The sequence below is a fragment of the Castor canadensis genome, chromosome 11 (assembly GCF_047511655.1).
Source record: "Castor canadensis chromosome 11, mCasCan1.hap1v2, whole genome shotgun sequence".
Taxonomy (NCBI): domain Eukaryota; kingdom Metazoa; phylum Chordata; class Mammalia; order Rodentia; family Castoridae; genus Castor; species Castor canadensis.
The window spans coordinates 26373838-26443089 of record NC_133396.1 but is presented as its reverse complement, the minus strand read 5'-3'; the positions used below and the strand labels follow the sequence as shown (position 1 = coordinate 26443089).

General features: G+C 44.3%; 2 protein-coding genes across 6 annotated transcripts; both read left to right on the top strand.

The window, feature by feature from the left end:
- Positions 1-16342: 16342 nt before the first annotated feature.
- On the top strand, positions 16343-60254 carry Fam117a (family with sequence similarity 117 member A). 3 transcript variants are annotated; one of them, XM_020171368.2, is made up of 8 exons: positions 16343-16573; positions 41743-41912; positions 50749-50844; positions 52204-52314; positions 52926-53060; positions 54379-54580; positions 55808-55958; positions 58990-60253. In XM_020171368.2, exons 1-8 carry the CDS (start codon positions 16378-16380, stop codon positions 59288-59290), a joined length of 1362 nt encoding a protein of 453 aa, XP_020026957.2. In that variant the 5' UTR covers positions 16343-16377; the 3' UTR covers positions 59291-60253. The 3 variants fall into 3 exon arrangements, with proteins under 3 accessions (XP_020026957.2, XP_073902083.1, XP_073902082.1); XM_074045982.1 differs by having other exon boundaries at positions 16460-16573; positions 41718-41912; positions 58990-60254; XM_074045981.1 differs by lacking the exons at positions 16343-16573; positions 41743-41912 and adding an exon at positions 49544-49821 and having other exon boundaries at positions 58990-60254.
- A 2121-nt stretch (positions 60255-62375) lies between these two features.
- Slc35b1 (solute carrier family 35 member B1) lies at positions 62376-68856 on the top strand. 3 transcript variants are annotated; one of them, XM_020171370.2, is made up of 9 exons: positions 62376-62832; positions 63511-63614; positions 64193-64323; positions 64622-64652; positions 65217-65374; positions 66279-66405; positions 67182-67288; positions 67466-67619; positions 68540-68856. In XM_020171370.2, exons 1-9 carry the CDS (start codon positions 62621-62623, stop codon positions 68590-68592), a joined length of 1077 nt encoding a protein of 358 aa, XP_020026959.1. In that variant the 5' UTR covers positions 62376-62620; the 3' UTR covers positions 68593-68856. The 3 variants fall into 3 exon arrangements, with proteins under 3 accessions (XP_020026959.1, XP_020026960.1, XP_073902084.1); XM_020171371.2 differs by having other exon boundaries at positions 62811-62832; positions 64218-64323; XM_074045983.1 differs by lacking the exon at positions 62376-62832 and having other exon boundaries at positions 63517-63614; positions 64218-64323.
- Positions 68857-69252: the final 396 nt, after the last annotated feature.

Sequence of the window (69252 nt, the reverse complement as noted above, 5' to 3'; positions counted from 1 at the left end):
TGTGTAGCAGCAGCCTTGTGTCTGTGGGTGACTGACTTGGGATGGTGGAGTGAGTTATTGCCCAAAGAAGAAGCAGGAGTAGTGCTGAGAAGTAGTGTGTAGCCTTCAATGTCCTCCCAAGGAGATCGGACTGGAGATGGTGGGCAGTTTCTGAAGGACTTAAGCAGTGGAGTCCTTCAATTAGACTTGAATTTTAGAGCTCTCTTTCTGGCAGCAGTTAGGGGAATGATTGGAGTGTCCGTGAGACCCAAGCAGGAGATTGGTTAAAATGCTGCTGTAATAACCTTAGCCAGAGATGAGGGGGAACTGAACTGGGGTATTGATAGTGGGGGCAATCTTTTGTGTGTACCCTTGTATATTTTCTTACTTGTATCTGTGTCATGTCTCTTCAGTTACATTTGTAACTTCCCTAAAAAATCCCACAATTTCCTTTTAAAATGCTCCCTTGCTAGTAAAATGATACGTACTATATTTCAACTACAAGTGTACTTGTTCATTGCTTCCTTCAAAGGACAGGAAGCTCCTGGACCTTGGGAGCCTTGCCTGCTTGGCCGCATTTTCCCCAGCTTCTGCATCACTGCCTGGCAATACAGAACCCTAAAAGGGTTCAATAAATGGGGTGATACTTAATTGAATGCTTCTGACCCCACTGCCAGGTGTTGACTCAATGAGGAAAGATTTGCACAGAACCAGCCTTCCTCTGTCCTTTAAGTCTTTTCTTTTTTTGTGGTACTGTATTTGAACTCAGTTTTGTGCTTGCTAGGCACACTACCACTTGAGCCACCCCTCCAGTCCCTATGTCTTTCTCTTCCTTTGCTTCTCTCTTTCTTTCCTTTCCTCCCTCCGTTTCTCCCTTTTTCTTTCATATTGGGGATTGAACTCATACTCCAAGCCTTTCTGACCCATTATGTGCCCAGACATGGTTAAAGATAGATGTTTCCTCTGTGTACAGGTAAACTGTCTTGTAAAGCTTGGGAAACATGCCTGGATCTTTTCAAGAAAATGCTAGGGTAGCCAAGCCCATCTCAGAACTTCTGAATGAAAGTATTGGCCTAGTCTTTATCCTTTGGGAGAATCTCAGAGATTGCTGATTTTAGTAATATTAAATCATACTCCTATTACTATTAAATATTTTAATTCATGTTAAAATCTTTTCATTTACAGCTGCCTTAAACATAGAGTCAGCACAGTCCCTAATGGACCCTTCTTCCTTTCTCTTGCTGGAAATGGCCTGGAGCTCCTCTTACTTTCTGGCCACTGATTAATTTGGTTCTTGAGTCACCCTTAGCCTCCACTTCCAGCCCACCCTAGGGGAAGTTATTACACAGATCCCAGTAGACATAGGCAGAGTTCCCTGCCTCTGCAGATTGCGTTATAAATAACCACCAAAGCTAAACAGTCAACCACATTTTGAAAATTGCTTTAAAAAAATCATTATCCTTTTTCAACAGCAGTTCTTTTCCCAACCCTACCCTTCATCTCCCCTCTTCTTCTACTCGTCTACCTGTCTTTCCTTAATCTAAGCACTCTAGGGAAGTCAATCTGAACACAAAGCTATTTTATCATGAAGACATCTTTTCCATATTTGACAGGGCCAGAGCCCTTCAGGGCTGTAGTTATAGTTACATGATGTTGTTATGGCAGCAGAGGCCTCAGGGCAACATATGTTCTTCATTATAATTGGGTTTTCTCTAACAGACTGTCTCTCCCTGGGTTCCATGCCCAAATTCACTTACCAAGAAGACTAGGGAATTGCCATTATGGATGGGCCTTCATTTTTTTTATTTCCACAAAACCAGATTTCTCTTTACTTCCTAGGATGGAATGTACCCAGAAACCATGGGTAAGACTTCCAAAATGCAGGCATTTTTATTTATTCATTGACTAAATACATACTGAGCAGCTAATATGTGTTAGGCATTGAACTGGGAGCTGAGTGTATACTGTGAATAAGCCTACAAGCTCTTTCCCCATCAATTTAGGACAAGTGTGTGTAGGAGAACTTGGAGAAATTTGACTTTCACCTGTCCTCGACCCCGCCACCTCTTCAAAAATTATTAACTCCAGACTGGGCTGGAGTTCAAGTGGTATGGCGCCTAGCTGGGAAGCACAAGGTCCTAAGTTCAAACCCCAGTAACCACCAAAAAAAAAAAATTATTAACCCAGTATAATCACAATTAATTTTTAAGGAAAGTAAGGCATCCTTAATCTTACTGCTACCACAGAACTACTTTTCTTTTTAATGCAGCCTTCCAATTTTTCTCCACCTGAATGCATTTTGTTACATGTGTACATTGTCATATAGATGTATTCATTGCGTACATAGAATTTCATGCTTTTAGGTATCCTCAACTTTTTTGATTTTTCTCTATAGTCCTCATAATTTATCTTTTTTTCTGGAAGTACTGAGGTTTGAACTCAGGGTATTACGCTTCATAAGCAGGTGTTCTACCACTTCAGCCACTCCACTAGCACTTAGTCTTCATAATTGTAACTGTGATTGCTATATGGCATTGCACTATGGTACTGTTACATAATGTGTTCTCATCCCCTATTGGGGTCATTGAAAGTTTTTATGTCAGATAATACTGTAGCTAGTGTCTGCATGTATCTGTAGTTCTTGTTTTTATTTTTACCTCTTGTACATTGCATTATCTTTCTCCCAAAGCATTGTACATATTTACAATATCACCACTAGTGGGAGGGCACTAATTTAAGACATTTTCCTAGAACTAAGTGTCATCAATTTTTAAAATCTTGCAGTTTTAATAAAAATTAAAACTGCCTTTCAAATGAGTGTGGGGTTTTTTGTTGTTGTTTGCTTATTGGCAGTACTGGGGTTTGAACTCAGGGCCTTGTGCTTGCTAGGCAGGTGCTCTACCACTTGAGCCACTCCACTAGCCCTCAGATGTGCTTATGATTTTATTTCTAGTGAGGATATACTCCATCTTCTTGTGTTTTTTTTTTTCTGTGAAATACTATTCATTACTAATTTCTCCAATGGACTCTTGATTTTAAGTTTGAATGAGAGATGGAGCTGATGAAGAGGTTTGGGGATATAGCTTTATGGGAGATTGTTTGCCTATCATGCCTGGGTTGAATTCCTACCACAGGGGAAAAAAAGACTGTGTCTCAGCTACATTCAGTTACAGAGTCAGTACTATTATAAAGGCAGAATAAAACTGGGCAGAACAGAGCACACACCTGTAATCCTAGGTACTTGGGAGGCTGAGATTGGGAGGAATGCAGTTTGAGGCCAGTCCTGGTAAGTAGTTTGCTAGACTCCCTCTCCAAAATAACCAGAGCAAAATGGACTGGAGGTGTGGCTCAAGCAGTAGAGCATGCCTGCTTTGCCATCTGAAGACCTGAATTCAAACACCAGTCCCACAAAAAAAAAAAAAAGGTGTAACAGCTGGGTGCCTGGAATTTACACCTATAGTCCTAGCCACTTGGTGGGCTGAAATCAGGAGGATCATGGTTTGAAGCTAGCCTAGGCAATAGTCTGTCAGACCCCATTTCCAAAAATAACCAGAGTGAAATGGATTGGAGATGTGTCTGAAGTGTTAGATCATCTGCTTTGCAAGTGTGAAGCCCTGAGTTCAAATCCCACCCCCCAGAAAAAAAAATGCTGCTTCATAATTATTTCTCTGATATTTTCTGCTCTCTTCCTTTGGCCTCCTATTTACATGTACGGTGAACTTTGTCAGGTATATGTACTATTGAGAAAGAGTGAGCTTGAGAACAGAAAGTATAGTTGATGTGAATAAAAGCTGTAAAGCGGGTCATGTCTGGCCTCCCAAAAGTGTGAAGGGGCCACTATCACAACTATGAAGATGATTCTGAAGACACCATTTTCCTGGTAACCTAGAAGAAACTTAAAAAGTTTCCCAAACCAATTAACCAAAGGAGGATGAAAAATGATCTTGCATTGTAAAATAGGAGTCTTTTTATTTGTTGAAAGATACTTTCCCAGGAATGGGGACTAGGAATGGGCCACCCCTGAGTCATTTACATGTTTACCCAAACTCCCTTGTGACTAAGTGTACCCAAGTACGAATCAACTGGCCAACTTGAGAGATGCAAGCTCCAACAAAGAAAAAGCACTTTCTCTATTTAAGACAGCTATCCCATACATGGTCCAAACCCGCAGTCTTGGATATCTTAGTTTTGCTGTTTTTTGCTCAATAACCTCAATTGGTTACTGACCAAAATTTCAGGTGTTAAGGGTGATTTTTTTTTTTTTTTGCTAGTCTGAAAATTACATTAGGATGAGTGGGCATCTGGTCATTTTATTACCTGCTGAGCCTTGCCAGCAGGTGTCACTACACTAAAGCCACTTTCTCCAAAGATATGTCTTGGAGGAAAGAAAGGGTTTCGGAAAGGCTGAGTCCAGCCATTATGGCCTCTTTTCCCATGGTTTCCATTAGTACCTCTGGAAAATAACTCTAACAGAACTGGAACCTAAACTCACCAGGTCAAGACTCAAGGCTCTGGGCAGAGTCAGAGTTTTTTTTTTTTTTTTTTTTTTGCAGTACTGGGGTTTGAACTCGGGGCCTACACCTTGCGCCACTCCACCAACCCTTTTTTGTAATGGGTTTTCAAGATAGGGTCTTCCAAACTGTTTGCCTGGGCTGGCTTCTAACTGTGAGCCTCCTGATCTCTGCCTTCTGAGTAGCTAGGATTACAGGCTTGAGCCACCAGTGCCTGAATAGAGTCAGAGTTCATACCCAGAGACCTTTAGATTGGGTGGGGGAGCACAGCTGCTAGGGTTAAGGTAGGGCAAGGAGACCATTTAAATGTGGGAAGGTACGCATAATAGAGTTATCTAGGAACAAGGGCTATAGTCTTGGGGCTGTTCCAGACATCATTGTGGAGCTGATACCTCAGGCACAGCACTCCACCCACCCTCCACCCTGCCTCTCCTGTCCATACTGGTAGGGCTTTCCCTTGCTGGAGAGCTGTTGGCTGGGACTGATCTATCAGTTTTGGGGCCTCCTCGGTGCCAGCAAGCATAGCTCATCTTCGTAGGATACTGGGAAAGTTCTTAGCAGTTCAGACTGTCAAATCTATTCCTTGATGACAGTACTTTTCCCATTGTAATATGAGAAAAAGCCATTGTCAGCTTTTCCTTGAGGATTTTCATTCCATGTGCTGTCTACTGTGGGATATTGACTGAAGTCCTTGCGTCCTGCATGGTCAAGTCTTCTTAAAACACAACCCCTGCCTCATTCTGACCTTCCTGTAGTTCTTTATGGGCGCACTCATTCCTTCTATCTCAGGACCTTTGCATGTACTCTACTCTGCCTAGAATGTTCTTTCCCCATATTCTGCTTCACCTACTTCCACTAGTATTTCAGAACTCAATTCCAGTGTTACTTCTTTAGGAAACCCTTTGCTGAGCCTTTCAGACTAGATTAGGGTCCCCAGTTGTATATTCATAGTACCCTGTACTTTTCTTCAGAGCACACGTCTCTATTTGTAGTGATGTATTTATTTGTGTGGTGTTTTGATTATTTACCATCTGTTGCCCCCAACACACCCCAGACTCTGGTTCCATGAGAGCAGTGTCCATTCTACTTACTGTTGCATTCCTAGTGTATAGAAGAGTGCATGGCACTTGATAGGTATTCAGTAACTGGGTATATAAATAAATATAGTTTTATTTGTATAAATAAAGGAAGTTAGTTAACATAGTGTTACATACATTCGTACAATATTTGCATAAAAAACATAGTACCTAATTCTGGTTATTCTACCTGCTAAAGAAGACATATCAGAGTCCAGGGATGATAATCCAGATTGGTCAAAGTGGAGGTTATCATATGAAGTAAAGTTAAAAATACTGTGGAAAGATGGATACTGAGGTTATAATGCATGTGTGTGAAATAGAAAAGGGATAGATGCAGACTTGTTTGCCAAATCCCAAAGGTCATTGCTAAAAGAAATCTTTCAAAAATCAGACTGAAGACTTGCCAGAAAGACGACTATGTGTTGCTCATCTTCGTATCCTCCATATCTGGCATGATGCCTGGCACATCCTAGGGGCTCAAGAGCCATGTGTTGAAATATTTTGTTGTTGAAACCTAAGGGAGACAGACTTGGATATAGGGTTAAGGTACTATGCAGTTGTTCTCTTGGGAAACCCCAGAGGCAAAAGAAGAAAAGTATGAATAGGGTCAAGAAGAGTTCCTTTAAGTGTATAGACAATGACTACACAATGGACTGTTTCAGGGACATTAAGGCTATTCAAGGCCTATCCCTTGACCTTTTGAGATCATCCTTAGGAAAGGCAATTACTGTGCAGCTCTCACAAAACGCATCTTCTTTCCACCAGCAGGGACCAAATTCTAAACTGTATAAATCATGTACTGATCTCACTCTACCCGAGTGTCTCAGTGTGATGTCCTTTCCTGCCCTCCACACTGTTGGGTACAAGCCCTGATGGTCCCCTGGGCGTATTCTACTCTGTTTCCCACCACAGAAGGAAAAATCCTAGAAGGTGAAGTCCTTCAATCAGAAATAAAAATGGCTGCATCTCTCAGGGCAACCAGTGCCTGGGCCTGGTATTCCTGAGCCCACAGCAGGGAGGCCATTAGCCTCACTCCCAAGAATCCATGCAACCAGCATCCTTAGCATTTAGACTTCCATCCCTGGCACTTAACCTGCTGGCCCCATAATAAGGGATATTTTAAATAGTTTTTCTTGGAGCCATGGAGGGTTCAAAAGAATTCTTGCACATAAAAAAATAAATCCTCCAAACCCAGCAGCTATTGAACTGCTCACCACACTTATTTCTTCCCTCTCTCAGCGGTGTGGTGCTTAAAGAAAAAATTGAGGATTTGGACTGGTGTTCACAAGCCTTACCCTAGCCCCTTTCACTGGTCTTATGCAAGATAGTATCAAAATCTTGAGCCCTATGAAGGGTGAAGGCTGCATCTTGTCCCAAAGGTGGCCTGAGGGCACCAGCATCAAGAAAGTAGGTACTTTGACTCTTGTCAATGTGGTGCTGATGCTTCATGGAAACTAGTCTTGGGCCTTGCCCTTTTTGGCTTCCCATCCTGCCACTTCCAGAAGCCTATAAATCACTGATAATTAAATACTGTCTGGAGGATCCTACTCTCCCACCTCTACTCTGAGGATTCCTGCTAGTCAGAGACTGCAGAGAAAAGAGAATGGGCAGCAGATAGGGGTGCCTATCACTTAACAATGGCACAGTGGCCAGTCACTGCCCAGCAGCATTCTGGCAGACTGAGCAAGTTGTGCAGCTAGTGTTTTCTGGCACCAGAATGCACAATTTGGCAAGAGTTCCCCCTTATTTGGCTACCCCTACCCCAGAGGTGGGGAGACACTATGGAGTGAGTCTTCTTTCAATTTGTCATGGTTTCACAATTAAATTACACATTTCAGGTCCTGGATAGATTCTTACCTTCTCTCCCACACTTTTCCACCAAGTGTCTTCTGAGGTCTCCTCTAGTGGCCTCTCTTTTGACCCCTCAAAGAGCCTTCTCATTTGCCCTGGCACTCTACTAACATTTAAGAGTTTGGGCTCCCTCGCTCTGGCAGTCTTTCTTAAAGGGCAGCACCATCCTGCCACCTCCTTTGGTGTTTTTCTGGTTCCTCCTTAATGGGAGCATCTCACGCTTCCCTTATCCTCTCTTCCCCCAAGGAAGGAAGCTCAGAAAGGGGATGGATTCAGCCCTAGGCTAACCATGGGCCACAGAGACCCATGGTTAGTGGAGAGGTCCAACTTCCATGCCAGGGGCTAGATCCTATCAGACTCATCTCTATAATTTTTGAGCAGTATAAACAAAATCAGAATTCTAGAGAGTTGAGAATGGGTTATGGCATAACTGGTCTGGCCTGTATTCCTTCCTAACACTCTCACCGCTGGATCAGCAGTGCACTTCTACATCTAGGTCCCTCTGACCCAGTATACTGAGCCCCAGTAGTGATTATGCACAGACTTTGAAATCAAGTGCAGCTGTCACTTCTAACTTTATAACCTTCAACATGTTTCCTAACCTCACTGAGCCTCACGTTCTTTGCCTGTGAAATGGGAATAATTATGCCTAGCATAGCATGAAAATAGTAACTGAGATAGTTAACTGAGAATGTGTGCAAGTTCCTCAGCTGATAGCAAGCTCTCAAGAAGTGGAAGCTTCAGTGCTGTGTACTAAGGGCATATGCCTGTAGTAGCATGGTTACATTGCTTCCTTCCTGGAGCCCTGATGTTACTATCTCTACAGGTGAGGGGGCTTCTTGGGCTTTGTCTGGAATGCAGAGACAAGGCTGATGCAGGAATTTCAGGGCCTCTCATCTGTTTGGGAAGAATTCTGTTTTATTTAGTTTTGTTTTTGGTGGGACTAGGGTTTGAACTCAGGACATCATGCTGTGAACCAGGCACTCTACTGCTTGAGCCACACTTCCAGTCTGTTTTGCTCTGGTTATTTTGGAGATGCAGGCTTGCAAACTATTTGCCGAGGCTGGCCTCAAACTCCCAATCTCAGCCTTCCAAGTAGCTAAGATTACAGGCAAAAGCCATCAATGCACAGCTAAGAAGAACTCTGAATTGAGTGTTTGGGACCATGAAATTGACAGAGTTGATACCTACATTCTGACTCAGCATTCTGGGCTAGGACCAGAGAACTGGATGGAGCTTTTGGGTGGGACTTCCAGGAAAGATGCCAACTTGTGTGATATTATCAGAGTGGCAGGGAAGAGGCAAGGTCAAGTTGCTTCCTACCCCAGCAGAAACAGGCTACTTTGTAGACTACCAGGCTTTTGTCAAAGTAGAATGGAAGCAGAGGTCACAGAGGCCACTGGTGGAATGTACTGGAACATTCTAGGCCCTTCCAAGGTATAACACAACTCTGAGGCATTGAGCCTTCAGGGGCTTCCGGAATTGAGTATAAGTCCCTTAGCCTGTACCATGCACAGCAGGAGAAACCACCTGCTCTGAAAGAAACACTATTCTAAGTGGTACCAAGGTGATAAGTAGGAAGAGTATCAATCCAGCTCTTTGGACTCTTTTCATTAGACAGACAGATTTAGATGTCAAGGCCATTTTGTTGAGCCAGAGCCATCTTGTGGAATAGATGTGTTGGATACAGGAAATCCACAGGAAAAGCCTGGAATAGACACCTAATTCAGTCAGGGCTGAAGAGTTGGCCAAAATGTAAGTAGGCTTCATTCCTTCAGTCAGAAGCAAATTTATAGAGATGCTAATGAAACAAAGTCAGAGCCCATCACCTGCAGACTCCTTCCATGACCCTGTACCTAATTCTATGTTTATAGTTTCCTTCCTTCTTTAACTGAAAGAACTTCAAAATGATTCTTAAAAAAAAAAAAAAAAGAATGGCTGAGGGTATAGCTCAGTAGTAGAAAGCTTGCATAGCATGCACTAAAGAAAAAAAGTCAGGCTTTGGTGATTCACACCTTTAATCCTAGCTCCTTGGGAGGCTGAGATCAGGAGGATTGAGGTTCAAGGCCAGCCTGGGCAAATAATTCAAGTGACCCTATCTCCAAAATAACAGAGCAAAATGGACTGGTGGAGTGGCTCAAGTAGTAGAGCACCTGCTTTGCAAGTGCAAAACCCTGAGTTCAAACCCCAGTCCCACTCCTCTAGGCCCCCCCAAACTCCCCACCCCTGCTCATAAAAAAGAAGAAGAAACAAAACCCTGGAACCTTCCCCGCTTTTAGCCTGTGGAGCTTTTAGCCTTAAGTTTCAAGAATGATAGGAATTACTTGGAAGAACAAACACTTAACTGACATCAACTCAGCATTGCTAGATACAGTGGGTTGTACTAGTTGCTGACAGAGATGGCAGAGTTCATGGGTCCCTTTGCTTAGAGTTGGGGAGAAAGGACAAACATATAAAATGGCTCAGGAGAGATTATAAAGCTGCCTATAAATTTGTATGGAATAATGAGCTACAAACTAAACACCTAAATCCTGAGCAAATTATTAGTGTCTGGCAAGGTCTGTTAGGAACATTTGGAGGACACCAAATATAATTGGAAGTTGAAGCAAACAATAGTGAAGAAGATAGAGTTGTAGGATGGGGAGAAATTTCATTTACCAAGGCACAAAAAAATAAAATCAAAAAAGAATCCATAGTGGTACTTCGCAGTTATCTATTACACAAGCCTTTATAGACAATATTTTTGGCTTCAAAAATAAGCTTTGGAGACTATGTCCTGAGTCTAAAGGAAATCAGACTACAGATCAATTTTCAAATCACTCATGCCTTCTGTTATATGTATGTCTTTGAGTTAGATGTTGATTATGCTTGATTCCTGACTTGGTACATGTGGGAAGGGAAGGGAGAGGGATTAGATGTGAAATTGGATGGAAAATATCTAAAGTTTCAAAGCTTACTCGCCCCAAAGACAACTACATTTTTGAGGCAGACTTGAAGGAGGTAAGTGGGAACAGTAGAGAAGAAAGAACCGTAGAGGGGGAATGAAGCAAATAGGTCTTTTGGTTTATACATAGTCTACTGATAATGTACTGAGCCAACATCTCCTCTCCAAAGACTTTCATCTCTGGAGTAGGGGGTGCCTGGGAAAGTTGGGGGGTGCTGCAAACTATTTCTCCAGAAATCAACTGGCTCCCCAAGGTATAGAAATCATGTGGTACAGTGGATACATAATGTATTTTACTTCATTTTCCATTGAAGCACCACCTGCATGCTGGCCACTATGCCAGGTTATCCACTGATGACCAAGACACACTTGTTCTTCTTGGGAAACTGATCTATTTTTTAAAATGAGAAATGCCAGCCTAGGTAATCCATAGTCCAAAGAGCCACATCTTCCACTCTCACAGGACCTTTCAGTGATATCAAGGGGGCAGGTGTATTTGTTTCCTGAAACATTTCCCTAAAAAGATCATCATGAATCTCTCACCCATTAATTTATCTAAATCCTTCTTTTGTGAACTATTTTGATTGAAGTATAATTTGTATACCTTAAAATTCACTCATTATATATGTTTAATTTTGTGTTTTTGTTTTTTAGTAAATTTATATCATTGTACACCAATACTACATTCCAGTTTAGGATCCTTCCACCATTCCAGAAAGTTCTATTGGGTCTGTTTGCAGATAATCCCTGCTCCTACCCTCCAACCCTAACAGTTACTGATCTGCTTTCTGTGTCTATACATTTGCCTTTTCTGGACATTCTGTATACCCAGAATCATGCAATATGAGTCTTTTTGTGTCTAACTTGTTTCAGCATGTTTTTGAGTTCCATCCATGTTGTAGTATGTATCAGTTGTCTGTTCTCTTTTAATTGATAATATATTCAGTCTAAATTTTTTAGATTTTTTTTGTGTTTTGAGGCAACACTGAACAGAAAGCAGGAGGCCGGGTCCCTTGTGCTGCCTCTGTTTTGCTGAGGGGCATTTGGCAAGTCCTTCCCTTGCCTGGGCATCCATTTCTCCATTGTAACATGAGGGGGCTGAGTCATATACAGTATCTCCTGTCTCTTCCAATTATTTTCTTTAATAAATCTATATTGTATAGGCCCAGTATTCTAAATTTAATTAAAATTTTTTGTTTGTTTGTTTGAACACAGAGCCTTATACTTACTAGCAGGTGCTCTTACCGCTTGAGTCAGTCCACCAGCCCTTTTTTGTGATTTTTTTTTTTTGAGACTGGGTCTCAATAACTATTTGCCCAGGGCTGGCCTTGAACCACAGTCCTCCTTATCACTGCTTCCTAAGAAGCTAGGATTATATGCATAAGCCACCAGCACCTGGCTAAATTTAGATTTTTGATCCCACATTTACTCTTTGCCTGTTTGAAAATTTCCACCATATCCTTTATTATTTTTAAAAAGACTGAAGTTTAACAAGAAAATTAGATTCTCACTGAGGGCAAAAGGAGAGTTAAAGAGTGAATGTCATCTACTTCAAGTGGGGAGGAATAAGCAAGAGAACTAAAAGAAGTCAGAATGTAGTAAGCCATAGCAAGGGATGAAAAATGTCAGAGAAAGTATGGAAGGTCAAAATTCAGGTCAGCTAGTTACCCTGGGAGTAAGAGGAAAGGGGTACAGGGAGAGAGAGGGAGGCTATGAGAATGGGAAGAGGTGTTGAGGTATAGGACCCTCCCCCTCCCAACTCTGTTCCCATAACCTCATTCATTCCCTCAACCCACCTTCCCAATCCCTCTCAGGCTGCTCTGTTCCTTCAGCTCTGACCCCATTTCCTCAGGATTTTGTTCCCTGAGGAGCTGGGCCTGACATTTCAGACAGAGGCTGAGTAAAGGAGGTAGGTCAGAAAGAGACACTGTGTGTCTGCATCATCTTATATTCTGTTTTATTATTTTGGAATTAGAGGGCCAAATACATACGCATGAAGACATTTACCAGGAAGTTCAGAGATTGTCCCCCAGGAACCAAGGGATATCAAGACTTCTCTAGTTTCTGCTGAACAGTTTCTTCTGATTGTCATATTTTGGAGGGTAAAACATTGGAATTCTACTCTTGTGGGTTATTGTAGCATAAATTGATGCACAGGGAAGAGCTCAAGGTTCCTGATGTAGGACCAAAGAGCACCTTAGCTATGGCAACCCTGACCTCTCTCGATTCAATGGCCAGCAGAATGCTTCCCTGCTTACTGATCTGGCATAATTCCCCCTAAAGCCTTTTGACCTTGGTAGTGCCTTAAGGTCCTGCAGCTTTTAGGATCTGAAGGCTTATAGGAACTGCTTCAGGAATGGCTATACCTCTAACTCATACACACTGTAGGAAAAATGAGTTCACTTCTTTGAGTCTTCACTTATTTGTACAGCTATGAACATTTTAAGAGTAGTCTAGGATCATGGAACCCCATAAAACAATTTAGTGTTCTAGAGATGAAAAAACTATTGATATACTTGGTGAATATAAATCCTCCACTTTTGATGTTTTTGAAGTGCCTGCCTGCCTCTAACCCAAAGTCTCTGAAAGAAATCAGGTCATGTCTCTCAATCAGAATAGCAAAGTCCCACTAGTGCCACTTCTGCATACAACTTTCAAGGCCTGCTGGGCTGTAAACTTCAGGGTAGGGACCACATCTTAATCATTATTGCCATTGCCTAGCTCAGTGTCTGGCACATAGTGGTCATTTCAATAAATCTTTGATGAATGAATTAATTAGCTGTAATGATGTTGATAGGGGATGAGTGGGGACAGTAACAAAGATTTTTTTTGCAAGCAAGAAGATGCTCTGTACAGCAAGGCATCTCCCCTTAGCAGCACACAGCCTCCCCAAAGCCCTGACTGTGGATTCTTTCATTAGAGGAAGTTGACTGGAGCTGATCCTTCAAATGAGGTCCTTATCCTCTCATCATGCTCATGCCAGGAGAAGCTATTAGAGATAGAGAAGAGAACAAGAGACAGCTGGTTAAGCATGATACCTTGCAAGGAGAGGACAGGGTTCTATGTATGCCTGCCTTCTACTCCCTCAGCTGGAGTCAACTTCGGTGTCTTTTGCCAGCAATTTATCAGGAAAGACCATAACTTTCTGGACTCAGAAATTTAGCTGTGTCACCTTTTGTGACACATTCCTATTGTCCAGGTCCTCGATTCCTGGTACTTTGGCTTTGGAATAACCCATATTACTACTCTTTCCAAGATGAGAATGAGTCTGTACAATAATGTGTCCTTTTATCTTTTGAGTGAGTCTGTAAGGCTGATGGAACAGTCTCTGTGATTCTGGCACAGAACGAGGAAAACACTTGTCCAGAGTGTTTCAACATCCCCTCATACCAAGGCTTTCACCTCTAACACATTCTTAAGGCTCAACCAATTAAAAAAATCACACTCATCTCCTGTGACTGTTTAAGAATCTACATGTGAGGGGTGTGAGGGGTCGTAAGATGGCAAAAGTTGTCAGGCAAGACCAGCTTTCAAGAGATGAACTAGTCTATCCTTATGCCTTCAGGCAGCTTGAGTGGTCTGAGTGTTGGTTGGCAAACTTGAATCTGGAATCAAAAGACCTAGAATCTTGTGCAAGTCATTTAGCCTCTGTGACTCAACCTCTTGTAGAATGAAGACAATAATATTTGCGTTTTCTACCTTACATATCTACTATGAGAATTAAATGAGGCGATGTATGTGAAAGTTGTAAATGTTAACTTTAACATTTCAGCCACATTTACATCTTTGGCCATTCTTTATGTAACATAAATATGAATCCTGTGTTTATGAAAAAGTTTTACAAGCATAGAGATTAGGAGCTCAGCTTTGAAGTCAGGCTGCCTGTGTAACCTTGTACATGACACTACCCTCCTAAGCCTCAGTGAAGAGGCAGTGATCTCACAGTTGTAGTCATGAGCATTTAACGAAATAACGTATGCACGGTGTTTAACATGTACCTGGAATGGAGAAAGGAATTCAATTAATGTTAGTTGCTACCATTATTTATTTTATTAATGAAGATGTGAGGAGGTAGTGTAGCCCAATAAGATGTGATAGAGATCCAACCTAGAAATCAAAAGGGCTCATCTCTTTGGACCTCAGCTTCCCTATTTGTACCATGGTAGGAATTTATGGTCTTCCTTTTTTAGATAATTATGAGGATTTTTTAAAAGTATATGAAAAATTTGAGCTAGTTGAAATTAAAAAAAAAAAAGCAAGATTTTTTTTCAGTGTTGGGGATTAAATCCAGGGCCCTGCACATGCTAGGTAAGTGTTTACCATTGACTCACATACTAGCCCTAAGATATTTTTTAAACCCAGCTAAGTTGGTTTTTATCTTTCATCAGTTTTTATTTATTCCTGTCTGTCTTTGATGAGGTAAGGTTTTCCTCTTCATGAAAAAGGAGTACAGCACTTCTTCAGTCAATTAAGGAATTCATGTCAAATCTTGAAACAAATCTTTCAAGCCTGCAAAAGTACTGTCTTTAGAAAGAAAACCTTTCTACAGTGTTGGATTACCTCAATTTGTTCTGTGTATGTAGGCTGATTTTAATATTCAGCTAACCTCTTGAATTTCCACTTTAAGTATTATTTGCTTTCAATATTTAATCCCAGAATGACCTCTCCTTGCTTCACAGCATGCTTCCAGTTTACCTCTCTCTCTGATTAGTTAGTGTGGCTTCAGGGAATAACTACCTTTTAATATTAAACTGGGAAAAAACAGAAATAGAAAGATAAATCTGTAGCAAGATAAAAAATAGAATCCATAGCTAAATATAAATCTAGAGGGACTTATCCAATTACTTGAATGGTCCCTTATCGCTTACAATCCAGGGTTGATTGACTTTTGTTTTTTCTATATAGAGAATAAAATGGTTGACAAATACCAAGAGTAATATTTTTTGAAGAGTAATAATTTTTAGTAGTACCTTAAATGCTATTTTCTTGCCCAAATGCTTTCATATATTGTAGCATGTGATTTTCACAATTGCTTGCATCGTGTTTTGGAACCACCTAGTCTCATTTTGACTTGTAGGTCACAGAGCATTGAACTAGGAAAATCAGGAATTTCTAATGGAGTCACTATGCAAACTTGGGAAAGTTTTCCAGTCACTTTGTTCCTTCCACTCTGCTGAGGTAGACTCCCAAAGTACTACTCTGAAGGAAATTCTCAGCTCTCTTTCACAGTGCCAATCTAATTTACAGGCTTACAGTTTTTGTTTTGTTTTGTTTTTTAAGGGTGGACCAACTCCAAGGAGGGATTTGGAAACGTGGAGAAAGACAAATGTGGGTGTCATATGAAGCAAGTAGCCATAAATGCATGGATATAATGCAAATTGCATGCAAATAATACGCAAATTTTGCATTAATTTGCAGAATCTTAAGTTTGGAGTTTGCAGGCAACACTGAAATCCTATGAAGATTTAAACTAATGTTTTTAGGTTAAACGAAACGTAATGTTTTTAAGTTACCACATTCTCAGTGCTACTGACACTCAACTGCTTGAAGTTGACACTTCGCCCTCTATGAAGATTTCGGTATAATTTGATTCCAGTCTACATCCAACCACGCCCCCTGCAAAGTCTGACGTCACACGACATATTTGCATATTACCTGGGACTGGGTGTGACGCTCCCCCTTTCTGAGCTTTCTCATTGGTGGCGCTGGAGAACCAGCCCTCTTCAAGGTGGACCAATCAGCGGCTACTCGGACATAAAAAAGCAGGCGGGGGTTGGGATGCGTGGGTGGGATCTTGGTTCGGATAGCTAGGCTCACTGTCCAATCATCCTCGGGAAAGGAAGACCCCCGCGCGGTGGATTGGTTGAGAGGTGGAGTCTGGGACTCGATAAGCCAATAAGAGCTCTAGGCCTAGGGGGCCGGTCCCCGCCCTGTAGGGCAGATAAGCAGGAGTAGCGGGGGGCGGGGGTTGGGGGTTTGTGTGGGGCCGAAGCAGGCGGGTGGCTGGAGGGTGATGGCAGGGTCCGCAGCGGGCGGCAGAGGCGGAGGGGCCTGGGGGCCGGGACGCGGAGGGGCCGGGGGGCTTCGGCGGGGCTGCTCTCCACCAGTACCCGCCGGCTCCCCCCGAGCTGGGCTGCAGCCACTCAGGGCCACAGTCCCCTTCCAGCTGCAGCAGCCGCACCAGCGCCGGGACGGGGGTGGCCACGCAGGTGAGCCGGGCCTGGAGCGGGTGCTGGGGGGCGGTGAAGAAGACGCGGGACCGGGGGAGGGGTACAAGGAGAAGTATGAGAGGGAAGTAGATGGGGGCGAAGAAAAAGAAAGGTGTGTGGGGAGGTGGGGGCGAGCAAAGCCTCCGAGGGATCGCGAGCAAGAAGCTGTGAACGTGGGGTGCGACGCCGGGACTAGTATGCAGGTAGTCGGGGCCGGGAGGTGAGGGGAGGGACCTGGCAGATGGAGGCTGGCTTTGGGGGCGTAACCGAAAAGTGGCAGAAGTGTCTGTCCCGGTGTAGGGGGGAGTGATTCAGGCTGTGGGAGCGAGGTGTGAGGAGGAGTGGCGTGTGATGGGGGCGCCCTGTGTGGAGGGCTGTGCTGAGAGCGAGGAGCCGGTGGGCGCTGGACGCTGCACGGGGAGGGGGAGGGGCATGGAGGAGAGCCCGGTGAAGCCATGTGTTACTTTTCCAACTTGAGGTTGGCCCCAGCATCCCTTTCTACAGCTCTGGAGTTCCTTTCTCCACCACTTCACGTGTGCTTCCCTTTATGCCACCTCCTGGAGCTGATTTTATCACAGCATGTTGGAGTAGGTTAGTTTAACGGCTTTTATTGCACCGCTCCCGATTCCCCACATTCCTCTCGGCGTGGCCCAGAAGTCGTATGTTCCCAGATCGTTGATCTGCTTAATATGGCTGTCTCATTCCAGCCCTCCTGTCCGTGCTTGCGTGTGTAGAGGACTTGGGCAGCTTGCCCCTCGCTCGCCCTCCCCCCAGGTTGTATTGTCCTGAGCATTGCCAGCCAACGTGGCAGTGGGGTGAGAGCTGCAATCAAGTATGCTGTGGCAAATACCCCACTTTGAACAGCACCGAAACGGTTTCTTAATAGCAGCTTGATGTGATGGGTGTGGGGAAACTAGGGAGGAGCAAGCTTAACCTTGCTTTCACACTCAAAGCTGTGAGGGGACCCACAAATGCAGGCACTTAGGAACGGAAAAGGAACCTACTTGCATGGGGAGGCTGGCAATAAGTTGAAAGTGAGGCTTGCATTTGATTCACACCAGATGTGGAAAGATCACTGCACACTTCCAAAGCCTTAGTCTGTACCAAATGTACAAAAGTCATGGTCCCTGCCATCTTAACTGTTAATGACAGTCTCTTGAGCTTTTGGAGATTACTAAACTTAGTTGCTGCACATCCCCTTCTGGAAAGTATAGCTGTTCCAGTGCCTTGCTAGGTAGGAATGGAATTAGTCAGGTCTTTGAGATAGAAAGCCCCCAAGTCTATCTAAACCTCACATTATAGGTTAGTATGACATCTTGGAACCCAGAAATCTGGTAGGAAGATGGTGACCGAGTAATAAAAGTATGTGTATAATCTGGTGGTGTAGAAGAAGGCAATGCCCAGACAAACTCATGCCTATCATGAGCTGTAAAGCAAACCACAAGATTACAAACCTGTTGGTTTTGTTTGGGCTTCCTTGAAACCAAGAGAAGTTAGTAGAAAAACAAGCACCAGAACCTTGGAACTTTTAGTAGAAATCAACAAAAACCCTCCTGTGTAGTAATTAGAAATTGATTAGCAGTCTTTTTTTTTTTTTTTGGTGGCACTAGGACTTGAACTCAGGACCTCATGCTTGCCAGGCAGGTATTCTACCACCTAAGTCACTCCGCCAGCCCTCTTTTGTGTTGGTTATTGTTGAAATAGGGTCTAGTGAACTATTTGCCCTGGCTAGCTTTGAACTGGGATCCTCCTGATCTCTGCCTCCTTGAGTAGCTAGGATTACAGGTGTGAGCCAATGGCACCCAGCTAGCAATTATATTTTAAGAGCAGTTATTTTGTGATTTCTATAGTGCTAATATTGAAAGGACAAACACTGGTGAATGCTGTGCAAGGGGGAAGAATGTAGGTTTGGATGCTTATGTTTTTTATATGGCTTATTCCTTTTGTAGGGTCAGGGCCCTTAAGAAAGGCCCTAAACACAGGAAGCTAGAACTCTGCATAACTTGGCAGGTGACTTAGGGCAAATCAAATAGATTCCTTCTATTGAATAGGTATTGGGTTGATCTATTGTTTCTCCATTTAATATCCCAGAGGTATTAATAAGGCATTTGCCTATGGGTGGTGGGATTATCAACGTTCATGTGGGTTCAAGTTGTTTCTATCCCTTGGCCTCGGGAAGTGGCAGGAGTGGTTTCCTCTAGGCCAGTAGAGCATATGTGATAGAGGGAAACTCCTTGCTATCATAAACCCTTAAAAGAACTGGCATTAGTAGCCAAAATACCTAGGTTTTAAACCCATTTGCCATTTACTAGCTATGTGGCTTTGAGGAAGTTACTTCTATGCCTTACTTTCCTTATCTGTAGATAAAATCTACATCATAAAAATCAAATGAGTTAATAAAGTACTTAGTACAGTGCCTGGAACATAGAAGGTGCTGTAAAAAAGTGTTTGTTGCTGTTTATATTGTTATTTCCTCGGCTGAGCCAAGGTGAGAGCAGTTGGCGAGAGCCCATTTCCTTTCCAGGCTTCAAAGAGCAAACCCAGATTGGTCTGAAACCAGTACTGCAGGTTTCAGAATTTCAGGACCTCCTCTTGCATTTTTATTCCCTCATCTTTTAAAATGAGCTTTCTAAAAGGGCTCTGAAGCCCAACTGTTTAAAAAGGCATGTGAGCTGGGACTGGGTTTCAGGAACAATTAAGTGTCATCACTGTTTCTGTTTCTCATCCCCAAATGATGTAACACTCCACTCTGTAGTTATCTCGAACTGCATACCCTGCTGTGTGTTCTTGACAAGATAGATGAGGCCTTGTAAAAAAACAGTTATGGTATAAAGAGTAAAAAAGGGTTATGGTATAAAGAACAGATTTACCTCTGCGACCATTCATCCATAAGGGATGGTTTCATAAAGTAAGGAACAGTTTAATTTTTATGAGCTTGGGCTAGAAGTGAGGAAGACTGGGAGAGTAGAAAGAAAAACCAGGGTCAACTCTAAGAAAGCTAAGAGCCACTAGTGGGTAATAGAAACCCAGGATACATTTCTTACTGCACTTGCCCTTGAATTAAATTCTCTTTTGTGTCTTAGGTTAGTTAGGGGCTACTAACTTTTGTGGTTCTTCCAGGACCACTGATGATAGACAAAACAGAAGTAGGAGGTAAATTTTTCTGGGTTCCAGACTTACCTATCCTGTTTAGTGTCTCTGTCTCCATATCTCTAGAATGAAAATAATGGATTTTTGTTGTTGTTTATTTTGTGGTACTGAGATTTGAACCCAGGGCCGTGTGAATGTTAGGCAAGAACTCTACCTCTGAGCTATGTACCCCCCAACCCCGTGAAGATAATGTTTAATCAAGCTTTGCTAATTATTTCTCCAGTGGATTAGCCCTACTAAAGCTAGATGGCTGCCAGGGGAACCAAATGCTATGCCTTGGAAGTTCCATAACCCTCCAGAACCTTTATAAATTAGGGATTGATCATTACAACCTACAAACCATATCTTTGCCCCGTGCCTATTTTTTTAGATAAAGGTTTATTGGAACACAACCACACTCCTTTAGGCATTATCTTTAGCTGCTTTCATGCTATCAGTGGCAGAATTAAGTATTTGAGGTAGCCTAAAATATTAATTGTGTGGCTCTTTATAGAATAGTTTGCCTGACTGTTACTTCTATGTAAAGATCAGCTTTAAACCTATAATGTAATGTGCAATATATACCTCCTCAGAAAATCCTAAAAGGGTTAAAAAAACTAATAATCCTGTATCCCTACTCATATTTTAGGGGAAGGGGGGACCATCTGCTTCCAGTCAGCTCTGCTTCCAGTCAGCTCCAGTCTTTGTGGAAGATCAGCACGTGTGACTCCAGATTCCCCCCCACTTCCCCAGTTGTCAGGTGACATGTGTTCAGTAGACATAGCTAATTTGAATTTACATAAAAGCTTAACCGTTACGCAAATTTACTCCCCCTCCTCCATTACACCCCCTTCCCCTTAATCTAACAACTCAAACTGTAGTGAATGCATTTCAAAATCAAATGGAAATCACTTTAGGCATATCTCCTGTTTTGAATTTTTCTCATTACCTTTTTTAGTTTTCTGAACAGATCATTGAGAGCTGGCAGTAATCATGGCTGCCCTAAAATACTGGCTTCTCCAAAGGGGACATAGGAAGGGTAGTTTATATCAAATGTGGATTTAGATTCCCTGGATGGCTGTTATCATGACTTTACAGCAGCGTTGTTACTAGCAACGCTATTGGTAATTATTAAACTCCTTTCCTTGCAGTGCTTTGAAAACTTAGTCCTTGGGGGATGGGTGTGTATGTGGGTACGGAGCCATACCAAGAAGGTTGTGTATTAGAGATCCTGAGAGAAAGCCTTCCTCAGAAAATGTACTCCTTCTGGCCCCTGTTGCCAGAAACAGCCTGGAGATTAGAGTTGGGACTTTCTATGCCAAGGAGCCATCTTGCTATAGTGAGGCTTGGAGGTGCAGTTAAAATCCTTTAAGGGCTACAATTGTCCTTTTACAATCTGTGATTGAGGCAGCTTCTATTTGGGAAGCATTAAAACCCCAGGCTTTTCCTAGTCTAGCACTGCTAACTGCTGCTTGACACTTTAGCGGGTCTAGACACATGGTCAGCAAAACACACTGCTGACATTTCTGACTTAAATGTTATCAGTGATGACATCCTTGAAATTAGGGGCTTCCAATTTCCCGGATGTCACTATTGGTGACAGTTGCCTATCTTTATGCCTTTAGTACCCAAAGGAGAGTGGGTCCATGTGTTCTTCAGGGATTTTTTTTGGATAGGATAGGATTAGTATGGGAAGTTCTTCATTTATATAACATAGAGCTAAGAGATCTTAAAACCCTTTGAGGTTAGTAGAGGAGGGGTGAGAACATCAGTGGAGTATGATGGCAAGAGGACCTCATTTTCTCTGGTTACACATGTGGATGTCTAGGAAACATGAGGCAGGAGTACAAAACTTTCATAGTGATGGTACTAATCAGAGAGTATTGCCAGAGTGGTTGATGGTCTTTCATAGCCAAGAGAACACTGCCTGCATTCTCTGCTGAAGTCAGTGTATACTGAATGGCATGGTGGGCCACACTCTTACTTGACCTTAGTGAAACTGTTAGAAATAGAGCTTCTACCTCTAGGTTCTTACAAGTCTCACATAGAGCTTTTCTACCAAAGGATCAGACTCCACGGTGCAAAGTATTCTAGGAGCAAGTCTCAGAGTACTTACAGATACTGTCACATGCACAAAGTGCTGTTTGACACTAGCTCAAGTGCTCTAATTGGACTTACGTGGGCTTATTCTTATTCCACAGGCAGTGTGCAGCCTTTTTAAGCACTGGAAGGGGAAATCTGGGGTGTCTTTCTCAGTTCAGAGCGCAGGTGGGTGCCCACCAGCAAGTTAATTCAGTAAGAGTGGGTAGTCTCTTCATGGTTTACTAAATTCTTCCCTCATCCAAGATGGAAGATATTCTTCCCTGTCCTAGAAGAAGGAGCAGGGAAGGGTGAGTAGAAGCCAAGAAAGACTGAGTAGGAAATCTGGTCAGCTTTCCCCTCTGCCTGAGTTGTAGCCTCACAGAGGATTCCATTATTTGGTTTGCAGAGTATGAATTAACCAAACATTAGCCAAATCTCTTCACATGGTTTGATCCAAAACAAATCTTAATCTCAGAGAGGAAAGAGTCTGGGATGCTATTTGAAGTTCATAAATTATCTGTGCTCCAGTTCCTCCACAGCCTGTGGAGTTTGGGCCAAGGCTGTCGTCCCTGGGCACAGCTGTGTGGTGGGAGGCTCTGGCACAGCTGGCTGTGAACACACAGGCCTCCAGCTCATGGTGCCCACTGAATAGCCTGGCTTTCTGGCACTTTTGTTCCCCGCCCCCACCAGGGTCCCGACAAGCTGAATGTCTAGCATTGGAGTCACTTAAGTGTTTATCCTCTGGCCCAAATAAGGCTCAATTGACTTTACTGTGTGGGAGCACCACAGCCAATCAAGGCAGCTTTAATGAACTTAAAAGAATGCTATCAAAGTATTTCATAATAGGAAAACTTCAAGTCCAGCCCTGGGGGACCTGGAACTGAAGTCTAGACCTTGTGCAGATATTTACCCTGCCCTGTTCATACTGCCACACCAGTCTGTGGGTTTGGTCACAAGCAGACAGTTGACACTGGGGATGGATGGAGCTCCTTTGGCCTAGCCCTGCCTGCACATTCAGTAGTTTGTGCTTCCAGCTTTCTTACAGTGGGGGAGTAGGGGGGGGAGATGGGGACTGGAAGATTCTTTTTGAGGGATCTGATGCAGTTGACCTGTGATGAGAGTTGGAGACTTTTCTTAGAGGCTGACTGTGGCTTCTTAGGTGGTGGACAGTATTTGGCAGGGCACAGTTGTAAATTTGGAGTATCTCCTCCCTGACCTCCCTATCCTTTGAATGGCTGGCAGCTTCTCCAGAGGAGCTAGTCTAAATGAAGACCTGCAGAGAGTGTTGAGCTATTACCTCCTTTAGGGCCAAAAGGAAGAATTAGATACACAGCTTTAAAAGCAGATGCTGGCACATCTGAGAATGAATAAAATACAAATTGAAGCTGGATGATGCACAGAATGAAGAAATATTCAGTGTGTGGTGAAGTTAATTAAAGAACTACAGGGATGTTTTGAGTAGGGTTTTAAGGGAAAAATTGGAAATTTTAAAGTTAAGTTTCTACTGTGTTCTCTCCCTTCCCTTTTAAAAGTGACATTTTTGGAGCTGGGAATGTAACTGAGTGATAGAGCATGTACAAGGCCTTGGGATCAATCCCCAGCACCCCACCTCCAAAAAAGCGACATTGTAATCTTGTCTAGTCAGTTATGTTCCTTGATTTTCCAGCCCCTATAGTCCCTTTTGCCCATCCTAGAAATTGTGTGCCTGCCTTTTTAAGAGGTAGGCACCTCGTGTTTCAAGTTCAAGTGCAATGGAACTCACATTGCAGCTTGAACGGATTTGAGTGTTTTTGCAGAGGAAGGGCCAGGGCAGATGGGGAGTGTCATGCTCAATAAATACTTGCTGGATTGAGTTGCTGGAAAGGCGTGGGGTGGGGAGCGGGAGCCACACCTCCTTCAGGCTCATTTGTAATGGTCTTTCCTACTTCTTTTCCCCCTCTATAATACCTCTCTTCAGCTACTTGCGAGCAACCCCTTCCCTCCAAGCTTAGAGTTCTTCTTTTTTTTTTTTTTTCGATGGATGGATGCAGTTAATTCTCATTATTTCCCATGGTTATCTTCTGTAGATTCACCATGATACACGGATGACACGCACAGGAATTTCAGATGCTCAGGGTTCTTGAGCCTGCTCTGAGAATGAAAGCACAGATAGACTCTAACAGCAGAGGTCGGAAAGATTTTATTTATAGAGAATTTAGTTGGAGAAAAGAGAAGAGAAAGACTGCATATTGGAGAATGCAGGGGGACCCGGAAACCGGTGATCCCCGAGTTCTTTTTTTAAATCACTGGTCTCCTATTCATCCTGATCATTGGGCCTGAAGCCCAGCTGGTGGCAAAGACGTGTCATTTCCATGAATGTCATTGCTAGGCCTGTAGGCTCTCTTCCCAACGCACTTAAAGCCAGAGGGTGGTCTTGGGCAGTTACCAGATTGATCCATGGAAACAGTCAATGTGTAGGATTGTGTTATGATTTTGTTAAAAAGCCATGCTACCTGGCTTTAGGTTTAGAAGTGGATATGGGTGATGGGCCAAAGAGACTGCGAGAAGTACTGAATGCCCTTTCATTCCAATTAGATTGGTACCAGCTTCTTACTAGTGCTATATACCATATAGCAAGAAAAAAACAAGATAATAAAATCTGAAGTCAATGACTCTTTAGGCTAGGGAGCAGAATTACCTGCGGGCTCTAGGGTGGTCTTTGAAGTGTGGTCAGGCTGGAAGCCCTCTCTCCCATGCCAGGCACCATCCAGTGATACCAGGTGCTGCTGTTCTCCTTCCCCTCCCCCCCACCAAGTGGGAAGGAGATGCTCATTGTCATTCCCCAAATGCTGAACATTTACACTGTCATCCAGAGTTTGTGTTCCCTGCCCTGAGGTTTCCAACCATGGGGCTTAGTCAAAATGGCTTTATAAACTTGCCCAACTGTATATAACTTTGAGTAAAGTAAAGATGTGACTAGGATGATAGGAAGCTTCTTTTACCTCCTCCACGCTCCCTTCATTTTAAGAGTTTTCTGTGCTCGGTTCCTGTTTGATCGCCCACGCAGCTTTGAGAGAACCACTGCTGATAACACGTGTGTTCCCTGCCCCACAGCTGCAGGCTGGCAGAAACCTGCCCACCCAGCCCCCGTTAGGGGATTGTCTGTTTAATTGTGCCTATCAGATATGACATACAAGCTTGGGGTGGGGTGGGTGTGGATAGCATGTGGATGATAGAGGGGGATGCATCCAGAGGGCTTTTATAGTAAATATGGCATAGTATAGATTGAGAGAGGGGGGGAAAAAGGGGTTCCATGAGGAACATGTACATCTTAACCCTGAGAGCAGCATCTGGACACTTTCTCAGTGGAATTGTCATCCTGAGTAGTTCTGTGTTCACAGCAAAAATGAAACAGCACTACCATAGAAAGAACCTATGGATCCCAAAGCTGGAAGGCCCCAAAATTCACCTGTATTTTTCAGAGACCTTGAGACTAATAGATAGTTAAAGCTTTGACATTGTGTTTCCTTTGTTTAGTTCTGGGTATTAATAATCAGTACTCAAATGTTTCTGATTCATCCTCACAACTGCCCTGTAGGTGCAAATGATATTCTTTGTTTTTACAAATAGGGAAACTGAAGCCCAGAAAAGAAGTAACTGGCCCAGACCTCAAGACTGATAAAGCCTTTTTGCTTTATGAAACAAAGGGCTCTTCCATCATATATATATATGTATGGGGAGTCTGCTGTACATTTCATCCCAGGCTGGCTTCTGCGCTGCCTGTCTAGCACACTCCAGTCTTTGTTTCTCTTCCATCTGTAAACCTGTATCTCAGGAGCAAAGATTCATTTATTAAACTGTTAAGAGAGAATTAGAACCTGATTTGGTGGTACACACCTATGATCCCAGCACTTATGAGGCTTTTGCAGCCTAGCATGGCTGCATAGCAAGACCCTGTCGCAGACAGAAAGAGAGAATTGGAAAATGGACCACAAAGAAACCTGTCCCTTCAGCTCACCTAAGTGACCATGCACACTTACAGGCTTTCCACTGTGGTTTCCCTGTGAGGTATAGATAGGTGTAGATAATTGGAAGATAATGGCAACTACTTTACTAAATGTGTGCTATGGTAGTGTCTCTTTAGTGTTTCTAGCTAATTTGAGATATGCAATTTCCGTGTAGAATGAGTAGGTAACAGTTAGGAACAGGGGACAGATGGGATGTTTCTGCTTCTATGGCGTGGTAGTTTCTGAGGTCAGGGCTATGTCAGGGAGACACTAAGATGGAGCTTATAGTAGAGGGTGTATTTTTTATATGTAACTACGTGAAACCAAAGAAGCACCTGGGAAAAATGTAGGTGGGGCACTCCTGTGGTGCTGGTGGGGATAGGTACAAGTAGCATTGTGTCTTGATGACAACTTAACCCTCTATGCAGGGGAGCCTTTGGCCAGCCCCCCCACCCCCTTTCCAGGAGGAAAGAAGCCTGAGGCCTGAGCATGTCTCTCTCTCCTCCCTGTATGTTAACTGGGGTGAGGTCCTTATGATATATGATAGTGCCCAGTGAGGGGAACAGCAGAGATTTGAACTCTAGGAAAAAGCCCTGTGTAGAGACTTGTGTTTATGGCAACTCTTACCTCCAACCTAGGTTTTGTATTGGATTCTTTAATGTTCTAACACCCGTGTACTTATGTGGAGCCTATCTTTCCCAGTTACTTCCCAACCTCCTAAGGTAAAACCTCATTATAACAGCTATTATAAAAAACACTTCTGTATAATAAAGCTGTTTCCATGGTTCGTATAAATGCTTTGTTGTTGTTTTGTGTGTGTGGGGGGGGGGGTTGTTGTCTAAAGAAAAAAAGTAACCAACAATTTCATGTCATTTTTCTATATTTTTTCTGGTCTCTATCCATATAGTGATTCCCTTCTAAAGCAGACTTGAGCACTTGCTGTTTGCATTTTAGGCAGGGAAGGGAGCAGAGTCTGGGAACCATCACCAAGTAGTAAGGCCGCTTTTGTTTGCTTTCTCTTCATCTCCAACCTCCCACCCTCCCATAGTGCCCTGTCATTTTCACACAAAAATCCACAAAGGATAGGATGGGAGAGAGAGAGAGAGAATGTTGAATGTGAACATGTGCATGTCAGTGTGAATGTGTGTAGGAAAATGCATGTGAAAGAAAGCCACCAGTGAATCAAGTGGAGCAAATGTTAATAGGCAAATACAGGTAAAAATTGTATGGGTATTTACTGTTCTTATTCTTTATCTATAAATCTTAAAATTATTTCCATATAAAATGTTTAACCAATGAATATATGCTAGACGAATTTGAATACCAGTATTTCTTTAGAATGGAAGTTTTCTTCTACATCCTTATATCATCTCTTATTTTTCCCCATTTAACAGATGGAACATTGACATTTGTAGAAGTTACAGGACTCAGGAAGGCAGGATTTGGGTTGGGGTGGAAGCAGGGTTTGGTCTTAGGTATTGACTCTATCGTAGGCCACTTCTCGAGATTGCAGCTTGTCTTTACTTTTTGAGCTGGGCAGAGTTGGCATCAGATTCTGAGAGCTGACTGAGTGTCTATTACCCTGTGTGTGAGCACAGCCCCATCTGACATTGACCCAGCAGCCTAGTTGGCAGGGTTGCAGTGGTATACTGCCATACTGTGTGTGCTCAGGTACCTTGCAGGGAGAGCCGCCTCCTTATTTGAGGATTAAGAACTCACTATGCTCTTCACTCAGTGTCTTCATTTCTTAAAATACATGGAATTAGAAAGCTGTTCTGCACCAGAGCCGTGGAGTAATACTACGTGGCATTTATACAATAGAAGGCTGGGGCAGAGGGGAAAGCAAGTTTGGTTTAGAAAATGATGCCAGGTTGCTGGCGTGGGCTAGATAGCTTTCCTCTCCCCTGGGCCTTGGAAGAGTGAGTTTGTGAGGTTTAGTGCAGCAGATTATACCAAGTGGGTCAGGAGATACACAAAAGGATGGCTCCCTCTTAGTCATTCCAGTTACCCTTCCTTTAACTTTAGGTCCAAGGAGGACTGCATCTGAAAATCATTGCTAGGTAACAGGATATCAGACCCTGCCAGGTACTAGCCCTTTCCTTTCACACCAAACCACGTGGTAGGCATCTGTCTGTGCTCCTTGAAGGCACTGAATTATTCCTGTCATTTTTTCCCTTCTGGTATTTTCCCCCCAGCTGCCAGAGCTGGGGTGAGTGAGTCCTACTCTATTGCGCGCACACACACACACACACACACACACACACACACACACACACAAAATGGTTTTCTGAAAATTTTTAGTTATTTAGTGTGGTTCCTTTATTTAAAATGCCTACCTGTTGTTGCCCTAGCCTTGATTAACCTGGCTGTGGTTCAGTTGTCCTCAAAGGATTTTTTTTTTCATGCACACAGCCAGTTATATTAAATAGATCCTTGAGCATTCACTGTATTGTCACCCCAGCTTGTACACTCTGAATGTTTGTCCTTAGGCAATTACCAAATTATATATAGATTCTCCCCAGGATTCTCCAGTATCCTCTGTATACATTCTCTCCATATCCTCCACTAATCTGGTTTTGTCGTATTGCAAAGTGATGGGAGAGTGACAACCAGAATTGACAAGACAGAGATTGAGAGAATGCTGTCCCCAAATTCCTGGGGTGGGGGGGTTGTCTGAAGCTTTGATCCATGTGTTGGAGCTGTTGTGCAAGTGACAGTGCTGTCTGCTTGGAGACGATGGTGACAACTGAGCTTTTACCTTCCAGTTTGCAGAGGCTTGAATAGGACATATAGATAATTAACACTCCACACTGGTTCCCTGGATCAAATTGTCCTTTTGCTTTAGAAGGATAAGCCTTTTCTTTACTTCACTTATAAAAGAAGGTGACATTACTCAGAAGCAGCTCCTGATTTTGGACCAGATTCAAAGCCCATTGCATATGGGGGAAGATAGTGTCATTTACTTTCCAGTGATGTGTGTTGCCATGCTCTCCTCTGCCTCTGGAATCACATGTAGAGACGTGACAGCAGAGCAGCCTTCTGTTAGGTGGCCATTGGTGGCCTGAGGGACATCTGTTGAGGATAGGAAAAATCTTTCCAATGTGATACTTTCGAGACACTTTCTGGAAGGACCGTGTAATCTTGTTTTTCAGACTAGTTTACCCTGGTGGCACACATAACCTTTGTGCCACCTGGCAAGTCCAGGGGTTCAGAGCAGGGGCTGCTTTAGAATGTCGCCCAGCACACTTTGGAGTTTTTCTGCAGCTTGGATACAGCATGGGAATTTGCCACTGATTTGAGCTCAGTTCCAGAAGGTCAGGGCCCCAAGAGAGAATTGCTGCATAGGATGTTGTGGTCTCTTAGGTGTCTTCCCTTTGAAGTTGGGGACAAGGAGTAGAGCTTGAGTTAGATGATCACAGAAGGCATTCTGCAAGTGGGACCTGAAAATTCATCCAGGTTTCCAAGGATGTGAGGGTTGAGGAGAGTAACCCTAGTAGCATCTTAGGTCCCAAAGGTTCCTGGCAGGCACTGAGGAACCTAACTGAGCCGTTGGTCCTTCTAAGAGCCCCTCCCCACAGTCCAGAGTAGAATGAATCAGGGTTAAGAGCAGAGGATCCTGACAGTCCAAGCTAGTGAGGTGTAGCAAGTGAGCAAACCTGCCTGCCCTCTGAGATCTGCTGGGTGGTAGGTACTCCAGCTTGCCCAGCCACATGACCAGGCCTTCTACTTGTGGCTAGCCACAGGTAAATTGAACACCATTTATATTCTTTTGCTTGGGGGAGGAGGTGGGAGAGATCAGGGAACCTACAACACAGCTGCCTAAGCAGCATAGGTAAGGCAAGACTCCCTTTGACTTTGTGTCTTTTTTCTTTTCTCCGTAACTTACCTTGCCCCAGATAATAGCATGGGTTCTGAGATTTCAATTTGGCTGTGTTGGTCAATAGCCATCTTTTATTCACCCTTTAATAGTTAGGAATACTAGAACTAGAGGAGGCTCAGGCTCATCTGGTACAACTTCCTGCCTTCAGTGGGTGAATAGAGAGACAACTAGGATATGTAATTGTCTCTTCTGGTGCTGTTCAGGGGCAGATTCTGCAATCTCCCTCAGTCAGTTCTGATGAACAAGTTCTTCCTTTTGTCTACCTAGACTCTCCTATTCTAGCTGTTTTCGTTTTTGTACCCACCCAGAATACTCTTCTGATAATTGTAATGAATTTTACTTTCCTCCTGGGATCTAGCCACTGTCCTTCTAAGCCATTTTTACCCACCTCCTTGGGATCTCACACAATCACTGGTTTCCTTTTGAAGAGCAACAAGGACAAATGGATGCTCAGGGGTCACTTGACTAGGTGTATCTGAAGTTATATCTAACTTGATCCATATTTCTGAACCCATAGCAACTCCTGATTCTGCACATAGTCTTGGTCTTGTTCCTGGGCATGACACAACACTCCTTAATTTAGTTTAACATCTTTCTTCACTTAGGACCTCTTCTACCTTGCTTTGACTTACTTACCATCTTGGGAGTTCTCATTCTTTGCTTCAGATTAAGTCTCACTCATGGTTTTATTTCTTCTTTCCTTTAATTAGAAGTCCAGAGCAGTAACTCAATTGAAGTTGGCTGCAACCTGCTAAGGTTGAAATGCTAATGGGTTCAGAGCTTGCTGCAGAGTGATTTGAATTTCTGCCTTCTCAAATTAATCAGGTGTTTTTTCTTTTCCTCACAACTTTATTTTGGAAAAAATTTCAAGCCTACTCAAAAGTTGTGAGCACTATGCACACCCATTTATCCTTCATCTAGACTCACTGGTAACTTTTTGCTGCAATTGTCTGTCTTCTGTCCTGTGCTTGTATGTGAGTGTCTAGACATACCCACATATGTGCATCCACCACTCTTGGGTGAACTATTTGAAAGTAAGTTGCAAATACCATGACATTTCACCTATAACTTTAATGGCATCTCCTGAGAATAAGGATAATCTTCTACATAATCATAATATTATCATGCCTAAGGAAATTAACTTTGACTGCATATATCATCAAATACCCAGTGTCCTCATGTTTTCCTTTTGGTGGCTTGCTTTGAGATCCAGGACCTAGTCAAGAATCTGATTTGGCGGGAGGAGTGGGGAAGTGGTTCAAACAATGTATACATATGTAAGTAAATGTAAAACAATAAAATAAAAGGAGAAAAAAAACTGACTTGGGTCAGTCATATGGCTCATGTCTGTAATCCTAGCTATTTGGGAGGCTCAGGTTAGGAGGATCGCAATTTGAGGCCCAACCCAGGCAAGTAGTTCTAAAGATTCCATCTCCAAAATAACCAAGCAAAATGGGCTGGAGGTGTGGCTCAAGTGGTAGAACGCCTGCTTTCCAGGTGTGAAGCCCTGAATTCAAACCCCCAGTCCCACAGGGGGGAAAAAAAACTGATTAGGTTATGTCTAAGTCTCTCAATCTAAAACTATTCCCTATCCCCACCCCATTTCTTCTTTTTTCTTTTTTTTTGGTCAGTAGTGGGGTTTGAACTTAGGGCCTCACACTGCTAGGCAGGTGCTCTACCACTTAAGCATACCACCAGCCCTGGCTGGTTTTGTTCTGTGTTATGACATTTTGAGAAGTAATCCTCTAACTCTTCCCTACTCTGGATTTTTTTTTTTTTTTTTTTGCCTGTTTCCTCATGGTGGTATTTAACTTATTCCTCTATCCTGTTTCCTCTGGGACCTGATTGGATTCAGGTTAAACATTCCTGACAACATTTCGTGGGTAAACTTGCATGCTTCATAATAAATACTTTAGAAGAGACATAGTGCCAGAATGTCTATAATTAATCACGCTAAGCGTTCTTTTTTGAGGGCTGCCAGGAATTGAACCCCAAGCCTCACATAGAGCTTGCGTTCTGCCGTCAAGCTACACCCCAGCCTCGTCATGCTAAGTTTGATCACATGAAGTGGTGACCACCACCATATTTTCCACTGTTAAAGTACATTTTCTCCTAATAAGTAACTTATGCGGAGGGGATACTTTTCTGTTCCCTATAGCCTTCAGTCCAGTGGTTTTGCATTTATTGATTCTTTATGTTTTGTTTTGTTTTGTTTTAGGCAGGGTCTTGCTAAATAGCCCAGACTGGCCTTGAACTTTTGATCCTTCTGCCTCAGTCTCCTGAGTGCTGGGATAACAGGCATTTGCCACCAAGCCAGTTGGCATTTGTTGACTCTTCCTGATTCAGATATTACTTTGGGAGTTGCATAAAGACAGTTCTGAATTAACACTAATGGACATGAATGTTGACAGACCAATTCAACTGAGGAATAACAAAAAATTTTCTTCTGACTTTTGAAATCATTGAGGGGAAGGAAACAAAATGAGGCCACCAAATTCTGTCAATATTTATAGGTATTTTGTGTGACTCGGGATGAAATTAAATTGAGTATTATTTGCTTAAACAAATATTGCTGTTTGGTACTTTGCTTGAAGTCAGGGAGAAGGCAGGCTACATAGAGCCAAAATTAAGTCATCATTTGTTCACAAAGCTGAAATTATTTTGATTACTTGAAAATTAACTGTAATCTTACTTTTCTTCCTTCTTCACTGGGAAAGGGATCTATCACTCTTGAATTGTCCTCTTCCTCCCTTAACCAACCCAGCATGCCAGTGTTTCTGAAACCCAGGTATGATCTTCCTGGTTCCTAGCAAGGTAAGGGAATAGAACCTTCTAGTCTTTGGAGTAGTTCCTAAACTAGGGCCAGAGACCATGAAACTGACTGACTGAAGTTGCAAGTATGAGAAATGTACTTTGAAAAGTCTTCTGTTTGGGAAATAAAGGGCCTCACTTTGTTCTTTAATTTTGCAGAAATCCATTGACCTTTATATAAGGGATGTCACCCCCCGCCATTCATAACATAAGAGAATTCATGAGAATGTGTGGGGTGCACATATTCAGAACAGAAATCAGAATACAGTTTCACAGTCATTCTCTTGCAAGATGGATGAACCTCCCTAATCTCTGGTTCTTCCTTCACCTCACTTATCTTAAAAGACAGCTTACAGGCTGACTGGGTGTCATAATTTTTTTTTTTTTTGATAGAAATCAAATTGCTGAGAAGTGAAGGGATAAAGGGTGTCTGCCTGTCCTTTGAGTTTATAGGACACCCAGAAATCCATCAGTCCCTAGTAACCATGGGGTTATTTACGGGGAGGGGGCTACTTGCTATGAATGCTATTCTTGCAAAGGCCCAGTAGGTCCTAAAGGAAAGCATTCTTCAATCAGTAACTGCTGATGTTTTGTCTTGAGAATGTTGAACTTCTCTTCAGAGAATTCAGATAAAAGGTGAAAAAGTTCACACCACTTCCTTCTAACTGCAGTTTCTTAAGAATTTAACAAATCTCAGAGGGACTCTAGTCTTCTTTTGATGCACACGCATGTACACTTTGGGCTTACCCTTTGCCTCCTGGATGATACAAAGAGTTAGCATATTCCATATTTTTTCCCACAGTGACATCTCCAGAAGGGTTTCTCTTGGCCTGTCTCTCCACCTGCCTCCAGATGTGGTGTGCATCTTGAGAAGTCAGACTGCAGCTAGAAATGCTTTAATTGGCTCCTACTTGAGCTGTACACTTAATTGTGTGTATGTGTGTGTGTGTGTGTGTGTGTGTGTGTGTGTTGGTGGTAGTGGTGGTACTAGAGTTTGAACTCAGGACTTTGCACTTGCTAGGCAAGACTCTACCTTTTTAGCCAGGCCTCCAGCCCTGAGCTGAATACTTAAATATGGAGTTGTGATTGAGTGAGTTGAGGGTCTGACTGAGAAGTTCTTTTTTTTTTTTTTTTTTTTTTTTGCAGTACCGAATCAGGCTCTACACCTTGAGTCACTCCACCAGCCCTTTTTTGTTTTTTGTTTTTTTTTTCTGAAATAGGGTCTCGCGAACTATTTGCCCAGGCTGGCTAGGAACAGCAATCCTCCTGATCTGCCTCCTCAGTAGCTAGGATTACAGATATGAGCCACCAGCGCCCGGCTGAGAAGTTCTTTTTGTGTACACAAATATCATTGCTTTCTTTTTGGGTAATAAGACTTCTTATTAGGGGGAACATAATGTTACTATGTTTTCTCCCTTTTTTTTGAGTCCAGTTTTTTGTTTCTTCTCCCTGTTGAGGTTGAAGTTAGCTATGACTTGGTACTCAGAGAGGTATTCAGGGCTGGGGATAGAGTTCAGAGATAGAGCGCTTGCCTAGTTTGCGCAAGGCCCTGGGCTTGATTCTCTAGAACTAAGGGGAGGGGGAATAACAACAACAACAACAAAACATTCAAAGCTCCAGATGTAATTTTCCCAGCTGGAATGAATGGGATATTCATGGGCTTTCCATGAAGAGCTTTTAACCCTTGTGTAGTCATACTGGGAATTTCAGTTTCACCACAACTTCCTTCCAAAACACACCTGTCCCTGAGTTAAGCAGTCAAGTGGCCCTGGGTTACAGGGAGCTCAGGAGAGTGTCTGCATTGTTTAATCCCAGCACACGTCCTGAAATAGAAAAATAATCCCTGTGAGGCTGCTCAAAGGAACTTCCCCTGCTTACTGAAAATCTGTTCTTGGGGAAGTGTTTAAAAATTCTAAATCCCTGATTAACAATTCTCTCCAACTAAAGTGCTACATCTCAGGAAACAGAACAGGGCAGGACCTGCTCTTTCAATGTCTAGCCATATTGTCCTGGCCCTACCTGCTTCTCTTCCCTAAGTGAAGATCATTGACCCCCCCACAAAAAACCTTGGAAAAGGAAAAAGTATGTATAGTATGACCTCATTTTATTAAAAATGTTTATGCATACATATGCGCACAAAGATCGGAGGGATGCGGCACTATGTACGCCCTGTTTCTATCTTTTAGTTTTTGCTCACCTGCATTTTCTTATTTCCTGTCACATATGTGTAGCTTCTGTTGTATTAAATGTTATTTTCTTTTTAAGAGGGGAGGTGAGAAGACTAGTGATAATAATATTTCAAAACCTGACAACATGAGAAAATGACTCATAACTTGTTTGTTGAACCAGCTAGTTGTTGACTTTTTGCCATGTGTAAAATCTCATTATTGTCTCTCTCTTCCTTTTGTAGTCTTTCTTGGCTATTTTGGGATGACTAGGCCTTCTGCTGATGGAGGACTAGAAAGTAGCCTTGTCTTCATGTCCCAGGCTTCTTTCTCCTACATTGCCCTAAAGATAGTGAGATAGTAAGATAACATCCCCACACCTCCAGCTAGAACCTCTTGATCAGGCCTGGTTTTTTCTGTTAAATTACTCAGCCCCCACCCCACAGTTTATCTCTGGTCAAACTGAGAAGGACAGCTAGAAGCACCTCACTTTCTGCACCATCTGTTCCCTTCCTCCCTCCTTTTTATCCCATTCCTGCCCTTCTAAGAGCTGTCACCTTCTTCAGATTCCTCTCTGGAGATATGCTGGTGTGGTTAGGCCTGAATAGATTTCCAGCAAGGGATCTTCGGAGCATCAGAGAGGAATTGGTAGACCTTTTGAAGGGGTATTTGTTAGGGGAAGTCCCAGGAGTGGCTGGCACTGTCGGGTCAGTTACATCTGCCTTTCCTGCTTGGACCCTGCCAGCAGCTTCTTGTCTTACTCCTCTTGTCTCAGCAGTGTTTTGTCACAGAGCCTGGCACACAGTGGGCACTCAAACCTGTTTCCTGGAATTAGGCCACAGTGTGCTGGGCCCTTCTACCCTTAGTTCAGTGTCTCGTCTGCTGTTGGGTGCTGTTGACCCCAACCAACAGACACCAGATCGCCTGGCCTTTCACTTCCAGCCCCTCTCCCCAAAGCCATACAAATGGAGCAGTTGGGAGACAGGGCCAAGTGGCTCTGGAAGATAGCACCTAAGGCTTCTTATCTCCAGTGTGTGCTGTTGTGTTTTGTTTTTTTCCATTTGCTGTTGCCCAAGAACCAAAGCATCCGCCCCTGCTCAGCTTCGTGGTGAAATGGCCTGGCCTGGTGCCAGGGTACTCCGCCAGGTGGCTGGGCTGAGGAGGCTGCTGCATGTGATGGGCCGATAATACCCCATGGTGTTGTAAACAGGACACTCCACCCTCCTGCAGCTACCCAGCCAGTGCCCCAGCGCCTGCTGCTTTGTCATAGCCTGTCATGAAACAGCCTTCTCTTCTCTGATATGGGAGCTGATTGTACTTCTTCCCAAATCTGAGAGGGGTACTTTCCAGAAATGAAACCAGTTCATCTTCCAACCACAAGTAACCGTTGTCACTTCTCAGTGCTTCCTATCCTTTAGCCATAATCACACAAGTGCAGGGCAGAGCCCACTACCCAGATCTTTCCGGTGTGCCTCTGGGGAAAAAGTCATGAGCCCCAACCAGAACAATACTCACTTGTGAGATTTCTTAGGGGATGTTCTCAACTGAGGTCCGTCTCATTGGGCAATAGAACTTAAGTGCTGACCTGCAGCTGCTTATAACTCTATAAGTACCTTTATCAGTTTGGGCTTTTATATTTTGGGTTTTTGTTTTGTTTTGTTTTGTTTTTTTGAGACAGTCTTGCTATGTAGGCCAGGTTAGCTTGGAACTCACAATCTTCCTGCCTCAGCCTCCCAAGTACAGAGATTACAAGCCTGTATTACCACACCTGGCTATAAACAGCTTTCTATTCCCCTGTACCATTTATCTCAGGTGATGTCCAGGACTGCGTTAGAGCCACTAGTAAAGGGCTTTGACACTAAAGACATGCACCTTCCAGGATACCAGGAGAGTGCAAGCCTATGGGTACAGTGGCTAAAACTTCTCAGCACATATTTCTGTGTAGTCTCCTCTTTCCCCAGCCTCTCACCTCTACCTTCCATCCTAAAGGACTAAAGCATATTTACATCTCTTCTTTCCAGCATCTTTAGCAGGTAATTCAGGCCAGATTGCCCTGTTTGCAGAAGGACAGCAGGCCAAGTGAAGGTGGTGGTGTTGACAGCAGTCATACCATAGTGAGGCAGAGCTGGAGTCAGACCTTCTCTGCTCATATCTTAACCCCTAGCAGAGAATTATGCTTTGTAATAATTAATTAATTAATAATTAATTAATAATTAATCTCTGTACTTGGGAGGCAGAGGCAGGAAGATTGTGAGTTCCAAGCTAACCTGGCCTACATAGCAAGACTGTCTCAAAAAAACAAAACAAAACAAAACAAAACAAAAACCCAAAATATAAAAGCCCAAACCGATAAAGGTACTTATAGAGTTATAAGCAGCTGCAGGTCAGCACTTAAGTTCTATTGCCCAATGAGACGGACCTCAGTTGAAAACATCCCCTAAGAAATCTCACAAGTGAGTATTGTTCTGGTTGGGGCTCATGACTTTTTCCTCAGAGGCACACTGGAAAGATCTGGGTAGTGGGCTCTGCCCTGCACTTGTATGATTATGGCTAAAGGATAGGAAGCACATTATGCTTGCCAGCCTGTGGCCCCTTTAAGGATGGCATGGAAACATATCAGTGTCTCATTTTTGGTTTTGGTTCATGTTCCATTGGAGTGAAATTGATACCTTGGTTTAGCCCTTAATCAGTTTTTGTGCCCAGGGCAGCAGGTGCTTACCAAAGAATGTGTGTGTGTGTGTGTGTGTGTGTGTGTGTGTGTGTGTGTGTAGGGGGTTTATGAGATAATCCTTTTTAAGGGCCCCTCCCTTATTTGAGTGTCCTCAAAGATACTGGGATATTCCAAGAATTTCGGGATTCATGATGGACAGTGATACCTTGCCAAGGGCTCTGAGACAGAAGGTATTTCTGTCTTATAGCTAGCTAGGAGCTGAGCCAGCACCCTGCACTGGGAAGTGACCCCTGTGGAGATAAGGCTGAGGCCCAGTTGTCTCATAATCTAAGGAAAAGAAATGAAGGCAGGGGCTGCAGTTGGACTTGGATGCAGTGAGGTCTTTGCAGATCTTCCAGGAGGGAGAGGCTGCAGTCCGTGTGGGGCACTTGCTCTCTCCTCATTCCTTTCTCTCCCCTCATTTCTTTCTCTCCTTCCTTCCCATCCTATCTTCCATTTTTATTTCCTTTTTACTATTTCTGTTATTTTTTTATATATGGAGAAACAAGGCAGGACCCTCAAAGTCCACAAAGTCTTTGTGAATAACTGATTAAAGGTGGTTGGAAAGAATGTAGAATTGAGCAAAATGGGTAGTTGGATTCTCATACCAAATGCCAAGATTCTGGATACTTCTTACCCTTGTGACTGGATGGAGGTGAGTACTTGAGCAAAGTACCATTGTGATCATTGCCCTTGAAATTGAACTATAGTTCACTAACTAGTAACCAATATAAAATTAGTGTGGCTTAAAGTTGTCCTAGGAGATGGGATTCTTCACATGTTTCAAAGTCTTCCTCAAGAAACAAACCAAAACAAAACCAGGCCATTGGAGACTTTAGGTTCAGGCCTGCCACTTCCTACTGTATGCTCCATCCAAAAGGAGCTAAAAAAGCAGTCCAGGTAGGTGTTCCTGATGCAAGAAGGATTGAACCTCAGGAAACAGTTGTAAGATTGATTTAGGAGGAAGGAGACTTGGAGAAAGATGTATGATACTGCTGACTTCTTGGGAGGTGGAGTGTCATCAAATATGACACTTCTTTGTGTCTTCATTTTCCTTATCAGTCTCCCTAACCCCTTCTAGAGCTGACAGAAGAGTTACATCACATTGGGGATGAGGCAATACTTGAAATTTCTGTGAGAACATGAGTTAATGTGTAAGGGTCTCAGGGCGAAACTAAAGATGTTTATAGCGACTCAGCCTTTGGGGATGGGGCAGGCAGTTCCAAGAGATCTTTCTCCCATTGCTTTATTTTCAGCCCAGGAGTCACAGTCCCCTTCCTTCAAAACAGGATGAGGCAGCCTATAAGATTATGACATTTTAGCCTGTATGCCCGTCATTTGTTTCTCCTCCTCTCACCTTCCTCTTTGGTTATCTGTCACATAATTCTGCAAAGCTGCTTTCCAGAGGCCCTACCTATCTCATCATTGGGCTCTTAGGGACTGTTTCAAAGGAGGCCCACAGGGCAGCATTTTGGTGTCTGAGCTAGGTGCTGATGTGGGCCAGAAGCTCCCAGAAATATTTGGTTGCCACCCATGAGTCTTAAACCCAGCACATAAAAATGAGTGGTTAAAATACTACTGTAGGAGATAAAGTTGGGGCTTTCACTAGTGAGCCTGTCACTAACTTACTGGTGACAAGGTCACAGTGAAGGTAGGAAAGAGGTGAGGCCCTCCAGAGCCTTTGCAGGTAGCTATAGGGTTTTTAAAAGTGAGTGGGCTGGGTATGGATACATACAGCAGATTAACCCATAATCTGTGTTATGGGTTAGAGCAGGTTCACCCTACTAGTGGCAAGTTTTCTATTTTATTCAAGTACTTGGGTGTCTGCCAATTGCCAGCCCTTTGCTATAGACACCTGGAGATATAAAGATTAATCACAGACAGGTCTCAGGCTCAGGCTGTTTATTTATCTAGGGGTCACAAATAACCTGTAACCCAACAGAGAGACTGGGTACATAGAAGAGTACAAAGTATGCTGAGGAAACTCAGAGAATTCTGAGACAGTCATTGCAGGAGATTCCCAGGATCTAGAGGGCTTGGTGGAGGTGGAGGCAGTTAGGCTGGCCTGACACATGGCTCAGATTTCAATAACTGGGTGGTACCTCAGAGTTGGGAAGGCCCAAGACAACAGTGGGAAATCGTGCTTATGTAGTGTGTTTTGTCCAGAACCTGGAGGAGTGAGATGTAAAGGAGAAGCAAGTGTTTTAACATAGAAATGTTAAAGATCACCTAAAATGATGTGTTGCTGGGTATGGTGATACATCTGCAATCTTAGCACTCAGGAGGCAAAAGGAAAGGAGGATTGCGAATTCAAAGTTAACCTGGGCTGAAATAGCATGACTTTGTTTTAAAAAACAAAACAAGAGGTGTGTTGTAGTCAATATTTGGAAAGAATGTTGCTATAAGGTAAAAGCACATAGTAAAATAGTGTGTACAGTATAATGCCATTGCAGTGTATATGTGCACGTACACAGAAGGTAAGGTCTATGAGAATATGTATCTCAAAATATTAATAGTGGTTATCTCTGGGTATTGAGATTTGAGGTATTTTCTTTTTTGCTCATACATTTTCTATCTTTTCTACAATGCATACTTACTACCTTTGTAACTATAAGTCATTTTAAGTTTTTAAGTAAGCATTTATTATTTGATGGTTGAAGGAGATAATCTAGAAATATGCCAGGGATTAGATAAAAACTGAGAATAAAGTTTGGTTGTACAGAAACATTGATGATACCCAAATGAGAGGGGAACACCTCAAATGTCCAGTGGTGTGGGGATGGCTAAGCAAATTGTTACAGAGATGACAGCCTGGCAGTAGAATGAGGCAGAACATAATTAGTACAGTTTATATTGATTGCAAGCATGTCAAAATATAGGCAAATACATACTTGAATGAATTCAGGGAATGTGAATTACTAGTGTCTTTTTTTAAAAACTGTGGCAACATAATGTAAAACTTGCCGTTTTAAACTTTTTTGTGGTCTTGGGGACTGAACCCCATTTTAAATATCCTAAGTTTACAGTTAAGTGGCATTAAGCACTTGCACGGTGTTGTGCAGCCATCACCACTGTCCTTTTCCAGAACTTTTAAAATCATCCCATACAGAAATTCTGTACCTGTTTAACAATTACTCCCATTTCCCCTCTTCCTAAGCCCCGGGAACCTCTATTTTTTCTGTCTCTATGAATTTGCCTGTTCTAGGTGTATCATATAAGTAGAATCATACCATATTTGCCTTTTCCTGTCTGGTTTATTTCACTTAGCATCATCTGTTGTTATACCATGTGTTGTCTCCACTTTGTGCCTACTATGATTGATGATGCTATGATCGTGGGTGTGCAAATACCTTTCTAGTCCTTGTTTTCGGTTTTTTGGGGGTGTGTACCTAGGAGTAGAATTGCTGGATCCTGAGGAAATTCTCTGTTTAACTTTCTGAGCAACTGCCAACCTTTTAGTGTCTTTTTAATATAAAGCTCTTCAAGTCTATTTATACCTACAGTCTCCAGTTCTTTGTGCTGTGTTTAATATACACATAAATTATCAAGGGATTACTATAGATGTGAAAGTATTTTGTTCTGTTTAAGGAGAGAGCCTTTATAGATCATAAGATAGTGGAATGTTTTGAACATGACCATGGAAAACAAGGTCAACCTGGATCACTGAGACTTCCAGATGATTCCACAGCCCTTACATTTAATTAGCAGTTTGAACTTTTACTTTCTCCCAGAAATATTTAATCAAGTTAAATATAATGAATGGATTTACAACTGCATTATTTTTTCCCCTATTTAGATAGAAGGAAGGGACAGAGGAGAGAACCTAGACTTGGGTATTTTCCTAAACTGAACTTAATCCTAGAGAGTTGAGTATAGTTATATGGGTCTTTTCATCTCAGTCACCTAGGTTCCCTGGAGCTAACTAGTCCTGAAGGAAGTACGAAGACTCCTTCAGTTAATTGAGTAGAATTTGTGCTGTGCATAGGAGCCCTGAAATGGATGCTAGTGGGAGGGAGGAGAGTAGGAAATAAGAGGGAGAAAAGTTTGTTTTTGTCCCTGTTAGAGTTTCATTTTTTATGATGGGCAACTGTGTTCCTCTCAGGAAATTCAGTGTAGAAACTTAGGAATTCATAGTTTATAGTCTACTAAGAATAGGAAAAAGATAGAGGATAAAGTAACCCCTAAGTCCAAAGTAAAATGCTATAAATTGTTTTCAGTGGTAAAGTTAAGTCAGAAAAGGTCTTGTTAGATTACATGTACTTTTGTAGGCAAATTCAAATTCTGTGAGGAGGGAAGTGAAGATGTTGCAGGCAGGTGAGACTTCCTAGAAGAGAGAGAGAAGACTGACTGCCATGTCTCCTTCCTCCATGCTGATGTCAAGGCGTGTGGGCTATGCTCTCTTTCAGCCAGTGTGCCGTGTTCGGTGGCCCCAGAAAAGTCAGTGTGTAGGCCTCAGCCACCTCAGGTCCGACGTACATTCTCCCTGGACACCATCCTCACTTCCTACCTTTTGGGCCAGTGGCCACGAGATGCTGATGGGGCCTTCACCTGCTGTACCAATGACAAGGCCACCCAGGTAATGCAGTTCTCTCCTAATGGTATCAGGAAGGGGTGGGAGGGCTGGCTGAGGAGGACTTTGGTCTCCTCATCAACTTTCAATCATTGAAACGTTTTGTCCTGGGTTTTGGTTGTACATAAAAGCTTTCTATCTCCTGCTGTTTCCCAGCCTGTTTTTCTTTATAAACATTGCTGAAAATGAATTTGCCTTCCACCTGCCTGGAGAAGGGAGGCATCAAGCTGGGGTTTTTGGTTTGGCTTTAAGAGTTCATGTGTGGATAATCAACAGCTGACTGGAGTTTAGGTTTTAAAAAACAAGGTTTACCTTGCTAAAATTAAACTAAGACCAACATTTAATTGAGTTTGCATTCCCCAGACAGCTGGGGGAAGTGGCCAAAATGTGCTGAGCCAGGATGGATCCCATTAGAGCCATAGAATTGGGAAGTTCCCAGGTAACAGAGAGTTTTATTCCTTGCCTGCAGCCCAATCTAGAGTTCCAGGGTCCCCGTCTGCACCCTGTGAAGGCCAGGTTCCTCTCCTTCAGTATTTTTATTTAGGATGGTTTTCTTGTTAAGAATCTTGAGCTTGGAAGGAATCTCCATAGACTATCCAGCCCATCTGTCAGTTTTTGAGTTTAGTCTGAACGAGATATCATCTCATTTGTGAAGTTACACAAAGATATTTCTTAATCTGAAGCAGGACTTTGACATTCTTAGCAGTTGAGTTGGTGAGAGTCAAGGTTCCTTTTGATGCAGTTGAAACTCATTCCTGTTCAAGTTCAGAATGAATGAATTGTTCCTGGATGGGCAGAAGCAGGGAGGAAAGAACACTGGGCTCAGGGTCAACCCTGTCTACTGGTGTCAATGGGCGAGTCAGCTCTTCTTCATACAGTGGGTGGGGTGGGCCTGCCCTGCCTACTTGGAGGCCACATGAGGGCCAGGTGATACGTGCCTCCCTCCTCCTCTTCCCAGCACATAATGTCTGTCCCTTTCTTTCATTCACTTTGTTTTATGAGATCCATGTTCAAATGTCATCAGTGAGTGTTTGGACGTCCAGCCCTGTTCTTAGCATGTTCGAATGAGAAACTAGGGAATGAAGATGTGATTCGGCCTCTCTGAGCCTGGATTTCAGTTCTGTGAAGGCCCGTGAACAAACAGCCAAGGGATGAGATGAGGCCAAATGTCTGGCACAGTTTAGAGGCGCAGGATTCCCCTGGCAATGCCCCACCTTGAGCCAACAAGAATGACAAAAACAACCACAAGTTTAAAACAAGTTAACATCGAGGGCCCTTCTTATACCTACGAATAGAAGGTGAAGGCAGACTATGCTCCAGATAGTAAATGGAGCAAGCCTAGTTCCTGTGAGTCCCATACTGTTTTTTCTTTATCCTTTCACAAGGCAAGGAGAATAGGCTATTCTTCTCTCTCCTAGGCCTAGGAGCACATTCTCCTTTCTCTTTGGGGAGGACTGTTCAGGCCAGCAAATGTACCTAAATCTAGGTGGGCTTCCTGGAGGGGAAGGGCCTGAGGTTGTTTCAAGTGTGTGAGCTCATGAGCATCCCACTTTGTCAAATGGCAGGCTTGTGTATAGATCACCTATCTTTCCATCTGTCATTTCCTGCTGCCAGTCTTCTGGGAAGCCACCATCCCATTCTTCAGTTCTCTCTCTCTCTCTCTCTCTGTCAGCCCAAGATGGGCTGGCCTCAGACATTCCCTTGTGGGGTGGAAAGGCATGGGCTCTAGGCTTTGTGTTTTTGCCCAGGCCCCAGCTGTAGGCCAGATCTTTTATATAACAAGTCCGGGCTTCTTGCCACAACAAGACGGAGGTCAACGTTGCGCCTCCATGGGTCTGGCAAGGCCCAACCATCCAGCTTTCCTCTTTCCCTGGGATAGGCTCCAGCCCTCGAGGAACTCTTAGCAACCTGTCAATATTGTGGCTACAGGCAGGAGGCTACAGAATTCTGATCAGTGTAGACGTCCAAACCAAAATATGTATTCTGCCCATCTTTTATTCCTGGTCTTCTGGGGATTTTCTGCTGCTAGGTTTGGGCTCCATTCAAATTCCTGCTTGAGACCCTGGCCTGGCACAAGTAACCTTCTTTAACACTGGTATTGCACTGTGAAATCCTGAGGCTCTCCTGCCGTCTCTCTCAATAACGTGTTTCTTCCTTACTAGGCACAGGGAGATCGCCCAGAGACAAAGGAGCAGTTTTACTGGGAAGATGCAGGGAATGTGGAGAAGGAAGAGGAAGGCAGAGAGGCAGGATCTACTGGGATCCTATAGAGTTTGGTTTTACAGTGCTGGGTGTGGAACCTAGAGTTACATGCTAGGCCAGGTCTCTACCACTGAGCTACATACAGCCCTAGCTCATTGAAAGCTTTTAAGCTGTTAGGAAAGTATGAAGACTAGACCTTTCCCCAGTTGCTTTCAGTGAACCAGCTATTGCTACTTCGTTCCCCCACCTTGTGCCCTTTTTCTTTTAGCCACAGCAATGGAGTGGTTTATTGTCTGCTTTACCCACCATAACTGGCAGCACTCACTACTGTTCTCTTATATGCTCAAGCTCTGCCCAACAGAGAGCCAGGAGCCAGATTGCAAGTTGGAGACCACATCAGTCCTGGTACTCCCAAGGGCATGGCTCACGGTGGGGTTTGCAGCCATGGTTATGGTGGTTATGGTAGAGGCTAAGCAGTTCCTTCCTCCCAATCCCCAAGAGGGAGCCAGAGCCTTGCCCATTCCAAGCCAGTTTCAGACTTGGGCACCAAGCATAGAATACTTGATATTAGAAAGCAGACTTGCAAAGTACTGGAGACTTCTCCGATGGGCAAAAAAATGGAAGTAAACACTCTCATATGCTCAGTCCCAGGATTCCCTTTCTGATTGTGTTTTAAGCTCTGTGTCAGGTAGAGAGGGTAGTCCTCAAGCACTTCACTATCTGATGTGAGGAGCTGGGTTTCCTACATATGTGGAGCAAGAATAGAAGAGGTGTGGAAGGATTTTGTTTGGAAAATTGGCTGTTATAGGAAGGAGGAGGATGTGTGAATGTGGTGACTGAGCAAAGAAGAGCAATGAGATTGTGTGTCCCAGAGATTGGCCACGCGAGTACAGGGAAGTGTCTGGATGTAGTAGGAAGTGACCAGGAAGGACTAGAGGGCCCCTATGTGGCATCAGCTTCATCTGTAGGAGGCATCTTTGTGTCTGGGAGGATGTTCATAGGATTCTTCAGGTTTATTTGGACAATACTTTTCCCTCTGTGGCCAATCCTTCCCCCAGGTCAGTCAGTAACCCAGAACTGGCCACTAAAGGCTTTGGGCTGGCCCCTCCTAGTGACTGGGCCTAGGCCAGGGCCAGTGATGGCAGCATATGTTGGTGGCTGTGGTTACCTCTTTCCCTTCTTGCTGTGCAAAGCATTTGAGTCTTCTCATACTCTTCTTGAGGGAGGAAGTGGGCTCACCACAGCTGGGATGACTGTTTGAGCAAAGTTCCCCTGCTGGTTGCATCCTGTCCACAGACAGTACCCTTAGTATTTGCCCTGCCTGGCCCTACACCCATTCTTACCCTCTCCAGTCTGTTTCCTCTGCATTTTTCAGATGAGGTGGAAAAGCCTCTGTGAGATAGATATCTATCTCTATCTATCTATCTATCTATCTATCTATCTATCTATCTATCTATATACATATATATCTATATGTATACATATATAGATATGTATATATACATATATAGAGATATATATAGAGATATCTATCTGTCTATCTATCTATCTATCTATATTTTGTTTTTTCATTAGCCCTGACTTATCCTTTAAGGGAAAAAATAGCCTAAGTCCTTGATAAACCTCCTGGAGCATCCTGAAAGCCACAGACAGAGGCACGCATACTGGTTTGGGAAGACTTCCTTTCTGTCTTTTCCCTGCTTGCAGGGGGTCCTCCCCTTCTCCTAGGCTACTTCCACAACATTCAGTGATGCCATATAATTCAGTGTGACCATCACAGCCTTTAAAAAATGGTTTTCTTTGTGGGGTGGGGTTCGGACACAGCGCCTATTCTCCAAACTGGAGATTAGGACCAGTTGTTCAGTATGTAGTTTGACAACAGCCGCACATATTTCAAAATGAGGCCATGATGGAAAAATCCAAGGGTTGCCTAGTCACTGTAGGGCCAGAGATGTGGCCTTGGCCACCTGCAACCAGAGTTCTCAGTGTGGCCAGCAGACCCCCCACTCAGAGCCTTTTCCTACCTTTTTAATTGTCCAGAGTCCTAAGGGATAGATTCCCTGCTGAATTTGAGTTTATCATATAGTTACTGACCATCTCACCCAGGTAGGCACCATGTTCCTCTTCACTTCCACACAGGTATTGTGACTTACGTTTCTAGAGCCCAGCCCAACTCTCCATGTGATGCTCTCTCAGGTGCCAGGATCACTGGAGACAGGAAATGCTAGGATTCTTTTCGCTTCTGGTCATGGAGTCCAAGCACAAACCTAGCTGGGTAAGGAGGCCAAGAAAGACATTCCATCTGGTCTCCCTTTCTTACTGTATTAGGTGGCTTGGGGCAACCATTCTCCACCCTCATGCTCAGTTATCCTACCACATGCTGCTGTGGAACCTCAGAATCCCAAGCAAGGCTTTCTTGATCTAACTATGTCCAGTTGCATAGTCTGTGCATCAGCTACACAGCTGGCTTCTGCCAGTCATGGTTAGCAAGCAGCTTTACTTCTCCCTCAGCTGCTCCCCTTGGCCAGGGTATACAATCAGTCCCCCCTAACAAACAGGGCTTTTTGGTTAGCTGTGCTCAAGTTCTTCTCTGCTTGTAAAGGGTTATCTAGAATGACCATTCACAGTGCTATCATGCAGCCTGGCTTGACCCTGTCATGGCAATCACTTTGAAGGATAGTCTTCCTTAGCTGTGACTTCTCTGTGCCCCCAAGGAGACCTTGATCCAGACCTCTATTATGAGACCTAGAAGAAGAGGATCCTGTCCAACCAGCACACTGGAAGCCGGGGGGATCCTACTAACACACCCAGTGCAGTTTGGAGGTACTGAAGTCCATACTTACGCACATGCCTACCTTAATAGTACTACCACCAGCATGTCAACAGCTTCAAACTTAGGCTAAGCTACGATGTTAGGTTCCTGAGGCTGTTTTAAAAAATTATCTCAAGTTTAGTAGCTTAAAACAACAGACATTTCTAGAGCCCAGAAGTCCAAATTCAGTTTCAGTGGACTAAGAACAAAATATTAGCAGGGCTACAATCTCTCAGAAGGATCTTTATTTTTATTATTTATTTTGAAAATTTTTAAGGCAGGGTCTATGTAGTTCAAGAGTGGCCTTGAATTCTTGATCCTTCTGTATCTGCCTCTCAAGTATTGGGATTACAGATGTATACCACCATGCTCCACTCAAGATATCTTGGAAGAGTCAGCTCCTTGCCTCTTCTAGATTCTGGTGACTACAGTGTTCCTTGGCTTGTGGCCACATCACTGCAATCTGCCCCTGTGGCCACATTGTTTTATCCTTTTCTGGGTGTGTATAATCTCCCTTTGCCCCTCTTTTACAAGGACATTTATAGTGGAATTTAGGGCTCATCTAGGGAATCCCAGAATAATCCTCCCTCTCAAGATCCTTAGTTAAATTTGCCATATAAGGTAACATTTATAGCCATCTAATATCTGTGAGGGACATTTTCATCTCCCCTCCCCCCAATTCATTTGCTCAGGGGAATTCAACAGAATATGATTAAAGGACTGTTTAGAAAAAATAAAACCATTTCATGATCTTCTATACACACTGAATTGACATTCTATAATACACCAGTTACGCTTGCTTTTGCTTCGTACAATTTTTTGACATTTCACAATGAACATATGTCATTTTATAATTAGAAAAACCAATATTATTACCAATAGGGATTCGGAAGCACTAGAGACTGTTTGCAAAATCCTGAAAAGCATAAAATAGAAAATAAAAGTCACCCATTGTGATACTACTAATACTTTTGAACCTGTTCCCTTACTGACCTCTCCTGCTATTCTTTCCTGGCCTCACTCTGCTCCCACCATCCTGGCCACCTTATGATTCTCAAACACACTGGGCTTGCCCCTGCTCTTTCACTTGCTGTTCCCTCTATCTTCATTGCTTCCTCACCTCCATCTGGTTTTATTCATATGTTACCTGTTCCATGAGGATTCCTGTGGCATTTCAAATCACATTCCTCCTGTCCAGCATTCCTATCCCATCTGTTGGCTGTATTTTCTCTTCAGCAATATCACTGTTTAAACTGCCTCCAATTAAAATGTAAGCTCAGGAGTCAAGAATTTTTGTTGTTCTGTGTACTGTTGTGTCCCCAGCACCTGGAATAATACCCAGCACACCTTATACATTCAGTAACTATTCATCCAGTGTGTGAATGTTGTACACCCTCGGCCCATCTGCACAGAGGAGACCAAGCAGAGGAGTACCCAGCCTGAAGCATCCGAGTTAGGGTGGGCTCCCTGATGATGAGGCTGGAAATAGCTATAGGGCAGACCATCTTAAATGGAGAGACCATGCTTGGAGGCTAGGGGGTGAGGATGAAAAGGGAGATGGACTTGAGTTTGCCTGGGCAAAACAGAGAGCCCCTGAACTGAAGAGTGAGATGGTGATAGCTACAGTCAGAATGCAAGTGTTGAGAAAAAACAATGGCCTTAGCAGTTTATGTGTTCAGCGTGGGCAGTAATTGGTGGAAGATGTTGCTGAGCAAAGAGAGGTGGGGAAAAATGGATTGGGAGGGGAAATTACTCTGGCTGCCATGATTTTCACATCTTCTATACACTTCTGTGCCAGCTGACATGTCTCCTTCCACCCCCTCATATATTCTGGAAAAAAGAAGGTAGTCAAAGAGTTTGAAGAGATATAGTCAATGGCAACCTGAGTAAAGCTGTTCCTGCTCCCTCTCACCACCCACCTGCAAGCACAGTATCTTCCTGGACAAGAAGAAATGGGCCCCATCACCTTGGTTTTCGCCACCCCTCATCTATGGCCTCTACCATCTTTCCAGGGGCAACAGGCTGTGTGGGACTTAGCTTTGCAAGCAGAGCTGGTAATCTACAGACTTGGCTTTGACACCCTGGGAAGGGAGGATGCTCACTGTCATGGTGCCTGAGAGAGAGAGAAGAGGGCTTCCATCCAGTCTTTTCTGAGGTTCTGACACCTCGTTTAGTGAGAGCCAGGCATTTAAAAGAAGGTCAGCTGCTTGGTTTCCAGAGAATGTCAGAGCCAGTGTCCCCAGGGGCTCTGGGATATGTGCCCATACTAGAGGCTGCAGAATGTGCTGGTTGCCCTTTTCCTAAAGGAGGAACAGTAGGAGATACCTCTTGGGATGTGCTGCCAGTGTCAGGACAGGGAAGTTAGGGCATTTGTCTTATCCTGGCTTGAGTTGCAAAGCCCAGTAAAGGTCCTGCTCTTGGGCAGCTGGAAGCAAGAAAAACCAGGGGCTCAGGCGGCAGTGGCTCCTCTCCATGCAGCTGTTGCTCATGACAGTCTGCTCTCCATAATCCAGCTCAAACCGCCCTGCTAGCTCCTCTTAGCAGCTGTTGGGTGGTGAGTAGTTGTGTTTCCCACCCCCCCCCCATCACCTCCCCTGCAGCAGTCTCTTAGGGGAGGTCAGCTGATCTCTTGGAGGAGACAGTTCCCAGGCCCTCATGTTTCTGGCAGCATGTGCACAGAAGTTAGAAAGGATCTGGTCCCACTGGAGCCTCCCCTTGGGCTCCTCCCTTGGAATGGAAGTAGAATATTGGTGGTGGGGAGGGAGCTGGGCCTCTTCAGCTTCATGCTTGGAGCCAACAGTTTCCTCCCTTGGTGGGGGCTCAGGAAGTGTTTCCACAGCTTCCCCATCTCCATCTTGGGCCTTCTGTCTACATGCAGCAGAGGAAGGAAGGCAGCAGATGGTAAGTCCTCTTAGGGGACAGAGCAGGCCCATGAGGAAGAAGAGGAGGAGTTATCAGGCTAAGAGGTCAGAAATCACAGCTGGGGTTGAAATTCTGGATCCTTACTCTCTGACAATGTCTCCTCCCTGGCTCATTCAAGAGGACTTTGGGGCCAGGCGCCAGTGGCTCATGCCTGTACTCCTAGCTACTCAGGAGGCAGAGATCAGGAGGATCGCAGTTCGAAGCCAAGCTGGGCAAATAGTTTACGAGACCCTAACTCAAAAAACCCTATTACAAAAAATTGGGTTGGTGGAGTGGCTCAAGATGAAGACCCTGAGTTCAAGCTCCAGTACTGAAAAAAAAAAAAAAAGGATTTTGGGGCCCCCAGCACTCATTTTGCTTGTAGAAAAAGATGAAGGAATAAGCTCAAGGCGCTGCACTACACAGGAGCCTCCTGTGGACAGACCTCCTGTCTGGTGATTTGTGTCCTTAGGCTCTCTTAGGCTTGTGCTGGACACATTAGGAGTGAGAGAATAAAGGATAAAGTGGATTCCTGAGCTGGTTGAGAGAGGTACTTGGCCTCACCCTTGGGAAGCATCTGGAATGAGTGGGACTATAATACCCATCTGAAAGTCATAAAAGAGGAAAGAGGTCAGCTCTATTGAGCCATCAGAAAGGTTTCCTGGGAAATGTAAACCTGGATGAGGCTCTGCAGGTGATTCTCGTGCATGGAGGTATATAGCAGGCTGAGCATGTCAGAAGGCTGATGAGCAGGTACAAGAAAGCTTCACAGCCCACCACCTCTGCCCAGGAAACCATGTCTATTTCCTGGGCCTGCTGTGAAACTGTATCTCTCTCTCTCTCTCTCTCTCTCTCTCTCTCTCTCTCTCTCTCTCTCTCTCTCTCTCTCTCTCTCTCTTTCTCTGTGTCACTATTTCTCCCCTGTAGACCCCCTTATCCTGGCAAGAGCCGGAAGGTGAGCTGGCCAGCTCCTGCATGCACAAGCGCTCAGCATCCTGGAGCAGCACAGACCATCGAAAAGAGGTAACTGCCTTCTGATTCGTTGGCTGGACCAGCTGCCTCTTTTCTCCCCACTGCTCCCCCACCCCCCATGCACTGCCTCTGCCCTAAAGGGCAGTCGTACTTCCAGTCTCCCTTGTCTCCATCCAGCTTTGTCCTAAGGAGATGGCCATTTAGCACTGATTCCCAGCTTCCTGATGTCCTGGTTTTAGGAGCCCAGACCTGGTAGGGTAAGGCCAGGCCAGTGGCTGATGGTTCCTTCCAGCAGCAGGCACAGGATTGAAGTTGGAGAGCTGTTTGTCATTCTCATTTTAAGATTAGATCCAGATAAGCAGTTCAGAGACTAAAGGAAGACTGGGAATGAGTGCCTGGGAATCAGGAACCCCTGACCTCATTTACTACTTTACTTTCCATCTAGCTTTATTTTTAAAAGAAGGCAAAAACAATCCTGTGTTCCTAAATACTTTGTCCTGGCCCTCTGTTGCCTCAGAAAGGCTCAAGAATTGAGGATGAGAGAAAGCCATAGGCTGAAATCCCAGAGCTCCCAAGCCAGCTCTTGCTGATATGTCACATGGCAGTTCCTAAGAGGGTCAGCTTGCTAGGACTCGCCCTTGACCCCTTCACAAAAGGAAGTTGCCTTTTCCCTCCTTATTGCTGAGAACAGTGATGACATATGAAGTGAATGCACTACACGTTTAAAGATAAGGGAAAACTTTAAAAATACGTAATGTCTTCGGTGTCAGAGTAAGCAAGTTATTCACACTAAGGGTAGGGAGTCATGGTGTGAGTGATCCACAATGGCTATAGACACAGTTTTATGGCTATGGCAGCAGATCTACACTCTGAGTTCCATTTCAGCTCCCATTTATATAGCTCTGCATCTATGAGCCAGCCAAAGGTAAAAAGGTACAGAATTACCTTTACATTACAGACATGACAGAGATAATATTAAAAAGTTGTTAAAGATACTCTAGTTGTTACAGGGTATGGGAGTTAAGATAAAATGTGGTATTCCTTCTAGAGAGCCTATCCTTGCATAGTGTGTCTACTTTAAAATGGGGGAATACATCCATCCCTCCTGGTCTCAGGGCCTTTGGGATGCTGAGAATGTCCTTTGAGGAATAAACTGCCGTTGGCATTCACAAATATCACCTTTCTTTGCTCTTAGTGGAATAGTATCCCACACCTTTTGTAATCTGTGACTGACAAAATGGTTCTAGTGTTGTGTATTTTCAGTTTGTTGGAGACCGATCTATCTAGGGAATAAGTGATAATTCAAAAAACCAATCCACCTGATCTGAGGTTTTAACTCCACTAAGCCATTTTGAGATGGGGGATTAACTTCTGTGTCCCTTGCTTCTCCTCTTCATCTCTGGCTACTAGATCACCAAATTGAAGCAACAACTACAGAGGACAAAATTGAGCCGCGGTGGGAAGGAGAAGGAGCGGGGCTCCCCCCTCCAAGGGGACCACACTGTGCGGGGTTCTGTGAGGGTATGTGTTCTCCCCGACCTGCTCCTGTCATTTTCCATGGTGGGCTCCCCCAGTGAGAAGAGTTTTCACCAGTCTTGCAGCACTGAGCCCTGCCCCATTGCGTGCTTTGGGGCCACATCGGTGGTCAGGCAAAGTTTTAGTCCAAACTTGGACTTACCTGAGTGACATTGGGCTTTTTACTATTCTGAATGACTCTAAAGACCTCTCAAAACTCTAGCTTCTGGAGAAAAACCCACCAAATGGGCCTATTACAATCTGTAGCTGTTCCTAAACTGTCCTTTATTCACTTGACTCTGCTGTGTGAACATGACCATCACCATGCTGTATCACCATGCCTGTCTCTGGGATTAATATCATCAGTTTATAATTTACCTCCTTGTTGATTTTTAAATTGAATACATGCAGTATTTCATGTATGCCAAAACGCATGCTCATGATTTAGTGGGGAGGTGGGGGGTAAAACTACCATCAAGTGTTTAAAAGGAGAGCGGCAGGTATTTAATCTGTGCTAACCATGTGCATGTTTGTCCTGCAACAGCTTACAGTAAGAATTGATGACTAGATGGGGCTTGGTGGGGCTTCATATGATTGCTTCATTTGCCCCTCTGCAGATGTCCCCTCCCAGCTTTCCCTCAGGGTCCCCTGTTCTGCGACTCAGCCCCTGCCTGCATAGGAGCCTGGAAGGCCTCAACCAAGAGCTGGAGGAGGTGTTTGTGAAGGAGCAGGGCGAAGAGGAGCTGCTGAGGGTGAGTGGTGGGTTGTGTCCAGAGCATACCAATGGGCAACACCAGGATGAGTCTGTGTGGGGAGACGGGAGTGCTACTCTCTCCAGCCTCTCAGACTGTAGTTCTGTAAACAACAGCATACAACACCTGCCTGCCAGAGAAGCACAAATGGAGTCCTTTTGTCTCTCTGGGCTTAAGTGCTGTGATAGCACAGGCAGATGGGTGTAACTGGGGAAGGTCTTGTGGAGGAGAGTAGAGAGGAACAAGGATGGGCAGAGAGGTGAGTGCCCAGCTGGGAGGAAGATGCCAGCTCACTGTTCCCTGAGTGCTCAGCACTGTTACTCACCTGTGCCTCATCTCATGCCACCCCACTGCTGGGTCACCACTTCCCTCCGTCTCTACCTGATGACACACATCCATCCTTCATGCCCAGGTTGACCCATGCAGCCTTTTCCCTGCCCACTCCAAGGCAGATTATATGCTATCTTTCTGCAGTTTCACATACATTTATATACAGACAGTACAACTAGGGAATGCCATTTGGGCAGTATTAATATAATTTTTTTTTGTGGGGGTGGTACTGGGGTTTGAACTCAGGGCCATGTGCTTGCTAGGCAAGTACTCTACCATTTGACCTACATCAACTCTTTTTGCTTTAGTTATTTTTCAGTTAGGGTCTCATGTTTTCTGCCTAGTGCTGGTCTCAGACCATGATCCTTCTACCTTTGCCTCTCACGTAGGTGGGATTACAGGGCTATATCACCATGCCCGTCTCTGGGATTAATATCATCAGTTTATAATTTACCTCCTTGTTGATTTTTAAATTGAATACATGCAGTATTTCATGTATGCCCAAACACATGCTCACGGTTTGGGGGGTGGTGCAACTGCCATCAAGTGTTTAAAAGGAGAGCGGCAGGTATTTAGTCCATGCTAACCATGTGCATGTTTGTCCTGCAACAGCTTACAGCAGGTATAGTGTCCTGATAACTTCCCCTACCATTTCTCTCTGCAAATCATTCACATTTGTGTTCCAGAGCCCAGCACACAGAGAGTCCCTTCTCTAGTGAGGCTTATAGACTGTGGGGTGACACATTGATCACACCACACAGATGGATATGTGATTATGCATTGGCCTGCCAGTGTTATGAGGGAAAAGAACAAAGTGCTCTGGAAGAAATCTCCCTAGATTGAAGGAGGACAGGGAAATAAATGTTGAGGAAACAGTATGCTGTTGACTCTGCATGTTAGGAAGGGATGGAGAATTATCCTTGGGGTCACTACAGTGCCACAGGCCTGAGAAGGCCTAGACTGAGAGTCTCCCTTCCCTCCCCGTCAGATCCTTGAGGTCCCTGATGGGCACCGTGCTCCGGCTCCTCCACAGAATGGAAGCTATGATCATCCCCTCCTCCTCCTGGAGCCAGGCAACCTTGCTAGCTCTCCCTCCATGCCTTTGGCATCTCCCCAGCCTTCTGGCCAGGCCAACCGTGAGGAGTACCAGGGTGCCATTGAAGAGTTGGCATCTGTCTCCAGTGACAAAGGTAAGCTGTAGAGCTGAGGCAGCAGGGCTAGCTCTGGACTACAAGAGGGCCTTCACTCCCCTTTCCTACTAAGCAACTCTAGGCCCAGCCTTGTTATTTATGAGCCAACTAAATTACCTTTGTGAGTCATCTTCATTCTGCACACCATACCAGTAATAATAATGGCGTTTTACAGAACATTCTGATTTGTGGCTTAAAAAGTCTCTGTGCCTATACTTTTACTTAATCTTCACTGAAATCCAAAAATAGCAGTCCCTCCTGACCCGTGTTTTGGCTGAGGTGGAGAGCCAGTGTGTCTCTGTTTAGGTGTCCCCTCTATTCATTGCAAAAACGGCTTAAAGGCCGTCGTAAATGATATAAGAGGATGTGATCTCTTGTCAATGGTTCCTCAGTTTGACCCAGACTGGCACCTAAACTTTCTGACTCCAAATCCCTACTTCCTCCTGTGCCCTGGCTCTTGGCTGAGCGGATGAAGACAGTGATCCCTATGTTATAAAGCACTGTTGCCTACACCGTCTCCTGTGATGTTCTCAGCAACCTCATGAAGTAGGCTGGTCAAGGGCATGATCACCAATATACATAAGTTAATAGAGCATAGAATAAGGGGGAATAAATGTGAGATAGATACAGATAAAGTCAATATTTGCCACATAGTCAAAGTACATTCATGGCATGGAAAGTGAAAGGAATTTTATCCTCTGGGTGGGGTCGAGTCAAGGTTGCTCCTCAGAGTTGGTACTGGAGCACTCTCTGTGAAGAGGGATAGATTTTCCAGGCCGCAGACAAGACAAAGCCTGGGGGTTGCTGGCAGGCAGGTGTTGCACTCTTGGGAGAAAGAGAGGGATAACAGGTAAGGTTCCTTTAAGCCTGAGGCCTGGAAGTCCAGTTCCTGTTTGCCTTCTGGGAATGTAGGATTAGAAAGAGACCTGTTCCCATCAATTCTAGTTTTTGTTTTTTGTGGTGCTGGGAATGGAACCTAGGAACTTGTGTACACTTAGCAAGTACTCTATGACTGAGCTACATCCCCAGCCCTCATCTGTGTATTTTTAAAATTCTGTTATATGATATGTATGTTTTTAAGCAGCTTCAGTGGTTTTTTTAAGGGAAAATATGAAACCAACAAACATGACTTGCAGAATCACCTCAACTTTACACCCAGGGCTGGAGCTGAGGAAAGCAGAGGCCCTTCCTTCATCTCCACTGGACTCAGCCTTGTTCTGTTTGCAGCTTCTTCTCTGGGCCACCAAACCTTCCTTGAAGATGGCAGCCCATCTCCAGTTCTTGCTTTTGCTGCCTCCCCTCGGCCCAATCACAGCTATGTCTTCAAACGGGAGCCCCCAGAAGGCTGTGAGAGAGTGCGTGTGTTTGAAGAGGCCACGTGAGTACATGCAATAGAAGGCGTGGGAGGGAGGGACAAGAATGGAGGGTGAGCCCCGTGTTATCCCACCTGACAGGCCCTTCTTCAGTCTTGGTTTCTCTCTCGCCTAGAGGTGTTGTCAACATCAGATTATGAGTATTGCAGTTTTTTCCATGATCAAACTTGTTGACATTACCTACTCTGAGCACTTAGATCTTTGCTTATCATTATCTCCATAGAAACCTGCTCTCTGCCCACATGCCAGCCACAAGCACAGCAGGAGCTGGAAAGGAAAGATATCGGAAACCTAAGCCCTTTGTTTCTTCTATTTTTTTTTTTTCTCCAATCCCTGGGGAACGTGGAAGGATTTGCTAGACCATAATCAGAAAGAGAGAGAGAACGTCTAGTAGTTCTTTACCCTGTGGCTATAGTGGTTCAAGTGTCATGAACTCCCAGACAGAAATTTCCAGATCTTGCAAGTAAGGACTATGAAATATTCCCAAACATGATTGGGTAGTTCAGAAGCCATTCTGCTGAGCTCTTTACATTTCCCTACAAATAGCAGAAGGTTGAGAGCCACCATTCCAAGTCCACATTAACCCCCTTATCAGGCCCTGAAAACTCCTTTCATTTTCCCCTACAGCTCCATATTCATTAGGGCAGATTCACGCTGGAAGTTGTGGTTTCAATGGCAGTCAGGAAGTTTAGTCATGGCGTTGGAGGAAAGGTTTGTCTTGGACTGGGTTTGGGCATTGAGGGCACCATTTGTATCTCAAAAGAGGGAGAAGATAATCCACGGTGATGGGAACACCACTCCCAGAGGGTCTTTGTTACTGTTACTGCTGCTGCCTGGTATCCTTCAAGCCTCTGGTCCTCTGAGGCATTGTGGAGGGAAAAGGCCAGTTCTTGCAGCTCAAGCACAGACTGGGCTCCTTATGCCTTCTCTCATTGCATGCTGAATATGCTGGCAGAAATTAGGCTGTTGCTTGTCCTGATTCTTCACACTTATGATGCCAGAAGTGGTCTGAAATCATGTCATAGCCTCCTGTTCTGTATTAACCCTTTAAGACAGGTGGTGCTCCATCTGTTATTTTCAAAGATATCCTGGGTTTGAAATTCTGAGGTCTCTTCCTTTTACCAACTTTCCTATTGGCAAGTTATTATGTGTAGTATTTCTTCTTATATTTTCCAATTCCTAGAGGAAGAAGGCCTGGATTTCCTAGGGAAGGAGTCAGGCTGCACTGGGCACAGTGGTTCACACCTATAATCCTAGCTACTTGGGAGGCGGAGATCAGGAGGATCACACTTTGAAGCCAGCCTGGGCAAAAAGTTCATGAGACCCTATCTTAAAAATACCCAACACAAAAAATGGGCTGGTGGAGTGGCTTAAGCAGTAGAGCACCTGCCTAGCAAGCATGAGGCACTGAGTTCAAACTCCAGTACCACCAAAGGAAAAAAAAAAGTCAAAAACTGGTCAGGATCCTGCTGGTTGTATTCATGTTCTTCAAATGTTGCTTGGTGCTCTCTTGGTCACACACCAGGAATATTCCTTCTGCTGCCCATTCCCCACTCCTCCGTAAAGTTGTATTCTTTTAAACCCTTCTCTGCCTCTGTGGGATCTCTGAGCCTTCCCCCACACTTCCAGCACATGAGACCATCATTGGTTGCCACCACCTCTCTGTGCCAGAGGTCTACCTTGTCTTCACATCTCACTCTTCTCTCTGGGCCTTGAAATGATGAGATTTCTAGGATTAAAGTGAAAGTCAACATGAGTATATTTTTCTGTGTATACACTTTAATAAAAACCATTAGTGACAGAGCTCCACCATCTTCCACACACATTTGTCTTCTCATTGGAAGCCTCACAGCCTGTAACTTCTCAGGCTCTCCTCCAAAAATCCATTTTCCCTAAATGATCAGGGTAAGGACTGTTCTTCCCACATTAAAGGTTACATCACATGGTGAATTAGAACCTAGATCTGAGACGATGTAACTAACTGCTAATCTTACAGTTGTTGCTATCTTTCCTCCCAGAAAGTTTTGCCAGTCACATTGTTCAAATGTGTTCAAGAATTAGACTTTTTTTTTTTGGCACTGGGTTTAAATTCAGGACTTCTCTCTTACTTCTCTCTTGCAAAGCAGGCCCTCTACACACTTGCAGTCCATTTTAGAGATGAGGTGTTGTGAGTTATTTGCCTGGGCTGGTCTTAAACTGCAATCCTCCCAAACTCAGCCTCCCAAGTAGTTAGGATTATAGGTGTAAGCCACCTGCACCAGGCTAAGAATTAGATTCTTTAGGCCAGTAGATTTCAATGAAAGACATTTCTGTCCCTAAGAGGACATTTGGCAATGTCAAGACTTTTTTTTGTGATACTGAGGATGGAACCCAGGGCCTCATTCATGCTAGGTAAGTGCTCCACCAGTGAGCTACAGCCCCAGTCCAAGAAACATTTTTAATTGTCACAACTTGGAGTGAGGGTGGTATTACTGGTATCTAGTAGGTAGAGACCAAGGATTCTGTTAAATGTCTATGATGCACAGGCCAGTGCCTCCCCACTCCTGCAACAAGGGATTATCTAGCCCAAAATGTTAATAGGGCAAAGGCCAAGAGATCCCCCTTAGGCTATAGCATCTCAGAAAGCCACTATACCTTGATCTGTGTTTTCAGACAGGTGATCTGCTTCTGACACACTATTCTTTGATGACATCTTTTAAATGAAAAGATCCCTTGTTTTCCTCTTCTAGAGTCACTGTTGAGAAGCTATCCCTCCTGTTTCTAGCTAAAGTATATTCTCTGTTGTTAAGAACAATGAATGGGCTAAGGATATAACTCAGTGATAGAGCACTGCCTAGCATGTGGGAAGCCCCAGCTTCCATCCCCAGAACAATAATAATTGGAGAGCTGAGGGGCTTAAAGACTGGCTTTTCCTTTTTTGGTCAAGTTATTATCCCGGTTGAGTAGAGACCCAGCTCCCCTGCTGTGGCAACATCTCTTACTCTCTCTTACCGTCTGTTTCTCTACATATTATGTGTGTCTCTCTCTATCCTCCAGGTCCCCAGGTCCTGACCTGGCCTTCCTGACTTCCTGTCCTGACAAGAACAAAGTCCATTTCAACCCGACTGGCTCGGCCTTCTGCCCTGTCAACTTGATGAAGCCCCTCTTCCCGAGCATGGGCTTCATCTTCCGTAACTGCCCCTCAAGCCCGGGCTCTCCCCTTCCCCCTGCCAGTCCCAGGGCACCACCTCAGAAGGATCCAGAGGCTTCCAAGACCTCTCCACTGCCATTCGAGCCATGGCAGCGCACCCCACCATCAGAAGAGTCCGTGCTTTTCCAGAGCTCCTTGGTGGTCTGAGGGGATTCCCCTAACACACCCCAAACACACACTTTACTGCGGAGACCAGTGCCTTGGTGGCAGGCCCTTTAGCTCCCCGAGTTGGGGGATAGAGGAGCCCCTCCCTCTCGGCCTTTGAGCACTTTCATTTATTGTGTCAAAGCCCCAAGTCCTCTCTCTGATGGACACCAGCCCCTCTGAATGTGAGGGGACCTGCCTTCTCCACTAGCAGCCGTGCAGCTCACAAATTAACACGTGTACCTGCTGCTTCCCACACCTGGCGGAAACTCACCCAGAAGGTCTTGAGTCCGACACCACAGGGTGTGAGTCCAGTTGACTTATAGGAGGCTCTTGTTGTCATGGAGCAAATTGGCCATGACTGAGAGAAGAGACATCACAGATTTCCTTCCTGCTCCACCTCCAGAGACACGAAGAGCAGACCAGAAATAGATAGGCCATTCCCATGCCTTTTTCTCTTTGGAGTGCTGACCAAAGCGGCCCTAAAGGGCCATAACACTTGACCAATTCAGCTGCTAGCAGAGGGGGGGAACCAAGTGTTTTCCCAAGTGGCATTTTCATCTCACTTTCACCCTGACTAAAGATTGTCTTAAGCATCAGTCCAGCCCCCAGGTCGGGAGGGGTGGGTGGCTGGAAAGCTTGGCATTCCTCCAAGTGGGAAGTGGTGGTCCCACACCCTCCATCTGCCCCTGGGCTGGGGTTGGATTTGAAAAATGCCTATTTTTCTTGTACCTTTCAGTGTAGAAACTCTATTTTCTCCCAAAGACACTATTTTTGCAGCTGTTTGAAGTTTGTATATTTTCTGTATTGCAGAGCTTACACAAAATTGAAGAATGTTAATGTTTGAGGTTTTTTTATCTTGTGTTTAGAAGTTGAGTTTTTTCTTTTTGTTTTTGTTTTTGTTTTTTTTTTTTTGCAGATCTTGGTGTTAATAGATCAAATAAATAAGTATTCCCAGCAGCTTGAGGTTGTATTAAATGTCTGGGGTAGGAGGAATGGGGGGGGGGAGATGGAGGGTATCATAGTGATCACTTCATCCTGTGTACAAAAGAAGGAGCCTTTCTAACACCCAATGCAATGGTTCTGGGTGCTATATGGCTGTATGGATGACATCATGCTGGGACTATTCACAAGGACAAACAGACAGTAGACCTGTGAAAAGTTCAGAATCAAGAGTGTGTTATGTCCTGCAGGTGAGGGAGTCATTGGGGAAGTGACCCATCTTCCATGAGTCTGAGAAAGCTCCCTTGGGAGAGTGGACTTAGAGAGGAAATGAGGGTGCTTGAGAGGGGACAGCTTGACATTGTGGATACTCTTTACAGAGTCAATGGGAATGAGATGAGGGAATGGCATTAAGGTGGACTTTTCTTGTGCAGCTTTAGGGAAATTTTTATCCTTTTTGCAGTTGGTGCCCGCAATGCATTGTGAAGCCTTGGGGGGGTACAAAGAAACTGCTTTGTCCTTTTGCAGTCTATCAGACTGTCAGACCTCTTAGGCTCTTGGGCAAAGTGTCAGTAACCATCCTAACATTCTGATAGTGCCTTGAATTTACAAAGCTTTCTTACAAAAGACACATTGTTCCCACTGGATTCCTGGAGAGTTGACAAGCCCAAGGGCAATTGTAAAGTGTACAGCTATCTGTAAGACCTCAGAACAGATTCCTAATCCTGGCTATCCCTATTTGCTTGGTAAGTGCCAGGTATGTTAAGTGCTTTACATGAAATGTCATTGAAATATGACAACCACCCAATGAGAGAAATGTGATTAAGTCCCACTGTACTAATGAGGGAAGGTCAAAAGGATTGGATGATTTTCCCCAAAAGACACAGATAGAAGGAGCCAGAATTGGAAATGTGATCATTTGGTTCCATTGCCATGCTTGCAGTGCTCTACTACTCCTTATTATATTCCCATTAATCTCATATGACCTGAGTCAAGTGAATTATTTGAGGTCCCTGCTGGTAAAGAGATGGGATTGGAACCCAGGTCTCTCACCCTGGCTGCTAGTTGGTTCCCTGGAAGTACCAGTTGATCTAGTAGAGTAAGCCCCTGGGCAAAAGAGTAAATACTTGAGGATCCTTTGCCCCCCTCATAGAAAGAAGGCAGTGGGCTGAGGATGGACACCATCTTTTATCTCTTAGCCTGCCTGTCCCCTGAAAGATGTCTGGCTTGCCCCCAAAGCCTTAGTGAGTCAGGCCCCCAGTGATGGGTGTGGTGCTGCCCAATGTTTCCTTCCTTTGCCTGAGACTGTGCCAAAGAGCATGCAGCTACAAGGGACAAACAGCCTGAAGTCCAACAGGCCGCCTGAGAATTGGACCTTCAGCCAGATATGAAGTGGGGGTCGGGGGTGGCAGTGGAGTGAGTCTTGCCCAGGTAATTCTGCACAGTAGGTGGAGAATCAACCCATGGATATGGAAGGCACTCAATAATAAGAAGGTGGAGGGCAGCTGAAGGGTTTGCTCAATTGTGAGTTGGAGGCCCTGGAAGAAAATTCACTTCAATAAATTTGCATTTCCACCTCCAGGATGTGAGAAAGTAAGATTTCAGTTGAGAAAAAGTAATGACTAATAATACCTTAAACTTTGCACAGCACACTTTACAGTTTATAAAACACTTTGACAAACCTCAGCTCATTTAATCCTCATCAGTCAGGAGACGATAAAGCAACTATTACTAATTATTCCTAGTTTATACGGTGGGAAAACTGTGGCTGAGAATTTAAGCGACACGTGTAGACTTTACCTGTAAGGGACTAGAGCCCTGATCTAGCAGAAGCCTACCCTCGCCTTGGTAGTCTAGTGCCTGCTATAGCGATTTGCTCTCCCAAGTCAGGCCTTCAACACTGATAGAACGGGGTAGGGGAGTCGCTGACACTGGGCAGCCGCTAGGGGGCGTTGAGGCTCCATTAAGACTTTGGCTTTAGGACCCAGCTAAAGCCTGGCAGCTCACCGGCCGCCTTTGATTTGCTCCGTCTTCTGCACCTCCTCTTTCCCCGCCCACCTGTCTAACTTTGCACATCGCCGCCAATTGGTGACCTCCACATCCTTATACGTCATCACTCTACGCCCGAGGGTCTGCTAGGCCATACTGTCGAACCCCGGGTAACAGTTGTCCTCAGAGTTGCCTTATCAGAAAAATCTCGAAGGCGAGGCACTAACTTCAAGATAGCTGGTTCCCCTGGCCACTAGGAATGAAGCCAAGGTCTCAGGGACGGTCTTTTTTCCCAGAAACCAGGTGCTGTGTTATAAGGATTTTTCCCTCTCAGCAACCCTGAGCTGGCAGTTCTGGAGTTGACTGCTGGGCCCTGCTAAGCGGCGGTCGCATGCAGCTTCTATGAGGCCCTTGCCGCCGGTCGGCGATGTCCGCTTGGACTTGTCGCCTTCGCCGCCGCTGCCGCTGCCGGTTGTGAGTGGGTCTCCGGTCGACTCGTCCGGGCGTCTCATGGCAGCTAGCAGATCCCTGGTACCCGACCGGCTGCGCCTGCCGCTCTGCTTCTTGGGTGTCTTTGTCTGCTATTTCTACTATGGGATACTGCAGGAAAAGATGTGAGCCGACCCCTGGGAGCGGGAACATAGACATCCCCTTATTATCCAGACCCTTCTGTCCACACTGCGGCCCGATTCTTGGACCTCCCTATTTCTGGTCCCAGGCTTTCCTTTTGTCTTCCCACTTGGCTTGTGACCCTCCCTGCATCCGCTACCTTTACATCCTCGGCTGAGCCACCCCGTAATTCCAAAACGCCAGAGTTGGCCAGTGGATTTCTTGGGACCTGATTGTTTTTCTTCCTTTAGATGTTTTTTTAATCATTATTAGTTCCAAGAACCTGGAACTTCTACACTCAAACACACTTCCGTAACCTGATCTAGGTCTTCTTTGGAATTCCCAGGTGCTTGCAGACTGCCTATTTCGCCTTCGGTTTTGCTGTCTAGCCAAATCTCCTGCCAGGGGTACTTCCTTTCACTATCTGATTTTCCATTTTTCCTGTAATTCCATCCTTTATGGATATTTTTTGCTGAGGCTATGGGATTAGTAGTGTGGGGCATCAAGTTTCTAGATCCAACCAAATCAACCCCTTTTGTAAATGAGCCCAGTGATCCTTACAGGCTCTCCCCACATTCAGAGAAGTAAGATAACCCCAAAGTTTTCAGTGACTCTGGACATACCAGATGGCAGTGAGTTTTATACTAATTTCTCCCCTCTCTTTCTCATGCATTTCCTCTTAGAACAAGAGGAAAATATGGGGAGGGAGCCAAGCAGGAGACGTTCACCTTTGCCTTAACTTTGGTCTTCATCCAGTGTGTGATCAATGCTGTGTTTGCCAAGATCTGTGAGTACATAGATATTAATTTGTTAGATGCTCCCCTTCCACCATATTCTGGAAATTAGGCGTTGATTCAACGTGAAGGTCTAATTTTCCCTGACCTCCACCCCCTTTAGTACTCACACAGGCTCTCTGTACAGTCTATAAGGGCTGTGAAATACTATTAAAATATCATGCCCTTAAATTAGACCAGCTTCTGAACCAGAAATGTGCAGAGAATGGGTCTTCTGTGTTCTAAATGTCCATTGAAAATTCTTGAAACATTTTTACCTTTGTCCCTTTGATTTCCCTTTATGTGTCAGCTTCAAATATGTTTTGAGCTTTCTTTGTTCCCTAAAGTCTAGCAGCAGAACTAAGTCCTCTCTTGAACTGAATGAGAATCCCACCTCCACCCTGCATGTGGTCTTATGTTAGGCTTTGGTGGAATTGGAGAGTTGAATAATTTTCAGAGATTTCCAAGCCTAAGGACAGAAATACCTGTGTCTTGTTTGACAGATAAGTTCCTTTCATGTGGCCTCAGCTTTTGCTTAGTGGTCCATCCTAGCCCCACCAGGTTTCTCTTGTATGTTTTTATCTTCTCCTAGTGATCCAGTTTTTTGACACTGCCAGGGTGGATCGTACTCGGAGCTGGCTCTATGCTGCCTGTTCTGTATCCTATCTGGGTGCCATGGTCTCCAGCAACTCAGCACTACAATTTGTCAACTATCCAACTCAGGTGAACTCTCTTGGTGGAATGAGGGTTGTTTTAGAAATTGTTTGAAAGGTCTAAGGGGTGCTCCCTCAGGTTTGTGGCTTAAATAAAAAGAAACAATCCTGGGAGAGTGTGTTTGAGGAATTCAGAGTATATAAGACTGTACAGCTGGGCTTTATTGGTGGGTCAGCTATGATAGGACTGCTTTCTGAGGTTCAGGTCCCTGGTGTGGGCCCAACCCTCAGTCAGCTTAACGTAGCACCTAGAACAGTTCCTCGCACATCGTAGATGCTCAGAAATTATTTGCTGAATTTAATTTCAGGTTCTTGGTAAATCCTGCAAGCCAATCCCAGGTAAGCAGAAGAAGATGGTCTCCATCTTCTATCCTTTCTTTTCCTCTGGCTACAGCTCTGTGTTCCTCTAGGTTTCATCATCCCACTATAGGTCCCTCCAGGGACTTTTCTCAGTCCTTCTCTCTGCCCATCCTTTCATCTGTATCTCTTCTGTGGTGTGCGTAGACTGGTAATTCTCAGTGGGAGCTAGAAGCTGACCTAGTCTGTTTCACATGCTCAGTCATTTTAGTGTTCTGTCTGTTTACATTGTCATTACACATCCTAAATCCAATTTTAACCATCATTTTCTTTTTCCCAGCCTCTTCATCTTTCCCCCACTGTTCCCTACCCTTTCCTTGTTCCTTCCTGGACTTTTCACCTTTGTTCTCTACCTTTTCCCCACCTTATACTCTACTCAACTGTATTGCTTGATCATCTTTATCTAGGTGCCAACCTGGCACTCCTCCTCTTATCATCTATAGGCCTTCCTTCTCCCTGAGTCTTTACTTGGCTCCTGGAAGGAGGGTCTTGGAGTCATTGATGGCTGTGGATGCCTGAGTTTTTTACTCTGTTTTTCCCTTGTAGTCATGCTGCTTGGGGTGACCCTTTTGAAGAAGAAGTACCCACTAGCCAAGTACCTGTGTGTGTTGCTAATTGTGGCTGGAGTGGCTCTTTTCATGTACAAACCCAAGAAAGTAGTTGGAATGGAAGAACATACAATTGGCTATGGAGAGCTGCTTCTGGTATGTGGTCTTAGGAAGGTAGCCTTTTCCAGCAAATATAACCAAAGGATAGCCCCATGCAGCCAGAAGATCAGTTATGTCTTGAGAGAAGTTGTAGTGCCCATTACCTCCCATTTCTGGTCTTTGCTGAAGGCTATGGCAGGGAGCCTGAAATATTTGACTATGGCCAAGTTCTCCTTCTGGGGAAGAAAACTCTGAGATCTATATCTAGATACTGGTGTGAGATCATACAAACTTGAGAACTGAAAAGGAAGAAATAGTGTCTCTCTCACCGGGTTCCCAAGAAAAATGGAAGCCAGAGTTGAAAATAATGCAATAGGTACTTACATATTAGGCACTGTTTCAAGTGTTTTACATGTTAGTTTATTAATTTTTACAAGTCTCCTTACACAGGTAGTGTTTCCTGCATTTTACAGAATAAATTGAGGCCAGAGAGGTTAAGTCACTTGCCCATTGTCACATGCTATTTAGGTGACAGAGTCAGAATTGGATTTCAGTCTGAGCAGTCTGACTACAGAATCCAGTTGATGGGTCACTGTACTCCAAGCTAGCCTGCTGGGACTAGATTTTCCTTCTCCAGATTTAGTGAAAGAATGTGGATGGCTCACCACAGCATATATTTCAGTCTCATGTCCATGGCTTCAAGGCATTGTGTTGGGAAGTGGCTGGCTTCCTGCTCTGGTGATTGCAGTACTGTTGTGTGGCTCACTTAGCCTCTCAGTCATGTTATGGGAGGAACAGCTAATATGATCTCTCTGCCCCTACACCTGGGACAAAGGCAGCAGTTCTGAGGACTTTAAGGCAGCAGTTTTTTGAGGAGCCTGAGGATGAGAATCCTGTGCCCTGGGTTAGGGAGGGGTCCTGCTGGTCACCCCATTGCAGGCTTCTCTTTTTTCCTTCCCAGCTGTTGTCTTTGACCCTGGACGGACTGACAGGTGTTTCCCAGGACCACATGCGGGCTCATTACCAAACAGGCTCCAACCACATGATGTTGAACATTAACCTTTGGTCGACATTGCTGCTGGGAGGTGGTAAGGAGCAGCTCTGCTATGCTTTCCACCTATCACCAGAGGGCAGACTGCTCTTGTCCACTTATTCCTAACTAGGCTGCCGGTTGCTAACTTTGAGCAAGCCAAGGCCTGACTTGGTTCCAAGGTGCTTCTCTGTCCACGCCCTGAGAGACCTTTCTGAAAAATTTGCTCTGGCAGGGTCTGCTTGCTACCTGTAACTAACACAATAGGGGCAATCCTGCACCAGGTATCATGGGAAGACTCACAGTAAAACACATGGGGTATCTGGGACTATTCCCTGTTAGGAGGTAGCATTGGTATAGTGCTTGCACAAAGCAGGAGTAGGTGAACACTTTAGAGTCCAAACATGAATGCATTTGTCTTGAAACCAGTGTTTTCTAACTTTTCCAATCTGGACACGTGGAAAGTACATGTGCAGCACACTGGGGTTCATGGAGGAGGTCACTGGGGACTGCAGATGACCAATGTTAGGAGCTTCCTTGAACAGGAGGTGTGTGGGTCACCATCTCTACAGCATCTGAAGAACTTTCAATCACTTTGGGATAAATAATTCATTAACTTTCAAGCCTCTCTCTCAAAATCGAGTCTTTAGTTTCTCTAATCAGAAAAAAATGAGAAAGCTACATACATGATGGGACATTACAATCTCACTGCAAAACTTTCCATACCCCAGCCTCCTTCACAGAACTTTAGAAGGCAATGTGCAAGTGTGTGTGTGTGTGTGTGTGTGTGTGTGACACAAGATGCACCATTCATCTTTTGATATTTCTTCTTAGGAATCCTGTTCACTGGGGAGCTCTGGGAGTTCTTGAGCTTTGCCGAAAGGTACCCAGCCATCATCTATAACATTCTGCTCTTTGGCCTGACCAGTGCCCTGGGTCAGGTGAGTTCTTGAGATGGGACAGCTTGGTTTCTTTGCCATGACAGCTGGTTTCCCTAGAAAAGCTGACCTGACTGGGAGATAAGGGGTGGCAAGATTAGCCCTGGGTGTCTGTTTGTTTTAAGACCTCATTGCAGATGCCTAAGAATCAGCCTGATCCACCTTTCTCTCATTCTCTAGAGTTTCATCTTCATGACTGTTGTATATTTTGGTCCCCTGACCTGTTCGATCATCACCACAACTCGGAAGTTCTTCACCATTTTGGCCTCTGTGATCCTCTTCGCCAACCCCATCAGCCCCATGCAGTGGGTGGGCACCATACTTGTGTTCCTGGGTAAGTTCCATCCAGAGCAGATTCCTTTCTGGACCACAGAGGGACAATGACAGAACATTATAGGCTTTTCCCCCCTAAAATTTTCTTTTTTTTTTTTCTTTTTTTTTTTTGGCGCACTAGGGTTTGAATTCAGGGTCTCACACTTGACAGGCAGTGGCTCTTACTGCTTAAGCCACTCTGCCAGGCTAGAGGAAGCTTTCTTTTGAGATAGCGTCTTACTTCTTAGCTCAGGCTGGCCTTGAACTTGCAATCCTCCTGTCTTCCTGAGTACCGGGATTACAGACATTGCATGCCTAGCTAGGGAAGACTTTTTTTGGTGGTACTGGGGTTTGAACTCAGGACCTTGTGCTTGGTAGGCAAATATTCTACCACTTGAGCCACACTTCCTCCCCTAGCCCTTTTTGCCTTAGTTTATTTTTCAGATAGGGTCTCACATTCTTTTGCCTAGGGCTGGCCTCTACCCACCATTCTCCTACCTCTGCCTCTCACATAGCTGGGATTATAGGCATGGGTCACCAAGAAAACTTTCTTGAAAAGGAGGCATTATTTGTAATGTAACCTTCCTAACATGTATTCCATCTTGTTGATTTTCTTCCCTTAACATAGATTTCTCCAGATCCTGAGTAGGAAAGAATTACAATGCTGATTCCCTACTGACTCATGGTGCTATGGTGGAGCTCAGAAGTTTTAACTCTTAAGTTTCTTTCCACCTTGCTATCTACTGATGTGTCTGTGTGTGTGTGTGATTACTGGTATTTTTTCATTTGATACCATTCTGTTGTCTCTGAGGAAATTACATAAAACAAGTGTTCTAAAATTTATTTAAGGCTCTAATTTTGGAGAATCAATGCTGACTCCCCCAAATCATTAATAGGTTTCACGTACCCTGTAAAGCTGAGCCTATTTTCTCCTTTCCATAGGTCTCGGTCTCGATGCCAAGTTTGGAAAAGGAGCAAAGAAGACATCCCACTAGTGAAGAGGACTACCTCACTCCAAGAACACTTAAGTTATTATCTCCAACAGTGACATCTCTTGGGAAAATGGACTCAGTAGTGATAAGGGACTGAATTCCAGTCTTTTTAAAAAAAAAAAATCAAAGGAAGCAAAAATCAGATATTCTAAAAACAAAAACAAAATGCACTTTGGATTTTTCATGAGACGAGTGGGCAGTTTCTGTTCTTGATGACCTGGCGCACAGTCCAGTGCAAATAAAGAGAGAGGAAGAGGCAGAGCTTGATGCTCGCAGCCCACGCTGCTGCTCTCTGGGCTGTGGTTAGTGTGCTTGGTTGGGTTATTCCCATGAGCCTGCGCATGATTGGGAGGAGCTCCGAAAGATTATGTGGTGTGCCAGCAGCCTCTGTTCCCACGGACCAGCTTTAAATATGCTGAGACAGGTGGCTGTCTATTAGAGCCAGAGGATGTAAAAATCACTTCTCTAAGGCTTGGGTGGGCAAACACGTCATGAGAAACTAAAGGTATGTTCTCTTAAGAAAACCTTAAGATTGGGGTTAAATGGGCCCAGAGGCTTAGGGTCTGCTGGGTTTTCTCTTGTCGCCACTACCACCCCTCAGCCAGAGGGCTTGACCGAGACTTTGTGCGTGTATCATTAGTAGCTTTGGAAGGTCTAGGAATG

What these genes read in the sequence shown, in the direction of transcription:
- Fam117a (XM_020171368.2), top strand. Translation starts at nt 16,378, where the DNA reads ATGGCAGGGTCCGCAGCGGGCGGCAGAGGCGGAGGGGCCTGGGGGCCG. An exon ending in GGACGGGGGTGGCCACGCAG is followed by an intron (nt 16,574 to 41,742) that starts GTGAGCCGGGCC and finishes GCTCTCTTTCAG; the next exon opens with CCAGTGTGCCGTGTTCGGTG. An exon ending in CCAATGACAAGGCCACCCAG is followed by an intron (nt 41,913 to 50,748) that starts GTAATGCAGTTC and finishes TCTCCCCTGTAG; the next exon opens with ACCCCCTTATCCTGGCAAGA.
- Slc35b1 (XM_020171370.2), top strand. Translation starts at nt 62,621, where the DNA reads ATGAGGCCCTTGCCGCCGGTCGGCGATGTCCGCTTGGACTTGTCGCCT. An exon ending in GGGATACTGCAGGAAAAGAT is followed by an intron (nt 62,833 to 63,510) that starts GTGAGCCGACCC and finishes ATTTCCTCTTAG; the next exon opens with AACAAGAGGAAAATATGGGG. An exon ending in TTGTCAACTATCCAACTCAG is followed by an intron (nt 64,324 to 64,621) that starts GTGAACTCTCTT and finishes ATTTAATTTCAG; the next exon opens with GTTCTTGGTAAATCCTGCAA.